Source organism: Diplotaxodon limnothrissa, linkage group LG1 (assembly GCF_057381915.1).
Source record: "Diplotaxodon limnothrissa isolate DT_005_m linkage group LG1, D_limnothrissa_male_GT1.1, whole genome shotgun sequence".
Taxonomy (NCBI): Eukaryota; Metazoa; Chordata; class Actinopteri; order Cichliformes; family Cichlidae; genus Diplotaxodon; species Diplotaxodon limnothrissa.
This window is the reverse complement of record NC_140596.1, coordinates 14299369-14371457: the sequence shown is the minus strand read 5'-3', so window position 1 is coordinate 14371457 and position 72089 is coordinate 14299369. Positions and strand designations below refer to the sequence as shown.

Genomic DNA, 72089 nt, shown 5'->3' with positions numbered 1-72089 from the left:
CACGAACACAGTGTACAGTCGAGTCTTAATAGCTTACTTACAACTGGGCTTGTCAGGCACTCTTTTTGGCTGCAGTGGTTATTATTATATTTACATGCTTCCATCTCCCACTTCTGCTCGGTGACAGCTCGTACTTTTCCACTCTACTTTTTCTCCCCCCCTGGCGCTCACAGACACATAACTATGGCGTTATTTTTGTGCCAGTATTCTGAGCGCACGTAAAAAAAACTTTGCAGGTGCAAGTGTCGCATTTTGAGGAGAAATTTATTTTGAGTGAAGAAAAGCTAAATTTGAGTGAACAAAATTCATTGCTGCGTGCAAAAAAATGTATTTCAGTGTTTGCTATTATCCATACGCACACACAATAGCAGCCCCTCTTGCTCAGTTTTTGCATTTGCGCTTGCCCTCAATGTGTTGCTTGCTCTTTCAACTTTTCTGCCCGTGCGCGCTCAACTCTTTCTGTACACCATTATATTTGTGCCACAAAACCAGCCAATCACAGTCTTGGATGCAAGTCTGTTTTGGTCTCCAATCAGCTCAAAATGACGAAATGCAATATCCCAGAATCCATTACGTCCAAAACTCAAACAAGGCAGTGGCAGAGGAACACAGAGTGGCGGAGTTTGAAATATTACTCTTTCTGGGTCACAAAATAAACTTTTACGATATTTTCAGGCAAGAATAGTGCTGTGTAAACTTGAAATATCTGCTTGATTTATCAAGACATCACATATTTGCATAAGTGCTCTAATGTTTTCGGAGATGCCTGTTACCCACTAGCTGACCGCATAGCTGGACTGGCCATTGGGGCATTTGCCCAGTGGGCCGATGGTGATTTTTCATTTTTATGGACCAGGCGAAGCAGAAGCTGAGGCTGGACGGACTCCTCGGGCCCCCCAGCTGACGAAGAGAGATGCTGGCTGCATTCACATGACATCTTACAGTTATCAGTCCAGAAGCAAACAGGTGTTAGATGTCCTGAGGCAGGGACCAGCTCATTCACTTCAAGACTCATGTTGGCTGTCATAATAGGCTCTAAAACAGAAAGCCCTGTTTCTACATTCCTCCTTAAAGTCTCAATCAATGACTTATCTTTATGGCCCAGATAAGCTGGGTCAGCCACAGGGAAAACAAGGATTACAATATTACCCACAAAAACATGACTTAAACCTTCATGGATAAGCTCCTGGGCAAACATGAAATATTCAGGTATGAATCTGGTTGATGAGAACTGACCAGCATGATAGTGGTAATGGTACATTGACTTGGAACCATGCTTGAGGTGGACTGTAACTCAAGGGTGTTATGTAGAGTGTATGGAGAAATGGGTACAGATAATGCTGTGCTAGCACCCTTAGCTGAGACAGGTGACATTTTAGGCTGTGTGCTGGTGGTAACATTATCCTTGGAACTCAAAACCTTGTCTAATAATGTGCTCACAGAAACACAGGAGAATTGTGTCAAGTTAACTCCGTGAGGGGACACCACATGTTCATTAACAGTAGAATTGTATCCCCTGGTCTCAGCCTCAATCTTCTGATTGGAGGTGGCAGTGCTGGAGGTAAACAGTCCAAAAACACCCTGTTCACGATTGTGAGGAAAACAGAATTCAGGTTGGGACATTTCACAGTTCGTGTTACCCTGATTTGAATCCATGTTGTCATCTTTAAGTTTCAACGTGAGCTCATGATCAGCATTTTCAGTTTTAAGTTAATTGAAAATAGGAGCAGCAGGCAAAACATGATCACACATCATCCCACACTCAGTCCTTTTATACTTTACGTCATGACCCTCCTCCTCTAAAATATCCTTACTTGCTATGAAAGCACAGGGGCCTACTTTAAGTAGCTCGTTGGTGAGCAGAGCAGACTCAGGAAGGGAGGTGTTAGTGTAACCCATATTTAAGGATGGCTTGGATAAAATATACCAAAATGAAAAAAGGACCATTAATCTTAGCAGTACACTCTGTTTATAGTGAATAACGGTGTGTTCACACCGAACGCGATGGGCGCGAGAAAAAAGCCCCAAACGCCCCTAACTTGACGCGTGCACATTCGCACCTCTACACGTGTCCAAGAAAAATCCATCGCGCCCCAAAATATCATATTTTAACGCGCGTGAACCGGAAATGTGGGAGGGATGTGGGAGGAAGTTTTGCCAGACCGGTATCTTTGCAAGATGGCAGCTGTCGAGCTAGCGCTTGAAGAGAGAGTCTCCCTTCTCTATTTACTGTGGAGAGCAGAGTAGCGGCGTAAAGGACATCCTCGCCGTACCTGGGTCCATCAGGTCCTCCAGAGGTGTGAGCAGTTTGGTGAGTTTCACCACTTGCTCCAGGAGCTGCGCCTGGATGACGGCCGATTCCAGCGCTATCACCGTCATTCACTCTGCCAGTTTGAGGACCTGCTGTCCCGCGTCGGTCCCAGAATCGCCCGCCTAGACACCAATTACAGGAGCTCAATCCCACCTGTAGAGCGCCTGTCCGTCTGCCTGAGGTTAGTAAAAGTGTTTAATACGGTAGTCCTTTATTGATACCTGTGCTAATATATGCTAAACCATCCATTTATACACTGCTAACATGGATGTGCTATGCTAACAGTGAATGCTGTCGGTGTTTACTGAAAGCAAACTGTGGTACAGAGACGACTGTTTATAATATTTCTAGTGATACTCAGGTCTCATCAAGCCCCGATTTAATTCGATTTATGCTGTTATCAGTGTTTGAATGATAGCATGGCTGTGGTGTCCTATCAATGTATGCGCTCGGTGTTTGCTGATATCAAACTGTAGCATTAGGACCACTGAGTTAACCTTTGTAGTGATACTCACTCCTTTTTATTTAGACCTGGTTTGATTCTGGGATAGTTGAATATTTGTATATAATCCCTGCAGCTGTCAGACTCTATAGCATGGGTCACCAGCCTTTATTAAAACAGAGTTAGATAAAACTGTGAACAGTTTGGTTCATCTCTAGTTACATGGTTCTATCTTGATAAGCTAGGTCTTATCACAGATTAATTTTTCAAAAATACTAATGATTTAAGCAAGGAAAGGGCTACATGTCAACATACAACTCTTTATTTCTATTAATGTCTCACTTCATTCCTACCTGATTGACATGTTTAGGAATTGTGAGTGATTGGCACACTGTAGTTGTGAAAGTTGCTACCAATCAAATTATATGTTAAAGTTAAAATAAAACACAACTGTTTTAGATATTATCTAATATACATTTTGTAATTATCCTTATAATTACAAAATGTTTTATGTAAGATTTAAGTTTTGTGATTTAAATCTGACATCACAAAAGTATTTTGGAATTTGAATAATGTATTTTGTAACTGCAGTACACATAATACTGATTTTGAACAATTTTGTCCAGGTTCCTTGTCACCGCGGACTCCTTCAGCACCAAGCGTTCAGTTACAGAGTCGGTGTGTCAGATCACCCCCCAGGCAGCGACGGCCATCTGGGACTGTCTAGTGGACGACTTCATGGCTATGCCTTCACCTGGAGACTGGCGGTCCATCACAGAGGGATTCCAGGAGCGCTGGAACTTTCCTCTGTGCTGTGCAGCTCTGGATGGGAAGCACGTCCAGACAAAGGCACCCCATTTATCATATAGGAGACACACACATTGATATACACTAAATATTTATTTCATTTCTTTTTTGTGGTGCCCAAATTTATGCACCTGCTTGATTTTGTTTAAACAATTATTGCACACTTTCTGTAAATCCAGTAAACTTCTTTTCACTTCTCAAATATCACTGTGTGTGTCTCCTGTATGATATTTAACTGACATTTTTTATTGTAACAACCAACGATTTATACAGGAAAATGATGTCTATTAACAAGGTTGCCCAAACTTTTGCATCCCACTGTATTAGTATATTTTGTCATTAGTATAATATGAAATAAATTCTACATGTGTCGTAGAACTGAGACATTAGTCATTATAAAAATGTATTTGAAATAATATTAGAATTCTCAAACAGAAAAACATTAAACATAAATATATAAAATATAAGTATTTACAGAGAGACAGGAATAAAAAGGACCAGCTGCTCTCCAGAGCAGGAACAAGGCTGAGGAGGAAATGCTCCATTGGAGACTGGTGTGGACTCTTCAGGGACACCAGGATGGCCAGCTCCACCACCGATGGACCGTCCTGGGACCCGTCCCTCATCTGCCTCGGAGCCGTCCTCCCCTGTGGGCCTGTAAAACAGCACAAAACACAAAGAAATGAGAAGGCTGCTACTAGATTTTAATTTCAACATTGAAAAAAAACAAAAAACAAAAACAGGATATAATCAGATTGGTTGTAGATATTTAGTAAAGGTGATCACAAGGGAACCCACCGACTAAAAAGGTATCAGTGCTTGCTGTACATACCTGTGGGTGCAGCAGCAGGAGCTCAGGGACTGGGGAGCCAGGAGAAGCAACTGCGGATGCTCTGCTTCAGAATCAGTTGGTTCTATCAATACAGTATTAAATGTTAACAGGTTGAATATAATAATCATAGAGTAGACAGTGGTCCCTCATTTATTGCAGCAGGGGTTCTCAGAATAACTAGCCCCTGGCCACGCACTTTATACACTTTTTTCCACACACACACATGAACATTGGTCACAGTTCTCACAATTGATTCTCAAAGTGCAAACCTTTGTAGATTGCAAAACGTGGAAGCCAGACGAACAGACCACACCATTCACAGTACTAGAGTCAGCCATCTTCACACTATGTGTCTCTTTTAACTTTGACCCTTGAATCTGTAATTCTGAATCTAGTTCATCTTCTAATGTTTCAATGGAGGTTGGTGATGAAAGACTGCATTCACTCACCTCCGGTCGTCGTGCAGCGCGACTGGGACGCGAACACCGTTTCTTCTTGATTGTAGTTTCCGATGAACCAGACAGCGGCGCCTCATGCGCGCCGGGCAGCATCGCAGAGGCTGGGGAACTGGGTGCTGATGGAGTGGTAGGTGAGAGTTCCTGGAAGCTCAGGGGACCCCCGAGAGCCAGGCGAGTTCCCCGGAAGATCTCTTCATAGTTAGGAGTGAGCCACGGCTTCCACCGGAGCTCTTCCTCCAGTTGAGCGCATGCAGCGCGCTGCCGCTCCTCGAGGTCGAAATCCATGACCTCCACAGCATCCTCGCGTTGCTCAGTGGAGGGCGAGACATGCCGTAGCAATGAGCGACGGCAACGTGAACGCCGGTTCCTTTTTGAAGCGGTCGTGGACGAAACTTGAATTTCTGACCGGCTCCTCGTCTTCCGACCACATCCGTGCCAGATAAGAAGCGGGAGACGGGTAGTCCGGTCGAGGCGGCGAGGTTGAACGACTGAGCTGTGATAGCGAAGTGGAAACCGGCGAGCTGAGGGGTGGCACCGGCGAGCTGAGGGGTGGCGCCGGCGCAGAAGAGTGTGGCGCCGTGGCGAACTTCAGCGTGCCGACTCGCATGCTTACAGCAGGCAGAGGGGAGGCTGCGTGGCCACGGGGCTGTGGTGATGCAGCCCGCACACCGGGCCGCTGATGCTGCCATGGACGGGGTTGGAGGATGGTGCGGAGGTAGTCTGAGATCAGAGGGGGTAGCGCTTCCCATAACCAAGGAAAAACCTTGACGCTTACCCGCAACGAGTGAAGTAACTCCTCCCTCTCCTCCTCTCTAGAGCTTTGCCTCCACTGGCAGCATAACGACTCCACTGCTCGGATTACGTCTCTACTATGTGTCGCTGGGTCCGACATGGTCAGGTCGTTCTGTCACGGCGGGGTGCGCCGATAAGTTTAGTTTACAGGATCCAGAAGCAGACACTGAAAGGCGGAGTTGCTGGCTGAACAGAAGACGATCCTTTATTTGGATGTTGGCACACGAAAAAGCATGAAGCTATGAAAACTAAGAAAACTGTGAACACTCAGAAAACTAAAGGACTAAGAAACTCAGTGAAAATGCGATGACAAACTATGAACACTGAGTAAACTATGACGAAACACTATGGGGATGCAAACAGACGACCTGACAACGAAACATAGAAAACAGAGGACTTAAATACACACATGAGGTGATCAGGGGAAGTTGAGACACATGAGGAAACAGCTGACAAGGATGAACATAACGATGCACAGGAAATGTAAATTCAAACACAATAACATGAAAACTGGACTTTCAAAATAAAATAGGAAACATAAGACGCAGACATGACAACCTGAACTTGACAACGTAAGACACAGACATGAAACACATGAAGGGCAAGGGAGACTTAACAGGGGTGGAAGACACAAGGGGAATCTAATAACAAAGAACTAGAACAACCTAGGCATGATAAAAAATGAACTTAGAAAACCTGAAGGGCTTAAACATAAACTAAAACTCAAAACGCTGGGTCAAAAGACCCAGGATCGTGACAGAAAAGCATTTCTTTGTACCCCCTTTCCCTGTTATTGCCCTACCCTGCCCCCTGGCAAAACTTTGCTAGACCCACCCCTGCACAGTTACCAGCTGTCAGCTACTTAGAAAAGGATCCTGGTGTTATTTGTCTCTCAGAAACAGTTCATAGCTTCCCTTCAACTCATTCATGTCGCCTAAAAGGTAAAACCTGTTTCTCCATCACCTGTTCAGCTCTGATGATTCAGTAAGGACATCTCCTGGTTTCATCTTCATGTTTCCCTCTCACCACATATCCAAACCGATATCATGACCAGCAGCTTTTACAGCTGTGGCTCCAGCAAACATCAGCTGATACTAGAAATTAATATTAAATAAATTCTAACAACAGCTGATCAAGCTTAAACGTGCTGCTGTTGTTTAGCGCAACATCCGCTGGTTTCCTCTTTCTGGCGCAAAGTGGGCGATAAGCCAACAAGAGAGAAAAGCCGATCAGCTGATCATTGATCAGTTTCATGATTGAAGTAGCAACAGGAGAGGGAGGGGGGAGAATGAGAGAAGAAGAGGCAGCTGACAGCGTAAAGACACAGAATAACTCCAGCTTTGTGTCTTTTTCCATTTTAGCTGAAGTACGGGACAAACTGTTCCTTCTCAGCTCAATATGAAACGCGTAATATTTTCTCTGAATAAGAGACGATTCTGTTTTTTATGGGATGGCTGGCAACTCCACTAGCTAACCTTATGAATAAAATAAAGTTCACTATCAGTAACATCACAGCACCCACCCAGCTGTATAGAAACTCCGTCATGCTAGCTAGTACGCAGTACCAGTTATTGTAACTGACTGTAAAAAGTCAGCACAACGAAAATAAACTACACCTAAACTTGGTTTATATCTGACCCAGATAGACTGCAGGTCATAACTTCTTACCTGAAGTTCAGTTCACCTGACACTTGGACCTGCGGCCGCCTAGGGTCTCTCCTCCTGCCTCACCTTTCCCTCATCCACCCGCTGGCCTCTGTGGAAGCTCCGCCATAGCCACCACCAAACAACTGAGTTGTTTTTACACATTGACCAGCATTAGTGATGCGCGAATCATGAACGAATCGTTCAATACTCGAGAATCACTTTACTGACTCATGAATCATGATTCACAAGCCCAACTGACTCACTGACTCATCCCTGCTGCTGTTAGCAGCAATGTATCTAGCTTATAATTAAAATTGTGGAGAAAAACACAACATCCAGTATCCTAACAACAACATTTCTGCTCTGAACTGGAAGAAAAAACCCTGAGTAGAAGCTCCTCGGTTCACAGTAGCATCGCTCTGCTAACATGCTAACAGCACATTTGAGCTACTCACCCCCTCCCTTCCTGTGCTGAATCGTAAGCGAATCACTCAGGACTCGCTCACCCCCTCCCTCCTGTGCTGAATCATAGAGCGAACGAATCACTCACTCACTCACCCCCTCCCTCCTGGCTCACAGCTTCTTCTTCTTCTTGGTTGGCAACCAATGTTAAGGCGCATTACCGCCCCCTGGCTCACAGCTCAGTGGACATTTAGATGAGAAAATATATATTTAACACATTTAAGGAAAATAATAAAATAAAAAATTAAATTAAATTAAATTAAAATAAATAAATGTTTATTAAGCAATTTTGATAGGAAATTGCTTAATTTTAGAAATGTTTTTGCTCTTTTTTACTCTATAAAATAGTTGTTTTCTTTTAGAATCATTCATCTTAGCAGTAGGATTTACATGAAAAGAGAAACAAATTAAGTTTGAGTGAAAATGTACATTTTTTGCACTCTCTGGTCGACTGACTCAGTGAATCAAATGACTCAAAACCCGATTCACTTTGGTGAGTGACTCATTAAAACTCGATTCAGTAAAAAGAATCAAATTTACCATCACTAATCAGCATCTTTTATTGTTTATACCTTTACAAAAAAAAAAATGCCCGGTATGCCCGATGGCCAGTCCAGCTATGGCAAGAGGGGCTGCTATTGTGGATAATAGCAAACACTGAAATACATTTTTTGCACGCAGCAATGAATTTTGTTCACTCAAATTTAGCTTTTCTTCACTCAAAATAAATTTCTCCTCAAAATGCGACACTTTCACCTGTAAATTTGTTTTACGTGCACTCAAAGATTTTTTTACGTGCGCTCAGAATAGTGGCACAAAAATAACGCCATACATAACGGGTATGGCAGTCCATTCTCCCTGCAGCACGGACTACACTGCCCATGAGGCTACATTCTTTAGGGCTAAGCATGTAACACTCTGCCTATTGCCTTCATATTGAATCATAAAAAATATTTCTTCACATCATTATGAGACTCGAGATTGAAACTCAGGCACTAGAGCCTCTTAATGCATGTTTTGTTTGGGTTTCCACTGGCGTGGAATTACCAAAAATAGAGAGGGCATAGCCTAACACAGTGGTTCCCAAACTTTTTTTGCTGGGCCCCCCTTGTTTTACAAGAAAAATATTCGCGCCCCCCCCCCCCCCTCCCCTTTTCGCCCGTGCACACGCACACCCACTTGCACAAACACATCCTCCAACCACACACACCCATATTTTGTTCCATTGTGGTTTATTTCACACCTCAAACATTTAGTAAACAATTAAGCAAATACAAGTGATCTGCAATAAATGACAGTAGTTTATTTTATTACTACCTAACTCTTTTAGGCTATGTCCACACCTACACGGGTATTTTTGAAAACGCAGCTGTTTCATCCACACGTAAACGGCGTTTCGAATCACCGAAAACGGAGATTTTTTTAACTCCTTTTTTGCGTTTACGTGTGGATGAGGAATACAGAGTTCGTCAGGCAACGTCAAAGGTATGTGCCTTTTTCACGTCACGCTGTGCGCACGTTATTGTTTACATGAGATGAATTGCAGAATCGCAGATAGAGACAAAATACTGTTAATCTGTCTATCTTCAGGTTTTACACGCTTACATATACACACACAGTTAATGTCCCTCCATTTAGAAAGGCAGAAGCGTCATGGTGTGATTATTTTACGTGTAGTTTTTTTTTTTTCATGTGTAATAATATTCAACATTGCTATCAATACATTTCTCAAAAAATGCCTCTCTGTGCAAAATGGGTTTAAAAACATAAACAACTGTGGGATACTGTTTGTCTGTGATTTGAACAGCCCAGCTGCTCCCGACACAGGGAAAACCAATTCTGCAGGGGAGACCTACCTTGGTACTTGTGCAGGTGAAACCAAAGGGAAGATATGCTTCACCATATTTTCTAGTCTTTGGCTTAGAATGAAGTTGGTTTGGAAACATATTCAGCGATGCTTGCTTCATCTCCTGCTTTGCGTTTCTGTGGGCGCCCCGTGTTAGCAGTGTCCAAGCGTTTTGTCCCCCCCCCCTCTTTCATTCCGCGCCCCCCCTGCAATGGCTCTGCGCCCCCCCCTAGGGGGCGGCCCCCACACTTTGGGAAGGTCTGGCCTAACATATGAAACAGGAAAGACCGTCGTGTAGTCCCTTTATTTTAGCAAAGTAACTGTATTCTGAATACCACTGATGGGTTTGTAGCATAAACCTATTCGCTGGAACGTTGAAGGCAATATAATTACACCGCAAAGCAAGACACGAAGTAGGCAAGCTTCATGTTACTCGTGCACGGGAGAGAACCGGACAAACGCCGTTCCTTCGCTTGGCCCCAGTTGCTCTCGTCCGTTCTCCCGTATCACTGTCCTTTTATTGAGGTTACATGAATATGCATAGGTTCATTAACATATGACGTCTACATACACAAAGAGTACCGTGTGTGTGTGTGTGTGTGTGTGTGTGTGTGTGTGTGTGTGTGTGTGTGTGCGCTACTGCTGATCAAAGGGTCATAAAAGCACACAAGCAAACATCCTTGGTCAGGAAGAGGGTAGACCCCCCCTCATCCTAGATAACACAGTAAGGAAGTCTAGCAGTTCATTTATACACAAAAAGCACTTAAACTAAAACAAATGTAACTACGTTAATCCTACCATAACAATTAAACAAGGTACGAACTTTCCCATGCTCCCAGTGTGGAATGCACACCAGGCCTCTGTAGCCTGTTAAAGATCACACAACTTATCACTACACAATTGATTATACACTTCTAAGCATCTATGGTTAAATATTTCTAAGCATAAATGAGTAAATGTTTCTAAGCATGAATGACAATCAACAATACAACTCTATCATTCCCCCCTTTTCGACATTTATGCTAGAAAAGTTCCCAGTTATGAATACCTCATGTCTGACAGCTTTAAGGCAAACATTGTTATATTCAGCATATGTCAAATCACCCTAAATTACTGAAAAAAGTACACAGTTTAACAAATGTATTAGCAGTTATCCCATTCCTCATTGATCTCATCTCATGGCAACTGCATCCTATAAGCAACCAAAGAAATTGTTGATTTAATAGTGAAAATAAAAAAGTAACATTTTCAAAAACATCTCAGCTTGGTGATGCTTCCTCCGGGTGTGCAAATCACATGTCTCTCTGCAGGGTGGTTTGAGCTCTGCAGGGCGTCATGAATGTCTCTTCCAGATGTTTCCATCATTGTCCATAGGACCAGAGTCCAAACGTATGTAGAATAAACATTCAAACATACCAGTTGGTTTTGTTGTTTGTCAACATGGGTCTCAGCTATTTCCAAAGCTGCAGACCCCTCAGCACTCTAGTTTTATGGCCTCCACCAACCCCCATCACCTCATTCAAGCCTTCGTCCTGTGAGGGGGATATTTATGACTCCTTCATTGTCCTTCATTGTCCATACTCTGCAGAAAACACCTCTGTGGAAAGGGTGCTGGGTTGTCTTACTGCTGTTATGATCCCAGCAGTCTTCAGAGTGTCATCGTATGCACAGTACAGTGGCACATTAGGTGATGTTCATAGTAAACTGCTGTCATCACCACCATAGTTTCTGGTTCCTGTGCTTTCACAGAATCATGATGTCATCCTCGAACTCCTTCTGCGCTGTCGGTGGAGCTTGGCACGCTCCTCATCCCTCGAGTTTTCGTGTTCCAACGCTGCTGAAGGTTTAAGGCAGAGCACGTCGTACACCTTAGTTGTCTTCCTCAGCGTCAATATTGAATCTTTCATTTTATTTAAATCTTGCTGTGGGAAGTCTCCTCTTGATCTCCTGGAAGCTTAGTAGCACAGCTCTCTGTGTCCTGTCTGCTGTGCTGAAGATGATCTCTGATCCTCCTGAAGTCTCTCTCCCATCTTGTGGACGATCCTCTCCTCTATTTTGCAGGCAGTTTCATGGTCCTTGCTGTGGCTCCAAGGTCTGATTTCATGATGGGCCCCAACCAGCTTGATCTTTGACCTCAACCACTGCCTGGGCTGTCCGCTATGCCTGGAATGTTTCTGCTTCTCACTGGGCCTCTGAAGATTTCCCAGGAGATTACTGCTGCACCTGTATTTTAGAAAAACTTCTATTTGGAGAGCATGTCAACAATCATCAAACCACATTCTTTAGTTCAGTGAACTTATAGACCATCAAAGCTTCATCTGAACATGGATGCACCACTTGCATAGATTTAATACTTGTAAATAAACAGCTAATCACACAAATCACTGCAACAATAATAGTAAACATTGTTTAATATTAATTCTGGACCCCACCTCTTGACGCATGGACACGCTCATGCGTCAACTCACCAAACCTGGATCCCTGTCTTAAAAACTGGCTCCACCAGGAGCCTGCATACACAAGATCTGGAAATAAAATCAACCTTCACACGTATAAACAATTATATCAAAAGAGTAGTAAGCATTCAGCACGGGCAAGACAAGTGTCATGTGCAAGTTTTCTCAAATCATTAAATCACTATTATTACCATAATTCGCCTCAAACATGGATCAGCCCATGTGCTCAGTTAACATTAACGTAATCGGTGACTTCTCTTAAGCAAAGTCACTCCACTCACATATTATTATTATTATTATGGGCTCAAAGTGGCCAGCAAAGAGCCCACAATAAACTATTCCATAAACACGCAATCTCTTATTTGTTTTACTCATGTCACTCGTCCGTTTCAGCTGAATCTTCCACATGCAGTCCCAGAAAAAACAAACATAAGCAATACACATTGACTGTGGGCAGACGGAGGTCAGACACAGGTCAACAGGTTCCAGAGGTGCCATAAAAAAAAAGACCATAAAATCAACCCTAGCTGTGGAAAGAATGTCAGTCACATGTAAACCCAAAAATCCTATAGTAAAAAAAACCATTAACTAATCCTCTTATAAACCACATAATCAAACACATAAAAAACTGTAATGCTGTAGAAAAGAAAATACAAATGTTAGCGCTGCGCAGATGTATACAATTTCTCACAGTGACCTCTGAGCAACACAAAATAGGGAATAGCACCCTTAGTAAATGCACAGACACAGAAAGTGGCATTTCACAGGTTAAATCATCATGCACCCTCGAATGTTGCTGTCATCTTACTGCTCCTGTAACAAAAAACACATATAGATTCATCCACCCTTTGTCCTGTCTAGGTGGAGATTAACTTTGAGTCGTGATGAAGTCTTGTCAGCTTTCACCAGTCGGTCAGTCAGTTTGTTTGTTTTTATTTCCATTCATTCATTCACTCATTCATTCTTTCTTTGTTTGTTTCTTTGTTTGCTGATAGTGGAACCTGTAGTCGCATTTTAGTTTCCACTTCCAGCAAAATGACGTCATCTCAAAAAAGAAAAAAGAACTTTAGATAGGATTACATCGCTGAATCCGGTTTTGGACAGGGACTTTCATTTAATAATTGTCCCAAATGAGTGACTTTCTCGATCGGTCGCATAGCACTTTCAATTCCCGACGTGCAGATCTGCTTTAAAGAAAAGAAATAAACAAACAAAATCAGTGCCTGTTCAAAAGATAAAAATGAAAAATAACAAATTATCAAACCAAACTTTCAGTGCACTGTAAAAGTATCAAAATAAAAAGGCCTTGTTAAGTTATGACACAAACTCCTCATCAGCTTCACACAGAAGAAGAATCATCAGCTAGATTCACTCCAAACCAACCATCAGCTGCACAACACACACATAAGCCTAATATCTTATTAGCTATGAGTTTAATCACCAGGTCTGTGCTCTTCACTCATTTAGGTCACAGATCTATTTTATTCAATTTTCCTTTTTCCTTCATCATAAAACATGTGACATGCTGTCATGCACTTCATAAAAAAAAGTTTGTTCTGACGTATTCAGAGTTGTGTATCTAAATACAGAATTCACTCGCACATCAAAGCAGGGAACTCAGTGTTTTAGAGTTTCCACTCAAACACATCTCATTCACTCGTGCTAGAATTCAGTCACCTTTCATTAATCTAAAACCGATCAACTAATTTGCATATCAGCTATTAACCCACTAAGTTGACAGGACGACAGAAAAGCATGTTCAAAATATTATCACAAAAGACAATTTCCCTCATACAGTAAATTACTTGTGCTGCATCAATCAAGCAGGAAGCTTCTCCCAATTTACCATTTTAACACTAAATTTATTGCCTGATCACTGATTTATCAAACCAGGATTTTTTTTTTCCCACAAAAGTTAAATTGTTGTCCTGCAACTTGGAGAGTCAATTTTTTTTAGGATAAATTCAGTATTTGATAACAAGTGTCTGCTAAATTGACACTATTTTAACACTCATGAAAGATAACAAACTAATTTTCATTGCATGTGTGTGGAGCTGTATATCCAGCAGAGCATGCAATGTGCTATGAGTTTCACTGGTCTTTACATCACACGAGGTGACTTGGACAAGATAATAAACAGACTCACACACTTAAAATGTTGTCTAATCTTCATAAGCTATTTTGTGTTTGGAATTGTTAGTAGGGTTAATATATGTTCTGTTTTTATGTATCCTTTCATGTACCTTCCCCCTTTCTTCTGAAACAGGTTACCATCGGCAACCACACTGTGTGTTGTTAACCCCTTCTACAAATACCCTCTTTTAATGAGTAACACTTTGTGTATGGTCTTGTGTTATCTCTGGTGGATATTAGCTGCATGTGTGGTGTCACCTTTCCATTTTCTAACAGTACACTTGCATACCTCAGTGCTTGTCCTCTTCCTCCTTTTGTGGTGGTCTGGACACTGTGTCAATCCTCCACTTCCAGGCAGTCGCTTGTCTCCCCGAATTCCTTAACCTAATTTGATTGCCCACACTAAAACAGCAGCCTCAGCCCTCTTCTGCTCCTCTCCTTCTCTCCCACTTTTCAGTCCAATGGCAGTCAGCTTTTTTTTTTTCCCAGCTTTGTCCCGTGTCTCTCTTTGTCCCACTGTCTCTTTCATTGCCATCTCACTCCAAACATGGCAAATGTCAAACTCAGACAGTCTTCTCAAAAGTCCTTCACACACAGTGAGGTTGCAGCTGGCTGGAAACGCATCTCCATCCATCCAATCTAGATGGTGGTTCTTCTCTTTCTGATGCCGTTTGCCCACAGTGCTGCTGGACCTCTCTGCTCAGATTGTCTCTTGGACTCCTGTCCACTGTTAAATGTTCATGCTCGTGCTTCTGAAACTGCACTCGGTGTCTTCAGGGAGAGATTCGTTTCCTTGGAGCTTGCTTGTTCAGGATGAGGACGGGAAGCTGCAAAACAATTCAGCCAAAAATTCTGGCTGAGTGTTTCTAATTTTTCTAATGATTTCAACCTATAATTTTCTTACGACTGCTGCCCGTGTAGGATTGATCCAGGTCCGTTCCCCACCTGTAAACGACAGACTGAGAGACTTTCATTATTATCATCACTGCTTAATCATCACACATCTCTCTCTGTCTGTGTTTGTGTGAACAATCCTTTCTTAAAAGCAGAAAATGACATTGTAGTTGTTTTTCGGCTGATCAACACAAAACCTTTTTCCTATGATTATTTTTCTTCGTCTACAATGTAATTTGTCTCTTTTTCACTCTTTTTTTTTCCCCTTCACAATAGCTTGTGATCTGCAAAATCACTGCTCTCACTCACAATCAAAGGCAATTACTTTTGCACAGTGCACAAAAACACTGTGATGTCAGACACATTCACACTCACTTTTTCATCTACATAAATAAACCATATGGCTGGAGATATGCGCCATGGTGATCCATAGGCATGATCACCAGTTTATTTAATTATTTTTAATCCAACAAAACAAATAAACAAAAACTGATGCTACACACACACGAGTCAAGGTGCAGAAAAACTGCTCATGGAAACGCTGCACACTCTCTGTTTCCCTCTCTTTGAGCAGCTCTCAGACAGCTCTTGATCTGATAATGTGTAGCTTGCTCATCAGCTCAAAAAACAAAAACAAAACTGCAACGCGACATCACACAGTAGTTGCAGCATATTAGTTGTTTTCACAGGCGTGCTGTATATCTCAACAATGGCTCATAATAAGACGACAGTCTTTCACACAGGTCAAGTGCCTCTATGCACTTCATTAGTTTAAATATTTACCTATATCACTTCACCTCACATGTCATTGTACTGAATTTAAGCAACCACAAGCTTAATGTAGATTACTTTTAACAACTATCCACCTCAATTACGTCCATGGTCTGGCACACAGGCTGTTAACATTTTGTGTCAGGAAGGGGTGGGGGGAAAGCCACCCACCAGAGCACAGCTGCTGATGTGGGCTGGCCTTTTCCACACACTCTTCAAGGCTGGTGTGTTTTCTGAAAACTTCTAACATTTGAATCTCTTCCATTTATAAGCCTGCGATTAACCGCACGGCTCAGGTCCGCGTGAAACCCGCGCGACCGCATTCGCGTGCACCCACGCAGCTGTGGAGCCTTCGCTCTCTCTCTTTTATACATAAATACTTTGTGCTGCCAGGAGCAAAGTCCAGCACAAACGTCTTTCTCCCTCTAACTCACTCTTGGTTGCTTAGAAACCCATAATAACAACAACAGCTGCTGACGTCACACACCACGCGTTCTGCTCCGCACACACTCACACACAACAACAACAACGAGACGACGACGAAAATGACAATAACACAAAATAGGCCTACTCTGGACTCACACCGGACCGCTCGGGACCCTGACCCAGCTGTGGGACGCTCACCCACTCGCGCGACAAAACCCAATGAAGGGACGCTCGGGACACACACCCAGGGCGATTTCAAAACCGGACACACACCGGACGCTTGGGACCCTTGGGCGATTTAACCAAAACTTCTTTTTCGGGACACTAACCCAGTTATCGCTCCACAAAGCAGCGAACTTTTCAACGCCTCACAAAATGGCAGAGACTGCACAACGACACGGTTATAGAGTCGGCCTCTTTAAACTTACTTGGCGTTGCTTAGCGTGTAATATCAGCCTGAATCCCGCCGATCGCCATTCATCGAGGAGAAGGACAGACAGCGAATCCACAGGAACTTCCTGGCTGACGTCAGTCTTTCAGCGTGCCTCTCCCCCCCCCCCCCTCGGTGAATGCGATCCCAGGGAGCCGGCATCGAAGGACCAATTAATGATGGGTTTGTAGCATAAACCTATTCGCTGGAACGTTGAAGGCAATATAATTACACCGCAAAGCAAGACACGAAGTAGGCAAGCTTCATGTTACTCGTGCACGGGAGAGAACCGGACAAACGCCGTTCCTTCGCTTGGCCCCAGTTGCTCTCGTCCGTTCTCCCGTATCACTGTCCTTTTATTGAGGTTACATGAATATGCATAGGTTCATTAACATATGACGTCTACATACACAAAGAGTACCGTGTGTGTGTGTGTGTGTGTGTGTGTGTGTGTGTGTGTGTGTGCGCTACTGCTGATCAAAGGGTCATAAAAGCACACAAGCAAACATCCTTGGTCAGGAAGAGGGTAGACCCCCCCTCATCCTAGATAACACAGTAAGGAAGTCTAGCAGTTCATTTATACACAAAAAGCACTTAAACTAAAACAAATGTAACTACGTTAATCCTACCATAACAATTAAACAAGGTACGAACTTTCCCATGCTCCCAGTGTGGAATGCACACCAGGCCTCTGTAGCCTGTTAAAGATCACACAACTTATCACTACACAATTGATTATACACTTCTAAGCATCTATGGTTAAATATTTCTAAGCATAAATGAGTAAATGTTTCTAAGCATGAATGACAATCAACAATACAACTCTATCAACCACCTTTTTAAACGGTAACTGTAACGGAATACAGTTACTCATATTTTGTATTTTAAATACGTAACGGCGGCACATGTATTCCGTTGCTCTCCAACACTGTTCCCCCTTGCCTCTGTGTTAACACACACCTGAATGATCCAGACTAGAAAACTGCCAAAACTGCCAGTGATCACTGCAGTGTAGTTTATTAGCAGCACCAGTTGGTGTTAAACCTTTTAATTTCCATGGAAAACATGATTTAGTGTCATTTATCTGAGGTTGTATTTAAAGGGCAAATAAAACATGAAAGACATAAAAGAATAAGTTACTGCTACCGAAGATGCTGAAGAGGCTAACTCTTTTTCTGTTTATTAGGCCAGAAAAACTGGACTTAATTGGGTTACTGAGTATGTGCATATACATTTGAGTCCAGTGCTCTACTGAGAAATATGTATCATATATTTTCCAATTTTATTGTACTACTGTACTATGTATGACTGTGCAATGACAATAAAGAGTTATCTTATCTTATCTTATTACTTTTACAGGAACCAACTAAATTTCATCACAGAAGAGCTAAAAGACCCATTCAGGTAAAAACAGGCCTTAAAGAGACTCTAGTGTTAAGCAATAACTCACAAGGCATTGAATTTTTTTTAAAATACTTTTTCTTTTGTTGATTAATTTCAGGGACTTGCCACTGGCGATTGTTATTGGGATTCCTTTGGTTACTGTGTGCTATGTTTTGGTCAATGTTGCTTACTTCACTGTTATGACCACAACTGAACTGCTTTTGTCTCCAGCGGTTGCTGTGGTAAGGATAACACTGGTCAATAAGCATCTTGCTACTGGGATTCACTCACCTATACTTTAACAAATGTTTACTTAGTGACTGCAAATCTGATAATCATTTTTATCTAGCTAGTAATATTAGTTTTTAGGTATGATGTTTCAAGTATTTGACAGTTACAGTAACTGGATAGAAAGGATGATGTGTTTCAGAATTTAAGAAAAAAAGTTTGGTTTCGAGAAAAGTGAAGACAAAATCAAAGAAGGTTTATTTTTGTGTTGATCCTGAAAAAGCTGCTGACTTCTCAGCTTGCCCAGCCTAAGTCACCATTAATGTGAGATGGACACGCTTGTAAAATGGAAACAGCTAAGTTTTCTCTGAGTACAAAACAAGCTTTCTGCAACAATAGCTGACTGCAGGGTCAAGACAACTGTAATGTAAAGGATGGATGCAAACAACCAAGGAGCTTTATTACAACACTGTCTGTAATAAAAGGAAGAGATTGTATTACTTTTTTGGTGGGAGATAGGAAATTAGACATAGTGATATATAATATTGATATTAAAGTGTCAAAATCAAGCTTCATATCTTGAATTACTGTAAATGACATGACAATTGTAAATGAGCATAATAGCCCCTTGTTTTCACACCTTGTATTTTCTGAAACATTAGTTTGTATTTTTTTAGACTTTTGGAGACAGAGTCCTTTACCCAGCATCTTGGATTGTTCCTCTCTTTGTTGTCTTCTCAACATTTGGTTCTGCCAATGGAAGCTGCTTCACTGCTGGCAGGTAAAAGAGACATCTATTACATATTGCATGTCATGCTGATAGTTTGGCATAATCTAGATTATTTCTGTCAGTACCTTTAGAGCGGTTTGAAGTGCATATTTATGTATGTGTAAAAATGAAACAACATCTGAAAATGAAAGTTAGAATCCTGAAGGGGATGGAACGAAAAAGCAAATAAAAAAATACAACAAATTTATAGCAAAAAGAAAAAAATTAATAATGTAAACCTAATGTTTTTTGCTCTACAGATTGGTCTATGCATCTGGCAGAGAAGGACACATGGTGAAAATCTTATCCTACATTAATGTGAAACGCTACACTCCTGCTCCTGCTCTTATATTCAATGTGAGTCTTACGCATTAATGACTCATTTTGTATGCATTCTATTTGGCCTCAGATGATCAGCCATCTATTGTTTAAAACGTTATATGTCCTTTCACGGTGTGTTGATTACAGATTGTAAAAGTTTTAAATGAGCCCAAAAACCAGTGTCATTTCAAGTCCTATAAATTTTACATGGATTCTCAGATAAACAATACACTGTGTTGTTTCACTACATGGCATTTCACTGTTTAATTTTTCTCTGTTTTAGGGTGTTTTGGCTATTTTCTACATTATTCCAGCAGATATCAACGCCCTCATTAACTACTTCAGCTTTGCTCAGTGGTTTTTCTATGGGCTGGCAGCACTGGCTCTCATAGTCATGCGCTTCACTAGAAAGGACCTGGACAGACCAGTTAAGGTGAGCCTAGTTTATCTTTTATGCTGTTTGGCACAAAAGATCATTTTATTCATTTTGATGCCTTGTTAATTTGGATTGACAAACCACATCATACAAAAAATGACCACAATCAAGCCTTGAGATGAGGATTTATTTTATTTATTTTAACAATACCTAGTTAACAGAATAGTTATGATCAGTAATAGAAGGTCAAATATATACTTGATTTTAGAAAATTTTATCAGTTTTTTAGAAAACATTTCTATCTGTTTTGACTCGTCTATGCAGTCAACAGTAATTTCTGTTTTATTTGTTAGTCAGCCATATTTAGCTTTTGTCTCAAAATGTAGTAGTAAAAGTTATTATTTTTAAGTGTTACATCAAATATTAGACAATCAAATACATAAATCAAATACTTCCTATGTACTTCTCTGTTCCCTTGAAGATACCGGTGGTCTTAGCAGGCATCATGGTCCTGGTGTCCTGCTACCTGGTCTTGGCACCCATCATTGATCAGCCAGAGCTGGAATACCTTTACTGTACCATCTTCATCTTCAGTGGTCTTATCCTTTACTACCCATTTGTCTACCGAAAAGTGAACTGGGGGCGCAAAATCATGAGTAAGTTTATATTTTTGACTGTAAAAATTTAAAATATATATGTTGAGAAGTATGTAGAATTATATGATCAAATATTGATATGAAATGATGATTACTTAAGTGCTTGTGTTGATTTGACCTCTAACTTCTGTTTCCTGATAGGGCCCATCACTATGCATCTCCAGCTGCTAATGGATGTAGCTCCTCCTGAGAAAACTGAATGAGAAGGCATAACGCGTTTCGGTGTCTACGGGGTAATGAAAAATGCTCTGTCTAGTTTTGGAAACAGGAAGTGTGCCTAAAGGCTTAGAGACACATTTTAGAGCTCACTTCTCTGCAAAAGTAGGATGAAATGAAATAATTTAAATTTGTTGGTTCAGGGCTCAGAAATTGTGTTTATATAGAATGACTGCAGGATACAGTGGGAGTATCTGCAGGATATTCCAGAAGTATATGACATATAAACTAAAAACAGATGAAAGGGTACGCTTTCATCTGTTTTTACTTTTAAAAATTATATACTTGTGAACTATACACACACACACACGTACACACACACAATACACATACATATTCGGGGTGCAACAATCCATGTATCGTTATTGAACTGTTTGATACAGTGCTTTCGGTTCGGTACGCATATGTATCGAGCAATACAAAATGTTTTATTTATTTTATCAACTTTTCTTCTGACGATGCTGTCTGTGTTGAGCACTCAGTGGATCTGCGCTCGACTTCTCTGCCTAGGCTGTACTGTCTAGCACAGATCCACTGAGCGCAGCGCAAGCTAGTGAGACAGAAGCTAAGCGCGTTGCAACATGGCTACTGCCTCAACGCTACCTGAAATTGAACCTCCCCCACCCTCATTCAGATCTGGTGTTTGAAACTGTTTTGGTTTTCATGTGAGGTATGACCCTGAAGGTAAGCGCGTCATGGACAAAAGTAAAACAATATGTCAGATGTGCCATGCAATGCTCAATTACATTGGTGAGCACGCATGCTACAAACTTTACCTGAGTCATTTAGACCAGCGGTGCCCAACCTCCGGGCCTCGGACCAGTACCGGTCCGTGAATCGTTTGGTACCGGGCCGCGAGAGTTGAGGCTCATGTGTGAAATGTATGGTTTTCAGGGTTTCTATTGGTTTTCAGCGTTTTTTTTTGTTATCGTTTTTATCGTTAACTCGGTTTTCCTGGGTCTTTTCATGTGTGTTATGAATAAATCTTCTTTTTTCGGTACCGGTACTAGTTTTATTTTGTTGTATTTATCCGCGACACCTTAAAGGCCGGTCCGTGAAAATATTGTCGGGCATAAACCAGTCCGTGGCGCAAAAAAGGTTGGGGACCGCTGATTTAGACAGCCGTTAGCACATGATTCTCCTTATGGGGACCTGATATGTTTAATATGCTGCTGAGAGTATACCCCAGAAGAAGCGTATAGTACAGTTTTTATTTTGGAAAGAGCCATTTCTCTGTAATAAATTCTCTTTTCCAAAGATGAGTGATTTCTCGATCAGATAGATTAATTTTTTTTATTACTTTGTTTCAGCAACATTAAATTTAAAAACTGTACCTTTGAGTTAAAATATATATTCATAATTTTAATAAATGACAAATTAAAAAAGCATGAACATTTTTTTGTATCGAAAAAATATCGAACCGTGAATTTTGTGTATCGTTGCACCCCTAATACACACACACACACACACACACACACACACACACACACACACACACATATATATATATATATATATATATATATATATTGTGATGTGATGTGATTGCTCAATGCTGAGTTTAGCAATCACTGTATTGAGTAACTGTTTTATTTAGCCACACTGCAAAATGTTTTTTATTTGGTCAAAGATCACTTCATGTAAACCTATTGGGATTTTGAATCAGCACTTGAGCAAAGGGAATTGTAAACATTTTAATTGTGTTGTAAAGACAGAAGCACATGAAGACTTGCAGATGTGTAACTTTTCTTGTTGTTCCCAAACATCAAAGATTTGTAGATGTTTGTGTATTGATTTTTAACAATGCTTTCCCCCCCTGAGTTATACTGTAATGAGGCTGTATTGTGTTTACATGATGGTTAAGGAAATTATTAATCTTATTGGTCATGAAATACACAAAAAAATAAAACGTTTGTGATTACAGCAAATAACCGTTATGGTCTTTTTCATCTGTTTGCTACTTTAACTGCTTAAATATGCTCTGATATGGTCTTCTTCATAATTACAGTTGATGGATAGCAAACAGTGATTCTAAGATATACTCGCCTTTCATTTAATAGAAGTACTTTTAATTGGATGTGTTTGTCACAAATTTTGACATTTCTATTTCAGGTAACTGGTAGCGTCTTATGGCTGGCAATTTCAGTTCATTTAAAAAGTTTCTAAGGCAGGTCAGAGAGATACAGTGAGCTCTTGCAGACTATGTTTGAATTGCTGATTCCATTAGAGTTCCATTTTAATTTCAGTGTGTGAAGAGTGCTGCAAAGTTATAGCAGCAAGTTGAAGAGACTCTAAGGTCTTCATGACAAACCCTTCTCCTTGTAAAGACACTTTAACAACCAACAGACACTTGAAGGCCTATACCACTGAAAACGTTTGGACTACTGGAAATCTTCGCTTCATCGCTCAGGATCTTTGTACGCCGTCAAGTAGGCGAAAGGGTGGTTCCACAGTGTGTGGCATCAACTGTTTGCCTGCCCGGCGGCCTGCCACTACATTCTGTAAAGAAAGCTTATCATGTGATTTTCTTTTTTATGGTTATAGTATCGCCGTCAGACTCTCACTCTATTCTTACTCTCAGTTACTGTTTTACAAAGTTGGGGAGCTGCATATGTTTAAAATTTTGCTATTGCACAATATGATGAGTTAAGGAAATCTGCTGTGTAATTCAAAGCAGTCCCTTTTTAAAGCTTCTGCTCAATAGATTTCATGAAGCTAGAACTTCGCCTTAACTCATCCCCCTTCTCATGTAGAGCTGTCCAATCACATTTGGGAACCTCCCACCAGAGGAGTTGCTCAGTTTAATGCAGTTTTTTTTTCTTTTCCAATTTTCATCAGACATTTCTGCTCTACTTCGCTGAACTTAGCTTAACATAATTTGTGTGTTCACAACACTGCACCTGGGTTTGAAAAAGCTGCATTCAAGGTCCAACATTGAGTTTTTTATTTTCTTCAAGTAAATTAAGTAAGTTAAAACATGTTTTTTAAATGTGCATTTCTTTATAATCATGTATTACATAGTATGTGATAGGGGTGGGGGAAAAATCGATACTGTGTAGTGTCGTGATATTTTGTTTGCTAATAATGTATCGATACAGGGACAGCAGAAATCGATATTTTGTTACAAAAAGGTTTTTGTGGACTGGAACATGCTCTGACTTCAGTGCATGTTGATCCTTTTTCTGAGCAAGAATCCTGACATTCCTTCACTGTCCAAATGTGTTTCACTTTTTTTTTTGGCAGCAATAAACATGACAGTTTACTTATTTTAATTTAAGACATGTTTTATTTTAATTAAGTTTAAAACTTTTTTATTTAATGTAAAATTATATTTTGTTTTAATGTACTTTCAAATTCTTCAGTTGCTGAATGTGCTGCATAGTTTTCATAAATTGCATAGTTCAGAATAGCTATAATTGTACCAGATGGTTGCATTCAGTTAAGTTGGACTAGACTGTAATACAAACCGTTCAAGTTTGTCAACAATAAAACTGACTGAAATGAGAGAAAGACTGAGTGTGACACTTTGATATTAGATAAAATGAATATTGATAAAGTTTACTTTTATGTATAGAATCTGAATATCGCAAAATATTTTAAAAAATTGCAATAATATCGTATCGTGCGTTAAATATTGTAAATATTGTGATATCGTATCGTGGGATGCATGGTGATTCCCACCTCTAGTATGTGATAGTGGTGATGCAGAGCTACTGTTAAATGTAATTACATTCAAGCAATTCTATCTTAAACAAGTCGTTTGTTATTTGATATATGTTAAGTATTAATATTATAATTTGTAGTTAAATATTATCACAGAGTGTCAGAGTAAGAGACATTTGAGCTCTTCCCACTCTTTTTTATAATGTTTGACTTACTGCCAGTCTGTACCAGTTCTCCTAGTTTGACTTTAAGTTGGGGTCTATGTTTAGAATACTAATATGTTCACAGTTTTTCCCAGTTAAAAAGCATATGAAGCATATGAGCTGATCATTACTGCACTAAAGAGCGCCAAATCCAAATGTTCTACTTTTAAATTGTATTTTACAAATCACAAAAAAATCACTAAAATTAACCCTTTGACTCTCAAATAGTTAATGAATGTTAAGGATTACAGTTAATACAGCTCTAAGGGACATTTGTTAAAAATTGCTATTATATTTGTTTAAAAGCTCCACACAAACAATGCTTACATGCTGAATCACCTTATAATAAACTTAAAATCAACCCAAAACCCTTCTAAAGATATTTCAGTGATCTCTTTAAGGCTGTTATTGAGCTGCTCTATTGATGATTAGTCTAAGATATCACTGCATGAGGTTAATACTGTAGTGAAACTCTTTAAAATCAAAATTTGTGCAATTCAGCCATATCTGTTCCTGGTAATGTAATTAAATCTGTAAGATTATGGGAATCAATTTGTGAACAAATTTAGTTTTGATTTGGCTTTGAGTGGATTTTTAGTGAGCTCTTGTTTCTGAGAGTCACTGTGTATCTTGATGAAAGGGAACATTTACTGCCCATGGAAGAGCATAGTTTTCCCTCTAAACGTTATCATGTCATGATAACCTTTTATAGGGACAACAAAGATGTGTTTCCTGTAAAAGTTAATGCAAGTGGTCTGTAATGTGTGTCAACACTTATGTTACCTCATAGACCAGTGTGTTGCTATGGATGAAAGTGGAATAAGGAAGAGAAAGGAGTCACAGAATGGCTCCACTGACCTTACCAAAGACAACAAGGAGGTGGTGAAGGCCGTTGCCCTTCAAAAAGATGTAAGTATGAACCAGTGTGCTTGACTTTTATATACATGCAGGTTCCTGAGAACAAGTCTCACTAAATTTTCACACTAAAGGATCATCCTTACCTTTTACAATAATAGAGCCTTGGAACTGAGTACCAGGCAGTACCACAGCAAGCGTCTCTACAGATTAACTCCATAATCATCCACTCAGCAGTGCAATCCAGACGCCTAATAAGCTCCATAAGACCTAAAATAAACTTATGGGAACTGAAAGGTTTTCTCAGGTTAAAATAGGATTATTATGATAGTCGTTGCTCTCATCCTGGAAAAGTCCATTCACACATATTTTCCTGCAGACTTCTGTAATTCTCTTTCTGGCATAAAGAAAAGTCACTGGCTTTGTATCTTTATATCAAGCCCCACCAGATCGCTGTTTATTTTAATAGATCTTTAAGATTTTACCCAATGTTTGCATCCTTATATCCTCAGGTAGGGCCCTTCTGGGAGGCCGTCTCACATTTGAAGCATAAATCTAAAAGTGACCACACCCTAGGCTTTAGAATGACCTACCTGAAGAGATAAGGCTTGGAAAATCAGTTACTTTGGTCTCTTCTTTAAACACATTTTATAGACTTGTTTTTATGTGATATTGCTTTTTTATTGCTTCTTCAATCAATCAATCAATCAATCTTTATTTATAAAGCACTTTTCATACAAAAAAAATGTAGCACAAAGTGCTTTACATGGTTAAAAGCAGCTCACCCCACCCTCCAACTCACTCCCCACACTCTCATTAACATAAACGATGTGAATACACGCATATCTTCCCCCCCCCCACACACACACACAAACACGTAATTCTGCTGCGTGTCTTCTTTTATTATATCGGCATTTACAGTCATGGTAAAAGTAACCCTCCATCAATCCTAATTCAAGACAGTAAAAAAAAAAATCCAGTCCTTACCAGGTACTAAAATGATTTAAATAAACATTAAATGAACAACAACACATAGCATATTATAATGTTTCATTATTTATTTACCAAAAACTGAGCCAAAATGCAGAAGCAGTTTGTGGACAAACTAAGTACACCCAATGATTCAGTATCTTGTAGAACCACTTTTATTTGCCATAACTTGAAGTAATTATTATCTTATTGGTCTCTCACATTATTGTGGAGGATTTTTTTTACCTAATTTTCTTTACAATATTGCTTCAGTGCTCTAAAGTTTGTAGGTATTTGTTTATGCAGCTTTTCAATTAGGTTCAAGACTTAGACAGGGAACTTCAGCACCTTGATTAGTTTCTTTTTTTCAGCCACTTTGTTACAGATTTGCTGATGTGTTTGGGGTCATTCTCCTGGCTCATGACTCACTTTTGGTCAAGCTAGCTGTTGGACAGATAAATCTGACTCTAGAATACTTTTGTATACAGGAGTTAGCGGTTGACTAAATGACTACAAGGTGCCCAAGTCCTGTGGCTGAGTCACCCAAACCATTACCCTTCCACTAGTGTGCTAAACATTTGTCAAAAGTTGTTTGTGTTGATATGGTGTGCCTAAAGGACATTTTTACCCTACAATTTCACCTGGCAACCCATGCAACTTGTCAAACTTCAGCTATGCTGCCATGTTCTTTTTAGATACAAAAGGCTTTTTCCTTCCAACCTTTCTACACAAACCATGTTTGTATAGTCTTTTTCAAATTGCACTGTCATGATCCGCAACATTTAACATGCTAGCGGAGGCCTATGGAAGACGCAGCTCTTGTTTTTTGGGGGGTCTTTTTTCCGAGCACCAAACAGCCTGACCTTAGGGTGAATTTTCTGGAATACTCACTCTTGACAACCAGAGATGGGCAGTAACGTGTTACAAGTAACACTTTACTGTAATCTGATTACTTTTTGTAGTAACGAGTAAAGTAAGGGATTACTATTGTAAAAAAGGTAAGTAGATTACTGTTACTTTCCCGTAAGCACGCTGCGTTACTGCGTTACTAAAACCGTGTCTGATGACAATGACGTAAGCGAGTGCAACATTCGTGGCAACAGCTGTGTGCAGATCAGATCAGAGAGTATGAACGTGCAGCGTTTAAAGCGTGGAAGTACTGACCTTACTTTGAGTTTCATTCCGTAAAAAGTGACAAAAACATTAGCGTCCGCTACTCACTGCTTCTTCTTCCTCCTAGCGTTTTTCCCGCTCGGTTGCAGGGTCCACTTTTCTGCAAAGTCGTCTCCACTTGGGTCGGTCAAGGGCGTCGGTCAGATCGGCTTCGATCTTCTTCACGTCGTCCTTGATTTGGTCCATCCATCTCCGCTTTGGTCTGCCTCTAGGTCGACGTCCTTGGGGGCTGAGCCGCAGTGCTGTTCTCACCACTGAGTTCTCATCGCTCCGTACCACATGTCCGTACCACCGCAGCCTCGCTTCTTGCATCTTATCTGTGATTGGCGCGATTCCCATCCTCTTTCTAACGTCGGTGTTCATGACGTGGTCCCATTGTGTCAGGCCTAGGCACCATCGCAGCATCCGCATTTCCATCGTGTGAAGGGCTTGTTCGTGCTTTGCGGTGGCTGGCCAGCACTCGGATCCATAGAGGGCGACGGGGCGCACTACACTCTTGTAGATCTTTGACTTGAGGCGATTGGGCATTCTTCGGTCACACAGGACGCCGGTGACTTGGCGCCATTTCATCCACGCTGCGTTGATCCTGGCTCGTACATCTAGTAGGATATCGCCGTCATTGCTGATCATCGATCCGAGGTATTTGAAATGAGGTACTTTCGCCAGATCTTCTCCATCGACGCTGATCGTGCCGTCGGTCTGGGGGCCAGCCTCTAAGTATTCGGTCTTGTTGGTGTTGAGCCTCAGGCCGAAGTCAGCTAGGCGAGTCTTCCACTGCTGCGTTTGGTATTGCAGTTCTATTCGCGATTCATCGGCCAGGAAGACATCGTCGGCGTAGAGAAGTGTCCAGGGATGGGGTGACTGGAGATCCGCCGTCGCAGTGTCCATGCAAAGGATGAAGAGCAGCGGGTCCGCTGCTCACTGCGTGGGAAGAAAACCCCTAAACTTCCGAGCAAGCACCGGCAAATACTACCAGGGAATGGGAAATTCACAGACAAACTCGCGGATTCTTCCACTGACCGCTGCGGCACACCTGCACCAGGGCAAACATCAGCCTGCTATACAGGTGAAAATAGAGCAACAGGACCGCTGAGTCTTTGATTTAATTTATTTTCTGCTGTTTCACTTGCATTTATTCGAAAGACTGAGTGTAAACACAAAAAATATTTTATTTTATGTGCTGGAATGCGCAGAAAATAGGTTTAAATGTCAAACAAATTTCTTCCACTCAGAGAATGTTGCCTATAATTTAATTTTTGCTTGATGGATAAAGTTAAAAGATTAAAACTAATAAAACAAGTTTAAAAAGAGACTTTTCTACTTGATTACATTTTGTATGATGGATTATGCAGAGAAAGTAGAATTGGGCTGAAAGATCTATTGCTTTATTACCTATTCAGGTTGTAAATCATGTTTTTTTTTAAAAAGTAACTAAGTAATTAATTACTTTTGAAAATAAGTAATCAGTAAAGTAATGAGATTACTTTTGGGGGGGACGTAATCAGTAATTAGTTACTGATTACTTTTTCAAGTCACTGTTGAAAACATTGGGAAGTGTCTTGAAACCTCAGATTTATTGGCAGTAATAATTGCTTCTTTAACATTTTTACTAATGTCTTTCCTTTACAACATTGTGTTATCAGACACTTGAATGCTTCAGACCCACAACTTGACAATGTTTCTGCTCTTAGAAGTGGTCATACTTGCTGATGATCAGTTAATTGTGTAAAAGTGTATTTGATTATTGGCAATTGGCTGGTACTCAATTCTCACTGAATGAGGTATACTTAGTTTTCTATTATTGTTTTTGTCACGGCTGCGGGGTGAGCCGTGTGGTGTGGAGGAAAGGAGGACCCAAAATGCAGGCAGCCAACTGATGATATGAGTGGCGTTTATTTACAAGGTGGCAGTGGCAGAAACAGGCAACGAAGCATGAGAAAATACTAACGGAAACCTAAACTGGGAGAAACTAAAGAGCAAACCTGAAATCTTAACGAAACGGAGAGTGGAGCAGAGAGACGCAGACTAAGGAACAGGATACCAAGAAACACAGCCGAGCCGACAATGAACACAGACCAACACCCACTAAATATACACACACAAGGTAATCGGGTAATCACACACAGGAGGGAAGAACAGCTGAACCCAATACACATGAGGACCGGAGGAGACAAGCTGAACACAATGACAACAGACACAGACTTTCAGAACAAAACAGGAAATCTAGAACCCGAACCGGACACAAGGGGGGAGGACACAGAATAACTAGAACAGAGGGAAATAATCATAAAACACAAAACGCTGGGCCAACGACCCAGCATCATGACAGTTTTTTTACATACTGCTTTTTGAATTTTGGCTTAATTTTTGTTAAATAAATGAAAAAGTATAATTTAATGTTTTGTGAAACCATTTTTTCTATTATGTTTTGATTAAAAAAAACAATTAGAATTGAAAGAGTGTGTAATTTTTAATTACTAGTTAACTAGTTAATTATCGCTTTGGTGCCACGGACACTGGTCAGTGACCTGGATTCAATAACCCCAGGATGTGTCTTTTCTGTATTTCTTTATTAATCAATACAATATAATAAATATACTATCAAGTTAGGTTTGCCTTTAGCCAGTTTACATTACTCATGCTGGTTTACTTGTGAAAATGTAATAGGATTAGCCAAATTCTTGGAAAATACTAACTGAAAACTCAGAGGTTGTTGGTTGTTGTGTTGATCTTTGGATCCTCCTCCAAAATTATTATGATGATATCAGATCAACACCAACAAAGGGATATCAGGGTGTGTGCTGACATGCCTCTGAAACATTGTGGTCAAGGTGGTGTCTTTGAATGTGCAAACTAAAGTGGTGGTCATCCTTTTTATGAAGACGGGACCATACTCTGTATCCTCCCTTACAAGATGCATGCAAGGGTACAAAAGAGAAGAGTCTGCCCCTTTGTTGGACCTCAGATTCAGAATAAAAAATGTGGTTTCACTCTGGTTGAGGAACATTAAACCAGCTCTTTGCTCCTCTCAAGGATACTTGGGAAATTTCTAAACAAGTATAGAGATGACAAGCCTCTCTGTTTTTTTTTTTTTCATGACTAGGTATTGCTGGGTATTGCCCTTATCTCTTGCCTGATCTATCTATAGTGACTAAAAAATGAAATTACCTATAAAAGTGGCATTGCTGTTTGTTTTCACATGTTGTGAGATGTGAGAATTTTGCTTTTAATGATAAGGGACTTCTTCATCTTTAATTTAGTCTTTAGCAGCTTACTCTGCCTCACTCAGCGTGGCAATGTAATGATATCTGATTGAACCAGTTCTTGAGTTTAACTGCTGCTGTCAACCAACTTAAAATCAAAATATGACACGGAAATGGTGCATCAACTATTTCCACTATTATTTCAGATCCCAAGAGCTGAAGCACAGCCACGCATTAAACCGGTGTTGCTAAAAAAAATATTATTTTATAATATAATTATGATGTTATAGAACACATGGGAATGATAGTTTCCTGAAAACAGTTACTGACATTAAATAACTGAAAAAACACATTAATATTTTTTATTTTCCATGTGCTTGCTTAGGTTGGTCTGCTGAGTGGCATTTGTCTCATTGTGGGGACTATGATTGGCTCAGGCATTTTCATTTCCCCAAAGTCTGTTTTGCTGTACTCGGGAGCTGTGGGACCTTGCCTCCTAATCTGGACTGCTTGCGGCGTGTTATCTACTCTTGGTGAGACCAACATTTTAACTCATATTTCATTGTATTCGGCAACCAGTTCTGTTGCTATATCAGGAATCTAATATTCTTTTCAAGTCATGTAGACAAATAATGATGGTCAGAATAGGAACAAGTTCACACAGTATCCGTACTTTTGAGTAGTCCGTACTAGAAAAGACTCAAAAAGCACTATATAAATATAATAATGTATATATACACGGTTCGCAGCCGAGTGTGAAGCAGCGGGAATGAGGATCAGCACCTCCAAATCTGAGGCCATGGTTCTCAGCCGGAAAAGGGTGGAGTGCCCACTCCGGGTCGGGGATGAGTTCCTGCCCCAAGTGGAGGAGTTCAAGTATCTCGGGGTCTTGTTCACGAGTGATGGGAGAAGGGAGCCGGAGATCGACAGACGGATTGGGGCTGCAGCTGCAGTAACGCAGACGCTGCACCGGTCCGTCGTGGTGAAGAGGAAGCTGAGTGTAAAAGCGAAGCTCTCAATTTACCGGTCGATCTACGTCCCTACCCTCACCTATGGCCACGAGCTGTGGGTAGTGACCGAAAGAACGAGATCGCGGATACAAGCGGCAGAAATGAGCTTCCTCCGAAGGGTGGCTGGCCTCTCCCTTAGAGATAGGGTGAGAAGTTCAGCCATCCGGGAGGGGCTCAGAGTAGAGCAGCTGCTGCTCCACATCGAAAGGAGCCAGTTGAGGTGGTTCGGGCATCTGAAAAGGATGCCCCCTAGGCGCCTCCTGGGTGAGGTGTTCCAGGCATGTCCCACCGGGAGGAGGCCCCGGGGCAGACCCAGGACACGCTGGAGAGATTATATCTCTCGGCTGGCCTGGGAACGCCTTGGTATTCCCCCGGATATCAGAATCAGAATCAGAATCAGATCAGAATGGGTTTATTGCCAGATGTTGAGGTTTACAACATTAGGAATTTGCTGCGGTGCTTCAGTGCAAACAATAAGAATTAAAGTGCTATGTAGAAAGAAAGATATGTGCATGAGATATACATGAGATATATACATGAGAATAAGAATTAAGAGTGCTACGTAGAAGGATATATACATGAGTGCAGGTGGTGATCAGTGCCAGACATGAGATGATGCAGTGACACAGCGTAGGGTCATGTGTGAGTGGCGGGGACAGTCATGTGGTTATTGTTCATGTGTCCAACAGCAGAGGGGAAGAAACTGTTCTTGTGGCGAGAGGTTCTGGTGCGAATGGACCGGAGCCTCCTGCCTGAGGGGAGCAGGTCAAACAGACTGTGTCCAGGGTGAGAAGGGTCAGCTGAGATCCGGGCTGCACGCTGCAGTGTCCTGGAGGTGTACAGGTCCTGCAGAGATGGGAGTCTGCAGCCAATCACCTTCTCAGCAGAGCGCATAACACGCTGCAGTCTCTGTTTGTCCCTGATAGTGGCTCCAGCGTACCACACGGTGATGGAGGAGGTGAGGATGGACTCGATGATTGCAGTGTAGAATTGCATCATCGTCCGTGTTGGCAGGTTGAATTTCTTCAGCTGCCTCAGGAAGTACATCCTCTGCTGGGCTTTCTTGATGACGGAGGTGATGGTGGGCTCCCACTTCAGGTCCTGGGTGATGGTGGTACCCAGGAAGCGGAATGAGTCCACAGAGGTGATGGGGGTGTCAGTCAGGATGATGGGGGGGAGTGGGGCTGTGTGCTTCCTGAAGTCCACAATAATCTCCACTGTCTTCTGGGCATTCAGCACCAGGTTGTTGTGGCTGCACCAGGACACCAGACGTTCAACCTCCCTCCTGTAGGCAGACTCATCCCCGTCAGAGATGAGCCCAATGACGGTGGTGTCATCTGCGAACTTGATTAGCTTGACAGACTGGTGGGTGGAGGTGCAGCAGTTGGTGTACAGGGAGAAGAGCAGAGGAGAAAGAACACAGCCCTGAGGGGAGCCGGTGCTGATGGTCCGGGAGTCCGAGACATTCTTCCCCAGCCTCACGTGCTGCTATGCGGGAGGAGGTGGCTGGGGAGAGGGAGGTCTGGGCCTCTTTGCTTAGGCAGCTGCCCCCGCGACCCGGCCTCGGATAAAGCGGATGAAGATGGATGGATGGAATGTATATATATATATATATATATATATATATATATATACACTCAACAAAAATATAAACGCAACACTTTTGTTTTTGCTCCCATTCCCCATGGGATGGACGTAGAGACCTAAAATTCATTCCAGATACACAATATAACCATCCCTCCCAAACAGTGGTCACAAATCAGTCCAAATGTGTGGTAGTGGGCACATCTGCTATATTGAGATGATCCATCCCACCTCACAGGTGTGCCACATCAGGATGCTGATCTGACATCATGAGTAGTGCACAGGTGTACCTCAGACTGCCCACAACAAAAGGCCACCCTGGAATGTGCAGTTTTTTGCGCTATTGGGGGTCTGGGGACCCAGAACCAGTCAGTATCTGGTGTGACCACCATTTGCCTCATGCAGTGCAACACATCGTCGCATGGAGTCTATCAAATTGTCAATTGTGGCCTGTGGAATGTTGGTCCACTCCACTTCAATGGCTGTGCGAGGTTGTTGGATATTCGTGGGAACTGGTACACGCTGTCGTATACGCCGGTCAAGCACATCCCGAACATGCTCAATGGGTGACATGTCCGGTGAGTATGCTGGCCATGCAAGAACTGGGACATTCTCAGCTGCCATTGTAACGTGCGGTGGAGATGAAGCCAGCCGCGGAGGTGTGCAGGTGGATAGCGAATGAGCAACAGCTTCTGACTTTCCAAAAAGTACTCATTTATTTACAATATCAAAAATAAGTGCTACCTCTACCACACATTACTGAAGAGCACACTAGTCCGCGTACACACGGGAGCATCCATTACAGGAGGAGTGCGAAGAAGAACAAAAAAGGGGGTGACACCAGTCGTGAGACAGGAGGCGCCGCCATGTGGTGATACACTGCATTACGATAGCAACTGTTACATAGTCCCCCCTGGTGAGAAAAAGGCTGTCCTCAGCCATACACAGCTGGAAAAGCACACACCACACCTAACAGTACCCTATACATAGAGGTTACAGCTAAGATTAGTGCACACACAGGGCAAAAGACCATTTAAAAATGAAATTGGTGAAAATAAGACGAACATGTACAGTGGAAAATCAGTCTTCTTAGTTTTTTCACTTTTTCCTTTTTTTTTGTTTTTAAAGTAAATGCCAAGAATGAACCTTAACGCACTAAAGAGCCATAAAACTGGATTAAGTAGAGCAAACAGAAACATCTACATATCATGACTCAAAGTAGCAATGCAACAAGACAGCATCAAACAGGTTTAACCAGAACATTTCACTTCAGATCAAGCCTGGTTGTGTGAAAATCATTAGTCCATCTTTTGTTGCTCCAGCCAGACGTAACTCTGGGGCAACGTCTGAGCCTGAGATTGTAATGTCCACCAGCAGCTGGGTGCTGGACAGATCTGGGTGAAACACTCTCTGGAACAGCGCCCACACCAGAAGAAGAGTCAATGTCCGGTAAATCAAAGGGGAATGGCTCAGAGCCAATGTCAGTGTCTGCAGGGGGGCCAGGGTGGGCCTGAGAGTCAGAGTTCAGACCCTCTGCGGTCTCTCTCTCGGCAGGCGATGAAACAGAATGTTCTTTGGAAGTGAGAGAGTCCCAGGTATGGAACGGTTGCATGTTCACAACATGATAAACACCTGCATCCACACCGGAGTCCACCCAAGTGAGCCTGTAATTAACATCACTGAGTCTCTGAGATACACACAATGGTCCCTGAAACAGTGGTGCAAGTTTAGCAGTAAAGTTAGACTGAGCATCTGACCTGGGGTGTGTCTTAACTCTCACAAGGTCACCAACACGAAACGTGGCATGTCGATGTCTCAAGTCATAGTAATGTTTTTGTCTGTCATGGCTATAGTCCAAAGCTGCTTTGGCGTGGTCGTGAGCTTCCTGCAGGGAGGCTCTCAGAGTCTCAGGGTAAGGCACACCCGGTTCATCAACACCTGCTGTAGAAGGCTGAGTGATAAGGTCAAGCGGGGTGTCTAACTCACGACCATAAAGCATCATGGCAGGAGTCAAACCTGTACTGTCATGAGGGGCGGTGCGCAGAGCAAAGCAAATCTGAGGGAGAAACTTGTCCCATGATGTGTGCTTATCACCTACATAAGCGCGGATTGCAGTTTTCAGAGTCCGGTTGACGCGTTCAGTAGCATTTGTCTGAGGGTGATATGCCGTAGTGAGTCTGTGCACCGAGCCTAATGCAGAAACAACATGTTCAAAAAGCTCACTCACAAAAGGAGACCCTCTGTCAGAAATCAGGTAAGTGGGTGTACCATGTCTAGCAAAAATGTCAGTGACGAATTTACCAGCTGCTACCTGAGATGTAGCTTCTTTGACAGCACTGGCTTCAACCCATTTAGTCAAATAGTCAACAAACACGATCAAATAAGCATTACCAGTGGGGGTGCGGGGAAGTGGCCCAACAAAATCCACACCCACATACTCCCAGGGTTTCTGGGGGACAATGGGAACCATAAGACCGGCTGCTTTTTTTTGACTTGGCTTGGTGAGTTGGCACACTGAGCATGAAATCACATAGTGTTTCACATCAGCTGCCATTTTGGGCCAGAAAAACCTAAAACGCAGTCTAGCCAATGTCTTAGAAACACCCAAGTGACCTGCTGTGGGGTGGTCGTGGTAATAGTCCAGCAAGGTGCCTCTAATGGAAGTAGGGGCAAACAGTTTCAGCTCTTTCAAAGGGTGCAAAGCACATGTGGACTTGGGTTCTCTGTGATACAAAAGAGAGTCATACACAACATACTGTAACAAGGTGGCATTGTCCGAGCTGTTCAGAGAGTCTGCTTCAATGTCTCTGAGGAGTGGACCTGTGACATGATCGTCTAACTGCAGCTGTCTCAATTGTGAACGGTCAGCCAGAATGACGGGGGGCAGAGTACGAATGTCCAGGCTGCCCATAACAGCATGATCTGGTAAAAGATCAGTCGGCCTGTCACAGGTCAGAGGCAAAGGGTTGCGTGACAGTGCGTCGGGAACTTTGTTCTGTGCACCAGGTTTGTGCACTATTGTGAAATCAAAGTCCTGCAAACGAAGTGACCAGCGGGCGAGTCGGCCCGTTGGGTTTTGACGAGACATGAGCCACCTGAGACTGTTGTGGTCAGTGAAGATAGTAACATGAACACCTTCAACATACGGGCGGAAGTGTTCCAGAGCCCATATCACAGCGAGGCACTCCTTCTCTGAAGTGCAGTAGGGGAGTTCAGCTTTGTGAAGGGAGCGACTAGCAAAAGCCACAACGTACTCACGACCCTTGTCATCCTTTTGCATCAACACTGCCCCAAGACCAATGTCACATGCATCGGCGTGAATGGAAAAGGGACGGTTGAAGTCTGGAAATGACAGGATCGGGGCTGATGTGACATGATCCTTCAAAGTGTCCATGGCCCTTCGACAGCTGTCGTCCCAGTGGAAAGCATTGTCCTTTCTGGTGATGGCGTGAAGAGGTTCGGCATGGCGGGCATAATTCTGAATGAAGCGTCGATAATAGCCAGTCAAGCCAAGGAACTGACGGACGTGTTTCACTGAGGTTGGGGTATCAAACTCCTTAACCGCCTTTACTTTGTCTGGATCGGGCTTAACACCTGATGATGTGATGCGGTACCCGAGAAAGGTGAATTCATCGAGGCAGAATTGGCACTTTTTGAGCTTCAATGACAAGCCAGCAGCCTGGAGTCTGCCCAGCACCTCCTCAAGATCCACTAAGTGCTGTTCAAAGGTAGGTGAGGCGATAACAATGTCATCCAGGTAGACTGCGCACGTTTTGTAAATGAGGCCAGCAAGCACAGAGTTCATGAGTCTCTGAAAAGTTGCAGGTGCGTTGCAGAGCCCAAAGGGCAGCACCCGAAACTGGAAGAGACCGCAGTGAGAGATGAAGGCAGTTTTAGGCTTCGAGTCCTCTGCTACAGCAACCTGCCAATAGCCTCGCGCTAAGTCCAATGTCGAGACAAACTTTCCTCTTGCCAGAAAGTCCAAAGACTCATCTACACGAGGCAGGGGATAAGAGTCTTTTCGGGTAACTTGGTTGAGCCCTCGAAAGTCCACACAAAACCTTGGTTCCGTGGCCGCTCTATTTACAATGACTACAGGAGCTGCCCAAGGGCTTGTGGAAGGTTCAATGATGTTGTCCTTCAACATTTGTTGTACTTGTTCTTCAATCACACGTTTCTTAGCAGGTGACGTGCGATAGGGTGGGAGATTGACAGGTGTTGCATTGCCAGTCTCTATGGCGTGCTCAGTGAGAGCCGTTCGACCAAGTTGACCATCAAACAAGGAGCTAAACTTGCTGAGCAGATTGAGTAAAGCATCCTTGTTGTTCTCTGAGAGACTTGCTTCAGACAGTTTGGCTGTTAAGTCTGAGCGAACCAAGTCCAAAGACATCAGTGTTCCAGGTGAATGTGAGTAATCATTTTGAAGGTCCTCTTCATCGTCTGCGAGTGGGCAGGGGATGTCCTCAATGTAGACGGTTCTAGTGGGAATGTGAATAGAAACAGAAGCTCTTGCCATAAAATCCATTCCCAGAATGAAAGGAGAGGACAAATCTGGTATTATTGCAAAACGCTGGTAAAAGTTCTTGTTCATGAATCCAATATTGAGCCAAATAACACCGTCAGGGATACAGGGAGCATTATTGGCAAGGTTAACTGCAGGACCATTCCACTCACTTGTGTTTCTAGGGTGAGAGTCATTTACTTGAATGAGATCTGTTCGTACAGCCGAGAGGGAAGCACCCGTGTCGAGGGTAGCATCCACAGATGAAGCATTGAAGTTCACTTTCGTTCTTAGTGGGGTATTCCAGTGGACTTGTGAAAAATTGTCTTCCAAGTGTCCAAGACTGTGTCCACCCTGTAGTGAATCGGGCGTGTGAGGCTCCGTTAGTAACTGGGGGAAGGTTGGCCTCTGTGAAATGTCCTCCCCCCCCTGTAGTTTCCCGACTGCCTGTATTGTGGCTGGGATGTGGTGCTGCTTAATTCCACCTTTTCATGGCCAGGGTCAGAGGGGCCAGGTGCCGGCAATGGCTGGACTGGGCCATGCCTAGCGGTGTTCGAGGCTCGTTGTGGCAAATGAGGTTGGGTGTTACAGTTTGGGCAGGTGCGTGTGGTGAACCCTGGCTGAGAGCATTTGAAGCAGTAAGGTTCAGGCTTATAGTTGTCTTTGCTACATAAAGCAGGCTGTGGTCTTTGTGGTCCAAGCACTGAGTGAAGCTCATGAGCACGTAGCAGCAGGTCCATTACAGAAGTGACATTAGCGCCATACAGGGCAACTCTGTATTTTTCAAGAGCATGTTTACTAATTAGGTCGATTCTGTCTTTTTCAGGTGGAGGACTCTTCAGTTTGTCAAACTCACTCAACATGTGGGCAACAAAGGTTGGGAGTGGTTCGTCCTGAGCCTGAACACGATCCAAAATTCCTCTCAGGATGCATTCTTGGTTGTCGGAGGGCAGAAAAACTGTCTTAAACAGTTGACAGAATTGAGCCCATGATGTGATGTGGGAGCTCAATGCCTTGAACCATTTCCCGGGCTCTTTTGCAAGAAAGTGTGGCAGTTCGTTTAGCAATTGCCCATCGGTTAGGTTCAATGAGGCTTTGTATGTGCCAACTGCATTTAACCAGTCCTCAGGTTGCACTTTGCCGTCCCCAGCATACACAGGAGGCTCCAGTTTTGCGTGATGTAAAGCTGCCGCAATCACTCTGGAAGTGCTGCTGAGCTCAAGTGAGTGAGATGGGAGAAAAGGATTTGTAGGTTGAAATGGGTTGCTGGGCAGGAACGGATTGGTACTGTTGGTGGGTTCAGTTTTGTCTCTCGCAGGAACATGAGGTGTCGATGTGGCCATTGGGAAAACAGGAGACTGTGGGACTGCAGGAGGGGGAGAGCTCCCCATTGTGAGTTGGTCCCACTGCCTTAGTAAACTCTGCTGTATGTTCAGTGAGTCACGTAAACAATCACTAAGCTTATTCACCTCAGTTCTTAACTCCACCACTTGTTGGCTAAGGCTAGGAGTCACATTTTCAACTATCTGGCACATAGGTAACGAGGTAAGTTCCATGTCTGAGTCAGAGTCGTCTGGGCAGTGTGCCATTGTGATTTCAAAAAAATTAAGCCGCTCCAGGGCACAGTGTAGTTATTGATATAGTAGTAAAAGAGTCAGATCAGACTAGAAAGACAAAAATGCAAAGATTAATTTTAAATCGTTTCGTTATACTGAGCCGAAGACCAGCACCAACGGTTGTAGTCGGCCAAGTTCTCACTTACATGTGCTACAGTCAGTCTCAGCAGAGGGAAAGGGGAATGGAAAGCCAGCAGAAATGTTCATGTCCAGGCTCTCCACAGAAGAATTAATCCTTAGAAGACGAAACCAACAGCACGTCCAAATAACAAATCCACGGAGTCCATTCGCGTCGCGGAGTCAGCTTCTCTCTTTTTCTTTCTCCCAAGCAGAGCAGCGGCACACCGCGGTATCCAGAAATTAGTCGGGTCCCACCTGAGCTGAGGCTGCGGCCATGGCTGGAGAAAACGTCCGAGCGTCCGCAAAACTTGGGGGATTTCCGAGACAGTTCACGTGCTAGAAGAGAAGAATCCTCGGCGGGATGCAAAAATCGTCTGAAGTCCAAGGGGAAAAAGTTCGGGCGCCAGTTGTAACGTGCGGTGGAGATGAAGCCAGCCGCGGAGGTGTGCAGGTGGATAGCGAATGAGCAACAGCTTCTGACTTTCCAAAAAGTACTCATTTATTTACAATATCAAAAATAAGTGCTACCTCTACCACACATTACTGAAGAGCACACTAGTCCGCGTACACACGGGAGCATCCATTACAGGAGGAGTGCGAAGAAGAACAAAAAAGGGGGTGACACCAGTCGTGAGACAGGAGGCGCCGCCATGTGGTGATACACTGCATTACGATAGCAACTGTTACACCATCTGCCCTGAACAATGTGAACCATGATTCATCCGTGAAGCGCACACCTCTCCAACGTGCCAGACGCCATCGAATGTGAGCATTTGCCCACACAAGTCTGTTACGGCGACGAGCTGGAGTCAGGTCAAGACCCCGATGAGGACGACGGGCATGCAGTTGAGCGTCCCTGAGACGGTTTTTGACAGTTTGTGCAGAAATTGTTTGGTTGTGCAAACCAATTGTTCCAGCAGCTGTCTGGGTGGCTGGTCTCAGACGATCTTGGAGGTGAACCTGCTGGATGTGGAGGTCCTGGGCTGGTGTGGTTACACGAGGTCTGCGGTTGTGAGGCCGGTTGGATGCGCTGCCATATTCTCGGAAACGCCTGTGGAGACGGCTTATGGTTGAGAAATGAACATTCAATGCACGGGCGACAGATCTGGTTGACATTCCTGCTGTCAGCATGCCAATTGCACGCTCCCTCATTGCTTGTGGCATCTGTGGCATTTTGCTGTGAGACAAAACTGCACATTCCAGGGTGGCCTTTTGTTGTGGGCAGTCTGAGGTACACCTGTGCACTACTCATGTTGTCAGATCAGCATCCTGATGTGGCACACCTGTGAGGTGGGATGGATTATCTCAATATAGCAGATGTGCCCACTACCACACATTTGGACTGATTTGTGACCACTGTTTGGGAGGGATGGTTATATTGTGTATCTGGAATGAATTTTAGGTCTCTACGTCCATCCCATGGGGAATGGGAGCAGTAACAAAGGTGTTGCGTTTATATTTTTGTTGAGTGTATATATTAGGGGTGCAACGATACTCGTATCGATATTGAACCGTTCGATACAGTGCTTTCGGTTCGGTACCCATATGTATCGAACAATACAAAATAATTTTTTTATTTATTTTATCAACTTTCCTTCTGACGATGCTGTCTGTGTTGAGCGCTCAGTGGATCTGCGCTCCACAGTGCAGCCTAGGCGGAGTAGTCGAAAGCAGATTCACTGAGCGCAGGGCAAGCTAGCGAGACAGAAGTTAAGCTCTCCTTGCAACATGGCAAATTGAACCTCCCCCACCCTCATTCAGATTTGGCGTTTGGAACTATTTTGGTTTTCATGTGACGTATGACCCTGAAGGTAAGCGCGTCATGGACTAAAGTAAAACAGTATGTTGGATGTGCCACGCAATGCTCAATTACATGGGTGGGAGCTAGTGTGTTAGCGCAGTTAGCTCGTTAAGGTGTTGGCCGTCCAGCCCCATGCATGGGCGATCCGCGGTAGCTCGTTAACGGAGATTTGCCGTGTTGTGGCGTTAACGTCATTTCAACGAGATTTACGCTGACAGCACTAGTGGGAACACAACAAATATGACTGCACATTTACACCGACATCATCCTAGTGCAAAGACAAGTGGAAGCAGACAAAAACAACAAGCACGCATGCTACAAACTTTACCCGAGTCATTTAGACAGCCGTTAGCACATGATTCTTCTTATGGGGACCTGATATGTTTAATATGCTGCTGAGAATATAGCCCAGACGAAGCGTATAGTATAGCTTTTATTTTGGAAAGAGCCATTTCTCTGTAATAAACTCTCTTTTCCAAAGATGAGTGATTCCTCAATCAGATACAGGGCTCGCAAAATCGCCGACATCCCGATTTTTCCAGTCGGGCTACCAAAATCTATCTCTGCCCTGCCCGTCGGGCTATCGTAGGGAGGAAAAATATATGTCAATGGTTTTGCATTCTTTCGGAAATGTAGCTGGGTAATTATGTCATTGGCATTGGTGAGCCACTGTCAATATGTGACATATTGAAATCGCGTTTGAATTTGCGCTTGTTTTTTGCTTTCACTTTGCAATCGCGTGAACTGTGTATAGAGAGCGACAGCACTGATTGGTGAGTGATGATAATTTGCGCACCAATTCCTCTGGCATCGTCTTATCAATCGTTAGCTTACTATGCAAACATGACAAGTGAAATCTCCCGCAGCAAGCTTAAACATGTGAGAGGTTGATCGCGCAGAGAATCGCTGAGCGTTATGTGGGTGCGTGTGTAAAAGCAGCAGGATACATATTGTAGCGGGTCAGGGCTGTTCGGGGTTCTGTTTGTACAGTTATGTTTTGTTTATGTTGCCATAGTGACGGGTGACGCCCTCTCGCTGCGACGGTGTGTCCTTCCGGGGTCAGAGGGCGCCCTGTGTGTTGTTGTTGCTGTGCTGTTGCCGCGCTGAGCAGTTAGCTAGCGGCAGTGTTCTTCTGCAGATGTCAATAAACGGCTGTGCTCCCTGGCTAGCTCACGGGAAGCAAGACCAAACGATACCTTCGTCTCCTCCTTGTCTGAGCTCACCACAATATTTTAGTTCTGCTGAGCCAAGTAAGACAGGTCAGGGTGAAGAAGTGACAGCCAAAGAAAAGCTTACCACAAAACGGAAAAGTTATGACAAATCAGACTATAAGGCAAAAAGAAAGTGCAGCTTTATGGTTTCATGGACAAAAGAATTTCTGTGGCTGCAATATGACAAGCGAAATAACCAGGGCTGCACATAAGTGGTCCGCAGGTGCGCATTCGCTGTCAAAATAAAAAACGGGCACAAGATAAAAAGTTGCAACGCGTGTTTGCATACATAAGATTTTCAGGAGGAGGACAGACATTTGTTTAGAACTCTTAAAGATGTCAAAGAAGCAAGCTCCTTTAAGCAATTACTGTGATGTTCTTCCACCTCCAAAGAAATGTCAGAAGGAGTCCGAACCACAAAAGAAGCACGTATTCTCGGAAAAGTAGTTGCAGGAGGTGAGCTGGCTTCAAACAAATGATGAACGCACAGAGATGTGGTGCGGAATGTGCCGTGAAAATTTAATAAATGACAAATTAAAAAGGCATGAACGTTTTTTTTTTTAATCGAAAAAATATCGAACCGTGACACCAAAGTATCGAACCGAACCGTGAATTTTGTGTATTGTTGCACCCCTAATATATATATATATATATATATATATATATATATATATATATATATATATATATATATATATATATATATATATATTACATTTATATATAAAATTTATTTCTGGAAGCACAAGCACCTGCAATGTAACACAAAAAGTTAGAAATAAACAAATTTAAAACCATTTATTTTAAGCTTATTAAAACTAAAAGGAGAGGTAAACGGGATTGAAAATGGCCTGTATTTATATAGCGCTTTACTAGTCCCTAAGGACCCCAAAGCGCTTTACACATTCAGTCATCCACCCATTCACACACTGGTGATGGCAAGCTACACTGTAGCCACAGCCTGCCGGACATTGGACCCTCTGACCACCACCAGTAGGCAACGGGTAAAGTGTCTTGCCCAAGGACACAACGACCAAGACTGTCCATGCCGGGGCTCGAACCAGCAACCTTCCGATTACAAGGCAAAGTCCCAACTCTTGAGCCACAATCGCCCCATGAGAGCATAAGAAGCAAGGGAGATATAATGACCAAGCATATATGAGTGTCACAGACATGCAAGGTTTCTTACCACTTCTTTGAATGCATGGACTCAAGTTTTGAAAGTCCCTTCTTCTGTGTTGTTTTACAACTTTCTTTTCTGTGTTTTTGTGATTTTATGTGTGGCTGTATAGGAGCACTGTGTTATGCTGAACTTGGAACCATGATCACCAAATCAGGCGGCGAGTACCCCTGTTTCATGGAGGCTTTTGGCTCTATTGTTGCCTACCTTTACTCCTGGACAACTATTATGGTGTTAAAGCCTTCATCCTTTGCTATCATCACACTGAGCTTTGCAGAATATGCCTCTACTCCTTTCTACCCTGGCTGCTCTCCACCTCTAATTGTCACCAAGTGTCTAGCAGCAGCGGCTATATGTAAGTTCATGCTTGACAGCAATAAACTATACACAAGTACAGAGTCACTTTAGAAGTTCATACATGACTATACTTTACAATGGAAACCACGATTTTCAGGCCATATTAGCCATTTCAAGCTAATGTGTGCCTTATTTGTAAGGTGTCCAGAACAATGTCATTCCCCAATTTGCAGATGTAAAAAAACAACAACTTTTATTGAAATTAAAATGATTAAAGCTAACTGTGAAGCCTACACATGACTCAGACCACACAGTATTCTTGCTATGTGTTTCTTTTGTTTGTTGCGCTTCCACAGTGTTTTGGGGTAAAAGGAGTCAGGTTTCCAGCTGACTCCACTCTCCTGTCACCAGCTCTTCCTCGCTCTGTCAGCTTCTGGCTGATGTACAAGATCGGTCACTTTACCCCCCTTACCTGCAGGGACAAAATGGCCAGCCCTCCATTCGAGGTGTCCATTTGCAGGACAAAAAGGGAGGGAAAAGTAAGGTGTGGGGACCTCCCCAAAGAAGGGCTTCTTCACCTACACAAATGCCGCCTGACACCACTCCATCCACTGGACCAGATCTGGTTCACCCTTCCGGGCATGAACTTGTGGTAGTACATGGGCAGGCTGTGATGGATGCTGTTTCTCCATCTTTGGGTGCACCTGTCCGCCCCCAAAGTGGTACCCCAAATACTGGACCTCCCTCTGTTCAACTGCACACTTCTTCAGGTTGGATCTGAACCCAGCTGCCTCAGGGACTCCAGGATCCCAGCCACCCATTGCACATGCTCCGCACATGCTGAGCCTTTTCTTAACCAGGCTCACCAGAGAAGCGCTTTCCACCTCTCTTCATGCTTTCACAATGTGGAGGTGACATATTTGTGTGGCTCCTCCCCAAGCGCACCACCTCATAGTTAACGTCCTCCACTTGTAGTGTGACCACAAAGGGTCCTTGTCACTTGGTGAGTAACGTTCAGCTTAAAGAAGGAAGTAATGCAAGTACTTTGTCTCTCGGTGAAAACTGCCTGAGTCAACAGTGTTGACGTTACCAGATCTGGAGCAAATTTTCCCCAGATAACCTCCTCAAAGTGTGCAGCTTTGCTCTCAGGTCCAGGATGCATTGACTCTCATTTTTGGCTTGGACCTTTCTTTCAGTTTTCTTTAATCAGGTGCAACACCCCCCATGGCTTTCTGCCAAGCAGTAGCTCAAAGGCTGAAAGTCCTGTGGAGCCCTGGGGAGCCTTCCTCACTGCAAATAACAAAGGGTCTAACCAGTGATCCCAATTGCATTCATCCTTGTGAATGAACTTGCAAATCATGGAATTTAAAGTCTTATTCAGTTACTCCACCAACCCATCAGTTTGAGGGTGGTAGACGTACTGTAGGTCTGAACAGATTTAATTCCCAACAATTCCTACAACTCTTTAAGTGTGTGAGAGACATGAATCATGTGCCCTGATCAGTCAGTATCACTTTCATGATCCCAACTCAGGAGATGACCTGAAACAGATGAGCATTCCAGGAGGTAATACCTGGAGTAGACCATCCACCGGATAGCCATTCGTATCACATCCCTAGCAAATTGTTCCCAGAAATAGGGGATAGACGTGAGTTATCTGCAGCCTTCACTGTATGCATTTTTATTTTGAACTTTATGTGCAGAGGTATAATGGGATACTTGTGAAGATCCCTAGGAACACAGTTCACCTCCATCTACTCTGCCTTCATTAATAGCCCATTTGCCATTGGGCATTATTAAAGGCAGAGTGGATTCGCCACTAGGGTTTGGTGGATCAGGGTTTGTGTGTTATCCGTGTCCACCAAAGCCTGGCGTGTACCCCCTTGACAACTTACTGGAATGCTGTACATCCCTCCTGGACCAGGGCAGGTGTTTGGAGCCCCAGGTATGTGAAACACCTCAACAGACACTCAGATCCCAGCCGCCTGCACTTCCAGCACTCCTGTGCCACCCACCGTGGCTTGGATACATTATCTGCTCCTTCCAGGGCCTGGGCAAGCGGACCAGGTGAAAAATGGTTTGTGGCCCAAAGCACCAGTTGCTGCTCCCCTAAGGAGGGGCCAGGGAGCCTCTATCTCAGTGCTTGCATGAGCTGTGGTCTCCTGGCTGGCTGTGGATCTCTGCTGCCTCGGTCCGTGCAGCCAGGTGGTCCTCTGCAAGGGTGACCGTGGCTTCCAAGCTTGCTGACTGATGGCAGCGGACCCAACGTGCCATTTCCAGGTCGTCCATGAACTGCTCCAGAACCATCATTGCCACGCCTCTCCCTCTGATGGCCGGGCTGCAGACACCTCACTGCTGTGTCATGCAGCTTCCAGGCCCATATGAACAGCTGGTCCTCTGCCATCATTTGATTGTCCTGGAACCGCTGGTGATGGTCTTCCAGGTAGAGGCCCAAGTTATCCATGGCAGATGCCCTTGAAGCTTCGTCGTGAGGCCAGCGGCAGGCTCAGAGCCGCCATCTGAGCCACTCTGCCACTGTTACGCCTGTGGCTCTGAATGCCTCCAGAAAGACCCAAGGGTCGTCACCCTCCCCCATCCAGTATATCATCACCGCCAGTGGACGAGGGGGCGGTGGCAAAGTGACCCTCACCCACCTCCCCAAAATCTGTGCCTCATGCCCGGTCCTGAAGTCTCCACAGCTGCTCTCTTTGCTCTGCTGCTTGCTCCACATGCATCGCAGCCATTTCAGCTGCCACCATCTGTGCCAGCAGTTAAACCAGCTGTGCGGTTTGTGTCCATCCATCCATTCTCTTCTGCTTATCTTTGTCAGGGCCATGTGGGGGCTGGAGCCTATGCCAGCTACCATAGGGCGAGACTGGTGACCTGGCCAGATCGCCAGTCTGTCACAAGGCTAACACAAAAAGACAGCTTGCTCCACGTGCATTCACACTCATATTCACACCTGTGGGCAATTTAGAATTATGAGTTAAACTAACCCCTAATACCAAGTCTTCTTTGAAAAATCCATTTAATGTTAAATGTATAGGTAGGAAATTATATGATTACATTTTCTGTTATTTTGCAGTGACCATCACATCCATCAACTGTTTAAGTGTCAAACTGGCAAGTTATGTGCAAAACTTCTTTACTGCAGCCAAACTTATAATCATTCTTGTCATAGTTGGAGCAGGAATCGTTCTGTTGGCACAAGGTCAGTCTTCTTATAGATCTATACATACAACTCTGTCTTTAAATGTTTGTGTTAATAAATGTTAATCAATGTTTAACCACTAACATTATTGTATATTATGTATTTGTGTCTAGGAAAAACAGAGAATTTTTCAAATGCTTTTGATGGCACTGCAACATCTTTTGGAGCAATTGGACTTGCATTTTATAATGGGCTTTGGGCTTATGATGGATGGTAATTATTTACTTGGTTTCATACTTTCTCAGGCTATATGTGATAATATGATGAGTACTGCTCTTCTGAATTCAAATAAGGGGCACCATCCTCAGCATTCAGAAAAGAAAAGAACAAAACTGTTTTACATCTTTGTTTTTAAAAATGACATACTTCAAACTGCTTGCATTTTATCTCAAATAACCTTACTGATGTATCCAGATCAGGCAGCATTCAACAAATTACACTAAAATATTTTTAGTAAGCAGATACCATAACCATCAAGGCCCAGGTAGAAACGTGGGCCTTGATGATGAACCTGTGAAACTATTTTAGCTTTCTATACAATTACTTACTTGGCTCTCGGCGAAGGCGGTCGCACTTTTCTCCTCTCCTCCTTCCCCTTATCTTCCCTGCTTAGCCTCTTGTGTCCTGTCTTGTCTCACGTGCACTACTTTTCCCTGGAACAGTCTCTCACTGTCGTTCTCTAAAACCTAACAGAGAATTATGGATTTGATCAACTGGTCTCTGAACGCTATTGACACCCTCTTCTCAACGAGAAGTCTGGGCTCGGGAGAGCCCGAGTGCCCTGGAGGGACTTTCCCTGCCGGATACACGATGGATGGGTGGCAAACCTGGAGGATCTTGTGCCTGGCGGGACTGTCTATCGAGGACGCTGAGGATATTTACCTATTCGGAACCATGATAACAGGGTTCTTGCTGATCGGAGCTGGCTTGGCCCTGACTTATCGGAGAAATAAGAGAGCGGAACCAGCTGTTCAAACTCCCCCTAAGCTGACCACTGGAATTGAAGCGATGGGACGAGGCGCGGCCTCCCACACCGAACGCAGCATGGTTAACACCTTGGAGACGCTTACAGCTGCCGTGAAGACTCAAACTAACACCATTGAGCGTATGATGAGATACATCAGAGAGGGGCCTGCTCACAATAACACCCTTGAGCGAAAGTTGGATAACATCGCAGAACGGCTCACTGCAGCTGTGGGGTCTCAGAACCAAAAGAATGACAACACCACGGAACAGAAGCTTGATACCATCATGGGGAGGCTCGCAGCGCTCCAACGGGAAATCGAGGCCCCAGTGTCAGAGTGCTAAATTCGCTGCTCGCATAAAGGAGAAATCAACAATATTCAACATTTGGACACCACGGCGCCAGCTGCTAGGCCCAAGGCTGGAGCCCACCAAAACAACTCCCTGATAACGACTGTGTGATGACTATTCTTCCCATCCCATGAAGGACACCAGGATCGGCTGGAGGACTGTTTACTTAGCCTGATACAGCGAAGGACACTGTCTCAGCTGAACTATGGACACGCACACACATACACTTACACTGATAAGCACGCACTCATCCCCCTCCCTTCCAAACGCCTTCGATGCTTGTTCCTGCGGGGGAAGGCAGCGGGTCTGCGTGCCGCGCTGAAATGATAGCATGGTGCAGGACGACTGCTGTGTTCCTTCGAATCACCCCCCACCCCCCTATCCATCCCCTGTGGCTTGTCATGTGCTCTGATGTTGTGATGTGGACATTAATGTGCTCTCTGTGCAGAGGAGTTTTTTTGTTTCCTGTTCTCATGCTGTCCTCCCATAGGTTGCCCAGCGTGTGAAGAGGTCTCTTTTTTTCCTCTTGTACTTTTCCCAATGTTGTGTAATTTTTTTCAGTGTTATTCTCTCAACGCTGCCGGTCTCCGACTGTATTCCCTTGTGTTGTCTTGTTGTTGTGTGTGTAAGTCGGGGGGGGGGGTCCTATTCCTCTGTGGGGCAACCTGCATATGGCCAATAAAGCATTCATTCATTCATTCATTCATTCATTCAATTACAGATGATGTACTGGTTGAGTATGTTGTTTTTAGTTATGCATTTCTGTATTACATTGCTAGTACAAGCATGTGAAAAAGTGTACCCTCTTTCTAAGGTTTTACATAACAGGAGATGAGCAAAAAATCATCTAGATCTTACTAGATCTAGAACCATTAAATTACAACCTCATGATGAAATAGCTATGTCCAAATGCAGGAACAGTGTATGAAAACTGGAATACACTCCACGATTCAGTAGTTTGTAAAACCCCTTTTGGCAGCAATAAATTAACTTAGTCATTTCTTCTATGACTCTCAGTTTCCTTCATCATTATGGAGGATTTCTGGCCCACTGCTTTTGCAATACTGTTCAGTTCAGTGAGGTTTTGGGCATTTGTTTATGCACGACTCCTACCACTGCTTTTCAGCTAGAAAGGGCTGAATTTTTACTGAGTGACAGATATACCTATATTTTTTATTTGTTTTTCACTCATTCTCTTGTAGCTTTGCTGGGATCACTGCTCTCTTGCATGATTCAATTTAGCCAATTTTAGTTGTTGGATAAATGGTCTCATATTTGATTCTAGAATACTTTGGTATATAGAGGAGTTAATGGTCAACTCAATGACTGCAAGGTGCCCAGGCTCTGCAAAACGAGCACAAATCATTACCGCTCTACCACCTTGCATGACAGTTGGTGTGAGGTGTTTGTGCTGATATAATTTCTTTTGTTTTTGCCAAATATTCTCCACTTTGGTCTCATCTTTGAAAAGAATATACTTCCAGGAATCTTGTGTTTTTTCAGATGTATTTGCAAATTTTGCTACCATATTTTATTAGAGAACTGAGACATTTTTCTGGCAAACCTTCCAAGCAAAACCATACTTGTTCAGTATTTTTTTTATTTGTACTGTCATCAACTTTAACATTGAACATGGTAACTAAGGCCTGTAGAGTCTGAAATGTAACTCTTCGGTTTTTGGCAACTTCTGTAATCCTGGGAATATTGGCACTTGGCACTATAGATTCATGAAGTTCAAATTGCTTGCTTTAAAATGTATACATGCCTTACAACTCTTCTGAGATTGACGAATAGTAAAGTTGTTTCTCCAGTATCTTTACTAACTTCTATCTTTACTATCTTTCCCCCTTGCCTCTGTGTTAACACACACCTGAATGATCCAGACTAGAAAACTGCCAAAACTGCCAGTGATCACTGCAGTGTAGTTTATTAGCAGCACCAGTTGGTATTAAACCTTTTAATTTCCATGGAAAACATGATTTAGTGTCATTCATCTGAGGTTGTATTTAAAGGGCAAATAAAACATAAAAGACATAAAAGAATAAGTTACTGCTACCGAAGATGCTGAAGAGGCTAACTCTTTTTCTGTTTATTAGGCCAGGAAAACTGGACTTAACTGGGTTACTGAGTATGTGCATATACATTTGAGTCCAATGCTCTACTGAGAAGTATGTGTCATATATTTTCCATTTCATTACTTTTACAGGAACCAACTAAATTTCATCACAGAAGAGCTAAAAAACCCAGTTAGGTAAAAACATGCCTTAAAGAAACTCTAGTATTAGGCAATAATTTACAAGGCGTTGAATTTTTTTTAAATAAATTTTCTTTTGTTGATTAATTTCAGGGACTTGCCACTGGCGATTGTTATTGGGATTCCTTTGGTTACTGTGTGCTATATTTTGGTCAATGTTGCTTACTTCACTGTTATGACCACAACTGAACTGCTTTTGTCTCCAGCGGTTGCTGTGGTAAGGATAACACTGGTCAATAAGCATCTTGCTACTGGGATTCACTCACCTATACTTTAACAAATGTTTACTTAGTGACTGCAAATCTGATAATCATTTTTATCTAGCTAGTAATATTAGTTTTTAGGTATGATGTTTCAAGTATTTGACAGTTGGATGGATGCAAACAACCAAGGAACTTTATTACAACACTGTCTGTAATAAAAGGAAGAGATTGTATTACTTTTTTGGTGGGAGATTGAAAATTAGACATAGTGATAAATAATATTGATATTAAAGTGTCAAAATCAAGCTTCATATCTTGAATTACTGTAAAAACAAGTAGCAAATACAAATATCTTTTGTCAATCATTGAAAGTTAAAATAGCTGAGAGACGTTAATTTTTAAATTTAAATTCAGTCTGTAATAACTTATTACTGATATCAAATTTTAACAGACATAAATGAGAACATCCCCAAAAGACCTAGTTATTAATCCACATGTAATGCAGTATGCCTAAATTTTATTTATTTATGACAGTTGTAAATGAGCATAATAGCCCCTTGTTTTCATACCTTGACGTTAACGCCACAACACGGCAAATCTCCGTTAACGAGCTACCGCGGATCGCCCTGTGCGTGGGGCTGGACGGCGTCAACACGTTAACGAGGAAACTGCGCTAACGCAGTAGTTCCCACCCATGTAATTGAGCATTGCCTGGCACATCCGACATACTGTTTTACTTTTGTCCATGACGCGCTTACCTTCAGGGTCATACTTCACATGAAGACCAAAATAGTTTCAAAGGCCAGATCTGAATGAGGGTGGGGAGGTTCAATAAACCATGTTGCAACGAGCTTAGCTTCTGTCTTGCTAGCTTTTTCTGCGCACAGTGGATCTGCGCTCGACAGTGCAGCCTAGGCAGAGTAGTCGAACGCAGATCCACTGAGCACTCAACACAGACAGCGTCGTCAGAAGAAAAGTTGATAAAATAAATTAAAAATTTTGTATTGTTCGATACATATGTGTACCGAACCGAAAGCACTGTATTGAACGGTTCAATATCGATACGAGTATCTATCTATTGCTCAGAGTGATTGCTCAATGCTGAGATGAACAATCACTATACAAGCAACTGTTTTATTTAGCCACACTGCAAAATGTTTTTTATTTGGTCAAAGGTCACTTCATGTTGGGATTCTATTGGGATTCTCAGTGAATCGGTTTGAATCAGCACTTGAGCAAAGGGAATTGTAAACATTTTAACTGTGTTGTAACAGACAGAAGCACATGAAGACCTTGCATATGTCTAACTTTTCTTGTTGTTCCCAAACATCAAAGATTTGTAAACGTTTGTGCATTAATTTTTAACAATGCTTCTCCCCTGAGTTATACTGTAATGAGGCTATTGTGTTTACATGATGGTTTATGAAATTATTAATCTTATTGGTCATGAAATACACATAAAAATAAAATGTTTGTGATTACAGCAAATAACCGTTCTGGTCTTTTTCATCTGTTTGCTACTGTTACGGGTCCCAGATGTGAAGACCACAATAACAAAAAGAATACAAATCTGTAAAAATAAAGGTAGAGTCTCAGAGAAAGAATCACAGGAGCACTCGTGTCTTTTCCCGAATTGCATCTCTTATTTCAGATCAACAAATATAATTTACATCCAGTGCTTTCACTTGTCAGATATGCTCAATAACTGTAAAAGGTAAATAAAAGGCATTTGGCAAATATATGCATCTATGGTCATTACATTTCTCCAGTTTACACTGTTAACCACACTATTCCTTCACTCATTTACATCAGCAGTGCAGATAGCATATAATGCCTTAAACGTCTTATTGCTCTTTCTCACATATAGGGCAAACTCAAAATAGCTTATCCACAAATCTGATATAAGTGCATAAATCTTACTAGATTAGACAAAACACACCTGGATGTATTACTTTGCAATGTAACAACATAAATGTACATTCATTCTTAGCTTATTCTTAACATTTCCACATCACTTGAACCATAAAGTATATATAAGATATTTTAATCTCGAATAATCTGATGTCAGGGCCTTTACAGTTAAATTGGAGCACCACACACACATATTTGCTTGTTAAATGGAGTTTACCAAGTTTAAATACATCCCGCGGGCTGGCGAACTCTCGCGGTAACTCTCGCGATAACTCGCGGTAACTCTCGCGAGACTTGGGGCTGCGCGGCTCGGCTTTACCACCGCTGCGGTGCCGCGCTTCAGTAATTTTCAACTAAACCCCACTTAAGGTTACATCGGCGGTGTCAACATAACTCTCAGTAAACACCGAAGTAGAACAAGGCACAAAACCCTCATACACTGTATTTTTAAGACGATACTGACCTGTAAAAATAAAGGTAGAGTCTCAGAGAAAGAATCACAGGAGCACTCGTGTCTTTTCCCGAATTGCATCTGAGAGGACAGGAAGTTGGTCCGCTCTAGGCAACCGCGGGCGAACGACTACAGTGTCAACAGTTCCGCTTATTATTTCTCACTTTTACTCTCCTCAATTGTTATGGACTACACGTAATGAATGTAAAATAATAATTGTCTTAATTGCTGACATATGTTTTTCTTAAAAATAATAAAATTTCCCAAAATGTGGTAGCACATTTGTGTTCACCACACGCTCCCCAACAGCAAAAGTGGCTCCTGACACTTAACTTGAATTATAAAAAAAACCTTTAAACTAACAAAGTCTCTTTACAGAAGTCCCTGGAATATTCCTCTTGCCCAGGTGTCCTTAGACTTCAGGCATTCTTCTTCCTGAGATTTCTGTTCGATTCAATAGCAAGGAACAACATATTGTAACGACTGTGGGTTTGGGGAGCTGACTGGCTAAACTGCTCACTAGCTAAACGGCTAGCGGGGCGCTAGCAGCTATCGCTAAACTTCGCAATGAATGGAGAGCGCTCGTGCCTCGTACACCGCATGACCCCGAGCGTCTCAGCAGCAGACTGGTAATCCCCGAATAATCCAGCAGGAGGCAGTAGTGGTTCACCACAGGCATTTATTCACCATCTTTTTCAACAACAACGTAACACTGCTGACACCGAACCCCTATCACGCTCCCACCACATAGAGTCGCGGTGTCAGCCAACCATGCCAATTCACCCCCCTCCACAGAACACACATCAACTTCACTGTGGCTTACATTAACATAACACTAACACAACATGCAAATCAAACACATATGAACTAGCAGAACGATAGAAAACACAGAGACAACACAATACCCAGAATGCACCTGGCTAACAACCCCAGCCAGGTCATTACACAGCCCCCTCCCAAAAAGGTTTAGTGTCCCCACAACCTTAACTGTCCACACTGTAGTCCAGCAAATGTCCGGGCCGGCGTCGAGTACGCTTCGGCCTCGACTGGGAATCCATGGCGCCCCCCTCCGGGCCGGGCGTAGGGGGCGAGGAGTCCCCAGGCTGCACACCAGCCTGCGGGTTGGGGGCAAGCGGATGGTATGGCGCCAGCCGGTCCTTGTGTAGCACCACCCGCCTTCCCCGCCCCGGCATCCGGACTCTGAAGACCACCTCCGACAGCTGTTCCAGGATTTCGCCCGGGCCTTGCCAGTGGCTCATGAGCTTGGGGGTCAGCCCCCGCTTCCTCTGGGGGCAGAACACCCAGACCCGATCTCCGGCCCCCAGCATAGGACCGTGCGCACGGGTATCATACGCCCGTTTCTGGCGGGCCCCGGCTCCCTCCAATGTCCGTCTTGCCAGTTGATGCACCGTGTGCAACCGCTCCCTGAGCCGCCGGAAGTAGTCCATCTCTGGTCCACCAGCAATCTCCGGCTCAGGGGGCGCTCCGAACACCAAGTCCACCGGGGTCCGGAGCTCCCTTCCGAACATCAACGCTGCAGGAGTACACTGACTTGACTCCTGCACTGCTGTTCGATATGCCCACAAAACAAGGGGCAGGTGTTGGTCCCAGTCCCTCTGATGTTGGCTGGTCAGGATGGCCAGCTGGGTGGCCAGCGTGCGGTTGAACCGCTCAACCAGACCATCGCTCTGAGGATGGAGGGGGGTGGTCCTCATTTTTCTCACCCCCAGCCTCCGACACACTTCTCCCAGCACCTGGCTCTCAAAGTTCCTCCCTTGGTCGCTATGGAGCTCCTCCGGTACACCAAACCGCGTGAACATCTCATCCACCAGAGTCCGCGCCGTCGTCACCGCACTCTGATCCGGCACCGCATACGCCTCTGGCCACTTTGAGAAATAATCCATCACGACCAGGACATACCGGTTGCCGGCATCAGTAACAGGGAATGGACCCAGGATATCCACTCCGATCCGCTCCATTGGCGCCCCAACTAGGTATTGCTGCAATGGGGCATGGGAGCGCTGGCTGGGACCTTTCTGCGCCGTGCAGTCGTCACAGCAGTGGACGTGGATCTCCACGTCCTGACGACACCCCGGCCAATAGAACCGCCGTCTCAGCCGTCGCAACGTCTTGCCATTCCCAAAATGGCCAGTACCTGCAGCCCCATGGACCCAGCGGAGGACCTCAGGCCGCAAGGCCCGGGGAACCAGGAGCTGGAGTATGTCGCCTCCCCCGTCTGGCGCTCGCCACCGCCGGTAGATTACACCGCCATGGAGCTCCAGGCTGTTCCACTGGGAGTACAGCGACTTTGTCTCGGGCCCTTGGGAAGACACGGCGGACCAGTCTGGCCGTGTCCCTGCCTCCATCCAGTCCCTCACCATCTCCAGCGCTGGATCGCTCACCTGGTGCTGCTGTAGCTCCGCCGCGGTGAAAGGTTCCTGCCCTTCATCCACACCCTCAGGTTCTGCTGCTGCCGATGTCGGACCCCGGTCCAGCTCCTCCATGCGCCTGCAGTACCGGCACTCATCCGCAGAACAGGGGCGCCTGGACAGGGCGTCAGCGTTGGCGTGTTGCCGCCCTGGTCGGTGCTGGGCCTCAAAGTCGTACTCTTGTAGTATTTCCAGCCACCGGGCCACCTGACCCTCTGGCTGGCGAAAGTTCAGCATCCAGGTTAGGCTGGCGTGGTCTGTCCTGAGCAGGAACTTAGTGCCCAGGAGGTAAGGTCGGAAGTGACGAACCGCCAGGACCACAGCCAACAGCTCACGCCAGGTAACACAGTAATTCCTCTCGGCCCGGCTGAGGCTGCAGCTGTAGTATGCCACCACTCGCTCCTCAGCCTCTCCCCTCTGGGAGAGCACCGCTCCGACCCCCACGTTGCTGGCGTCAGTGTCCAAAAGGAAAGGCTGGCTGGGGTCAGGATACGCCAAGACCAGGGCACTCACAAGGGCAGTTTTCAGCTGCTCGAAAGCCGTTGCACAGCCCTCCGTCCAACCAAACCGCTGACCCTTGTTTGTCAACTGATGCAAGGGGCTAGCGACGGTGGCAAAGTCTTTTACAAACCTCCTGTAATAGGAGGCCAGCCCCAGGAAGCTTCGTAGCTCGGCGACGTTCGATGGGGTAGGCCAGTCCCCCACAGCAACCACCTTCTCGGGGTCAGTAGCCACCCCCTGTTCGCTCACCACATGTCCCAGGAACTTCACCTGGCGAGCAAGAAGGTTGCACTTGGCCGGGTTCAGCTTTAGTCCGGCCCCGCGGATGGCAGTCAGAACCTCTCGTAGGTTGGCCACGGCCTGTTCAAAGTCCTTAGCATGAGTCAGCAAGTCATCCAAATAGACCACGCAGCGGGCACGGGGAATGTCTTTGAGGACCCTTTCCATTAACCTTTCGAACGTGGCTGGTGCATTGCATAGTCCAAAAGGCATCACCTTAAACTGCCACAGTCCTTGCCCTATGGTGAATGCAGTCTTGGGCCGCGCCTCGGCAGCGAGCTCCACCTGCCAGTACCCACTGCGGAGGTCTAGCGAGCTGAACCAACTGGACCCAGCGATGTAATCCAGTGCGTCATCGATGCGAGGTAACGGGTAAGAGTCCTTGCGGGTGACCGCGTTCAGACGCCTGTAGTCCACACAAGGGCGCCACCCCCCTGTTTTCTTCCGCACCATAACCATAGGTGCGGCCCATGGACTATCCGAGGGTTCAATGACGCCATTAGCTGCCATCTCTTTTATCAGTCCCTCGGCAGCTTGGCGTTTGGCGAGGGGCAGGCGGTGGGGCCGCAGCCGGATTGGAGCAGCTGCTCCAGTGTCTATAGTGTGTTGCACCAGGCCCGTCCTTGTGCAGTCCTCTTCCCTGGCGGCAAAAGTGTCCATAAACTCTGCCAAGAGGCTCTGCAACTGCTGCTGCTGTGTCGCACTGAGGTGCACCCCACTTCGCCGCCCAAGCTCCTCTACTGCCGCGACAGTCTCAGGTGACGGGGAGACTGCCGAGCTAGGCGGCGACTCTGGCTGCGGGATGTTGGCCCTGCTTACGTCCACCCCCTGGGTCCTCTTCCGCACCCCTGCCGCCCTCGGCCCCTGGCTGTGGCATGGAGCTGCGGGGCGTAAGGGCTTTGGGGGTGCTGGTGGGGTGGGGGTCTGTCCCTGGCTACCGCGGCCCACTTGAAGCTGCACGGTCTCAGCACCAAGGTGGATGGCAACTCCCGGTACATCGACCCGTGCCCCCCAGTGGGCCAGCAAGTCCAGTCCAACAATGCACTCGTCTGTTATGTCGGCAAGCCAGAATTCATGGTTCACACTGTTCGTTCCCACCACCACCTGCAGAGTCTTTTTCCCCGGCATCACAGTCTTTTCTCCTGTGACAGTGTACAACGCTGTGTGAGTAGGGGTCCAGTCTTTTGGCAATGAGCCACCCGTCTCCGGGAGCACCCCCCTTCGCAGCAAGCAGATGGTGGACCCCGTGTCTACCAGGGCCCGGCAAGACCGTCCATCAACTATACAGTCCAGGTACAGTCCACGGGTGGACCCACAGCGGCCCACCACGGGATGAGTGTCATGGAGAGGGTTTAACGATTGGGGTGGGGGTTCCCTCACTGTCCCACCCCGTGGCCGTTTCCCGTCGGTGATGTCACTCGGCTCCGAGGACTAGGTGCGGGACAGTTCCGGGCGAGGTGACCAGGTTCCCCGCACCGATAACAGCAGTCCGTCCGGCGCCTCCGACGTGGAACTGCCTCTGATTGGGCTCGTCTGGCCTCCTCATCCGACTGGGACGCGTTCATCTCTCGCTCGACCATCCTGGCCGATCGTCGGGTCCCTGGCTCGCCCCGCAGCACCTCCTCAGCCCGCTCAGCCTCCCTCAGTGCCTCCTCCAGGTCTCGGGGGGATGACAGCCGGACATGCTGTCGCAGCCTCTCCGGTGTGAGGCCCCTCAGGAAGGCGTGGAGACCCAGCTCCTCTCGTGCCGCTCCTGGGAATGTCGGGTAGCCCCGTCGGGCATAGAGGCGGACGTCCGCAGCAAAGGACCCCAGGCTCTCTCCCTCGCGTCGGCGTCGGCAAGCCAGCTCCTCCCTGCTCTGTTCGGCTGGTGGTCTCTGTCCAAACCGTCTGCCGAGCGCCGTGGTCAAGGCCCGGAGGTCGCGCTGCTCCTCTGGGGGCAGGTCCAGCAGAACCTGGAGCGCTGGGCCCTCCAGTGCAAGCGCCAGGTGGGTGGCAGTCTCTTCTTGACCCCACCCGTTGTGAGTGGCAGCCAGCGTGACTTGGGCCAGATACGGCTCCAGCTGCGTCGCCCCAGTGTAGTGCTGTAGCTTAGCAGCCGTCCTGCCAGGAAGCTGTGGTGCGGCCCCAGGAATCCCCTCCCGTCGCAGGGAGAGCAGGGGGTGGCTGTTCCGGGGCGCGCTGTGGCCCTCTGGCCGCCCCAGCTTGGGTCTTCTCCGCTGGGTCTCGGCAGCCATGCTTTCCAGAAGCGAGCTGTTGTCTCGGATTACACGCTCTAATTCGCCTATGGTCGGCTCCATAGTGTCTGCTAGACACTCATGAATCCCACTTCTGACACCAATTGTAACGACTGTGGGTTTGGGGAGCTGACTGGCTAAACTGCTCACTAGCTAAACGGCTAGCGGGGCGCTAGCAGCTATCGCTAAACTTCGCAATGAATGGAGAGCGCTCGTGCCTCGTACACCGCATGACCCCGAGCGTCTCAGCAGCAGACTGGTAATCCCCGAATAATCCAGCAGGAGGCAGTAGTGGTTCACCACAGGCATTTATTCACCATCTTTTTCAACAACAACGTAACACTGCTGACACCGAACCCCTATCACGCTCCCACCACATAGAGTCGCGGTGTCAGCCAACCATGCCAATTCACCCCCCTCCACAGAACACACATCAACTTCACTGTGGCTTACATTAACATAACACTAACACAACATGCAAATCAAACACATATGAACTAGCAGAACGATAGAAAACACAGAGACAACACAATACCCAGAATGCACCTGGCTAACAACCCCAGCCAGGTCATTACAATATGAAACAGGTAAGTAAGGGCTAAGGGTGAGGGGAGAGGGGTAGGGGGGTTGGGAGTAGAGAAGAGGGTAGTAGAGGGAAGGATATGGCGAAGGTTGGACGTTGATGGTGTTCACCGCAGGATGAGCCTGATAGGCTGGTTGACCCAAGGATGGGTAGGTGAAGAATGTGGTGGGACGTCTCTGCCTGCTGGACTGCCTAAGATGAGATGGTGGCTCTGGATGGATGTCATCCCCTGGCTCCACCCTGGGTTCTGGCTCTGGGTCAGGAAGCTCTACTGGATCAGGACTGGACTCAGTGACGTCAACTTCTTCTTGAACCTGAGGCATCTCCTGATCGTCACTTAGTTGAGGTAGGTCTGGGTCTCTTAACACAATTAGATCCTCTTCCGGAACCATGGCACTTTTTTTTCTAGGTTGGACACGAGCCCTTAAGACTTGTCCTAGTTCACTTGGACCGGAGCTCCGTTGCGCTCCACTTGGAACTGGTGTGACTGGAGAATGGCCCCCTCGAGGGTATCTGGGTACACCAAGCCAGTACAATGGCTCACCCTCTTCTGAGTCAGTTGTGTCAGGGTTCGGCTCTGGTGTCATTGGTCTTCCGGTGGACTTCTTGTTTCTCTTGTGTGGTCTTGTAGCCTGACTTTGGATAATGTCCACTGGCAAGTCATTCACTTGTAACAACAAGTTCCTGTGCAAGGTGCGAACAGGACGGCCTCCCGCCTCTGGACTCACTTTGTAGACGGGGTTGTCGCCCACTTGCTCCCTCACAATGTAGACCGTTTGCTCCCAGTAGGGTCTCAGTTTGCCAGGGCCCCCCCTTTCACTCAGGTTTCGTACCAGTACTCGGTCTCCTGCCTGTAGCATTACTCCTTTGCATCTTTTGTCATAGTTTGCTTTGCCTTTGGAACTTGACTGTTGACTGTTTGCATTTGCAATGCGGTATGCTTCTGTCATCTTCCCTTTCCATCTTTCTGCATACCCATGTGGTGTCTCAGTGTTGTTTTCTGCCATGAGACCAAAGAGAAGGTCTACTGGAAGACGAGGGTGTCGACCATACAAGAGGTAGTACGGAGAGAAGCCAGTCGATTCATGCTTGGTACAGTTGTAAGCATGGATAACATGGGGTAGATGTTCCTTCCAATTTTGTTTCTCCTTTTCTCCCAGTGTACGCAGCATCTGTAACAGGGTGCGATTCAGCCTTTCAGTAGGGTTGCATTGGGGATGGTAGGGGGATGTCCTTGAGTGACCAACGCCTGCGAGTTCTCTTAGGGACTTGAATAACTGATTCTCGAACTCGCGACCCTGGTCGTGGTGGAGCTTGGAGGGGTAGCCGAATTTGGGAATGTAGTCATTGAAGAGGCGGTCTGCCGCGGTCTTTGCGGCCTTATTCTTGGTGGGATACGCTTGTGCGAACCTGGTAAAATGGTCTACAACAACCAGTATATATTCAAACCCACCTTTACAAGACTCTAAGTGCAGGAAGTCAATGCAAACAAGCTCAAGAGGGGAGCTGGATGTTATGCTACCCATGGGTGCTCTCTCGTGTGTCGTTGGCTTCTTCTGCTTGATGCACTGACACTTCCTTGTGACGTACTCTTCAATTTCTCTCTTCATGAAAGGCCAATAGAACCGCTCTCGAGCCAGGTTCAAGACTTTCTCCACGCCGACATGGCCCATGTTGTTGTGGAGGTGTGTGAGAGCTACCTGTCTGTAGAGAGTAGGTAGGACCAGCTGCTTGCGTCCTGTAGTCTTTCTATAGAGAAGGTCATTCTCCATGTGCAGCCGACTCCACTCTCTCAACAGTCTCTTTGTGTTAGTGTCAGCCTTGTCATCTTCTGTTGGTCTTATGTCCTTCTCTACCATGTCAATGACTTTTCCGATTGCTGGATCTGCTCTCTGCGATTGTACAAGTTGGTCATGACTGATTGACTGTAGGGGTTCTTTGATGGGTAGGTTTGGTGCGGTGAGGTTAAGGGCTGCAATCCATGCTACGTCTCCTTGCTTCGCTCTTCTGCTCCCTTCCCAAACTGCACATACGGCTTCCTCCGACAGTTCCTCTGAGCACTCTCCCATGAACCTCTCAATGTCAAGTGGGCAACGTGACAGCACATCTGCATCAATGTTTACTTTTCCCGGCCGATATTTGATGTCGAAGTGGAAATCTGCCAATTGTCCGACCCAACGGTGTCCAACTGCATTGAGCTTTGCTGTGCTGAGGACATATGTCAAGGGATTGTTATCTGTAAAAATGGTGAAATGTGGAGCATAGTAGAGGTAATCCTTAAACTTGTCACAAACTGCCCACTTGAGGGCGAGAAACTCTAGTTTTCCGCTGTGCAAGTGGTAGTTTTGTTCAGCAGGTGTGAGCGTGCGAGACCCATACCCAATCACTCTCATCTTGCCTTGTTGGTTCTGATATAGGACGGCACCAAGGCCCCTCTGGGATGCGTCCGTGTGCAATATAAAAGGGCGGGTGAAATCAGGGTACGCTAACACTGGTGGCTGAGTGAGCATGCCGATCAAGCGCTCAAGGATCTCTTGGTGTTCTTTGTTCCACTGTATCAGGGCTCGAGAAGGCTGCTGAGTGTGTTTTGCTCTGCCTCTAGTTGGCTTTGGTGGCAGTGTGTTGGACGGGACTTGGAGCAAGTCATACAACGGTTTGGCTATGCGGGAGAAGTCCTGCACATACGTCCGATAGTAGCTTAGGAATCCCAAAAGCTGCCTGACTTCTCCGACGGTCTGTGGCCTTTTGTGTTTGAGTGCCTGTACTGCCTCGGTATCTTTGGGGTCCACCTTTACTCCATCTGCAGATACCAATCGGCCGACATAGCGAACCTCTTTACGGAACAGCTCACACTTCTCGGGTTTTAGCTTTACACCATGCCGTTGTAGGGCTTGGAGGACTTTCTGTAGCACTTGGACATGTTCGTCAAACGACTTGGAAAAACAAAGCACGTCGTCAAGGTAAGGGATACAGCACTCGTCTCTGAGGGTGTCAAGCATTTGTTCCATGCTCCGTTGGAAGGCTGCTGGGGCATTAGACAGTCCAAAGGGTATCCTCACCCATTCATAGAGGCCCCACGGGGTAGTGAATGCCGTCAGGTACCTTGAGCCTTCTGCGATGAAACCTTGATGATAAGCTTTACCCTGATCCAGGATCGAGAACCAGCTGTAACCACCTAGCGAGTCTGTGAGATCCTGGATCCGGGGGAGTGGGTGTCTGTCTGGCACAGTCTTGTTGTTTAAGAGACGATAATCGATGCACAAACGTAAAGACCCATCCTTCTTCCTTACGCAAATGACTGGAGCAGCATACGGCGACTGTGACTTCACTACCCATCCCTTGACAATCAGCTCTTGAATATACTCCTTTACTTCCCTGTAGAGGGGTTTAGGGATAGAAGCATAGGCCCTCTGGACTGGTGTATCATCTTTGAGCCTGATTTCCATTTGTAGTGAAGGGATACAGCCTATGTCTGTGCTGCTACGAGAGAACGCCTCACACTCTTCCCTTAACACCTTTTCAACTGACTTCTGTTGGTCCGGACTCAGGTGGCTAAGATCAACTGGGGGTAGCCATGACTCAGTGGACAGTTCAGAAACAGGGGTGGCTGCGCTTACCTCAGCTATGGTGATGGGGCTCTGTGTGGGTTGAGTCAGCTCTGATGTGTTTGTGGGTCGGTCTGCCTCAATAACTTTAGCGACATGTTGAATAGTACCCAGGGCTGTTCTCTTCGGTAGAATTATTTCGTGTTTGGAGTGGTTAGAGATGGGGACCTTAACAAATGGCCTTTGAGGGTTGTTGATCTCAAGGAGCCCTTCCCCAACACTCAGGTGTCTCAAGGCAGTGTTCTCGTCGGGTTCGTACAGCACCAGGGGGTCACAAATGTCAAAACTTTGGGGTACTCTGCACCACACTTGGACTGCTTTTCCAGCAGGAATGGTCACATTGCTCTTCCCAATTCTCACTGTGGCTGGGTCACATTCTGCTCTTTGTGGTACTTGTATGAAGTTTACCATAGCCATCACTTGCTCTTCGTCTGTACCAAAAGCTTTGCGTAGGAGACTATACAATAGAGCACTGGCCTCTCGGTCTGACTCTTGTGTTTGGATAATGGCGCCAAGCACGTTCGCTCCCAGGAGGGGCTGAGGGAGTGACAGCTTACTGACAAGGAAAGGGGCTTGCACAGTAAGATTGGGATCTTCGTGACCAGCGAGAGTGACTGTAAGTTCAACCCACCCATCATAAGGAACTGCTTGTCCGTTAACCGCATAAACTTCAAGTCCATCATTTAACAGCTCTTGGAGGGGTCGCACCTGATAGTTAGGAATAAACCGCTGAACCCACTGTCTGTCCACTAAACTCACTTGTGAGCCAGAATCAAATAACACTGTCACTGGATAGCCACCAATCAAACACTTGAGGAGGCTTTTCTTTCCAACTAGGGGGACTTTACAGCTGTTTGGTGTTAAACTTTGGCAAGAGGTTACCTGTTGCTTTCTCTGGTCTCGCTTTGGCTGCTTTCTTTTTAGCTTACTGCGACGTCTTGCACACTCAGTAGTAAGCTGTGCAGAGGAAGACCTTACTGGCTGGGACTGTGACTCTGCGCCGGCCTCTGGCTGTCCCTCGACAGAGACCGATTCCAGTTTCCCTGAGTTTTGGTCCGCTTTAAACATCCCACCGCTCGGTGTCCTGACTCGCAGCATACAAAGCAATGACTACAGTCCTGCAAGTTCTGTTCAGTACACTTTGGACAAAGGAACGCTTTCTTTTGAGGAGGTCTGTTGGGGTTGGCTGGGGTTTGGAAAAGCGGGTTGGGAGGTGGTTGTGGGGACAGCTGGCAAGGCTTTGCCTCCTGTTGTTTAATTAGGCTGGCGACCATGTTAGTTAGAGTCTCTACTTGGGTGGCGAGTTGTTTGATTGTTGGTGAGGATTGTTCTTTGGCTATCTTGTTGTTTGCTTCGATCCCAGCACTTTGGGCTTGTGCACTCTTTTGGCGGGCGACTTGGCCTAACCTTCGCTGGTGTTCATTTTCATCACTGATAATCTTTGTGACCTCACTAAGAATCTCTTCGTCAGTGACATTGTTGTTTGAGGTGAGAGGTCTTAGTCTTTGTCGCAAGTCTGCGTACTTAGCCCCCAGGCCTTGATAGATTGTGTGGAGGAAAACTTCCTGGACAGTTCTTGGGTCATAGGAGATCTCAGTGTTGGCCTGCTTCGACTGAAAAATAAGCTTCTGTTTAAGTCCAATCATGCGATACAGAAACTGCTGGGGCGTCTCTTGTTCACTTTGTCTAGCACACATTAACTCCTGGAGCATTTCAGTTGTCGCTTTTTCTCCGAGATGAGACCTCAGAAAGCCCTGAAGTTCATGGAGAGACAGGTCATCTTTGAGCATTAACATGTCCCGGAAAGTGCCAGGCTTCACAATTCTCAACACACCTCGAACAATTTCAGCCTCCACAAATCCTTCTTTAACTCCTTCATTAATCTGCTTGGTGAGACTGTTGTAGCTGATTTCGGAACTGTTGTCTCCAATTTGTCCCCCAAAAACTTTGAATTCTCTGCGTGGTAAGTACGAAAAGTCTCTTACAGTGACTGGCTGCTTAGGGCTAATCTGTATGATTGGTTGTGGTTGCAAATTGCTCTGCTGGCGTGCTACAGCAGGTGACTGGGCCCTTACAGTTCCACATAGTCTTAGCCTCTCACCCAGTGTCTCATACGCTTTCCTCAACTCCTCTAACTGTTGTGTTTCTGCGTTTGCATAGGGGTTTGGTGATATATCTGGTGGATCTTCCGGCGGTTGTGGGTCTAGCACGGTATTGGATGGTTGTGGACTGGGCATGGCATGTACTTCATTCTCACCAGCTGTTTGCACGGCAGGATTACTTCCCTGGATGACTAGATTAATCAAATCATTCAGCGTCAACAAATGACTCATGCCCTCATCTTCAAGTTGCAGTAGTGTGTTTGACTGTATGTAGGAGGTGATATAGTCCATACAACCTTCTTTATCATCCTGACTGAGCTGTGTAGTGTCTTTGTTTTCTGATGCGAGGCTCTTAGCGAGTTCGAAGAGGTCTTGACCTTGGAGTGAAAACAAGCGTCTCCTGATATTCCAGGCGAGTTCCTTTCTCTCGGTCGACATGTTGTATGTATTTCTGATTATCCTTCAGCTCGATAGTGACTAGGATGCGTCACACTCCCCTCACTGAAGTACGGTTCCACGTTGAGGCAAAGGTCCCCTTTTCACCTCACTACCTGGACACCTACTCGCTGGCTTGGCTGGAGTAACGGCCTTGTCACGATTGTGTCGTGGTTCTGGTATCACTGGATCTGCCCTCGACGACTGTAGAGGAGAGATCCCGGACGAGCCCCCACAGTTTGTTACGGGTCCCAGATGTGAAGACCACAATAACAAAAAGAATACAAATCTGTAAAAATAAAGGTAGAGTCTCAGAGAAAGAATCACAGGAGCACTCGTGTCTTTTCCCGAATTGCATCTGAGAGGACAGGAAGTTGGTCCGCTCTAGGCAACCGCGGGCGAACGACTACAGTGTCAACAGTTCCGCTTATTATTTCTCACTTTTACTCTCCTCAATTGTTATGGACTACACGTAATGAATGTAAAATAATAATTGTCTTAATTGCTGACATATGTTTTTCTTAAAAATAATAAAATTTCCCAAAATGTGGTAGCACATTTGTGTTCACCACACTACTTTAACTAACTGCTTAAATATGCTCTGATATGGTCTTTTTCATAATTGCAGTTGGATGGATAGCAAACAGTGATTCTAAGATATAGTCGCCTTTAATTAATAGAAGTACTTCTACTTGGATGTGTTTACGCCTACTTGACGGTGTACAACGATCCTGAGCGATGAAGCGAAGATTTCCACTTTTGACACATCAGATGGTCATGAAAAAGTGTTTCTTTCTTTCAGGTCCATGTGCATAAATTAATAAATGTATTTTGATAGGAAAAATATGCTAGGTAAAACATGCTTGTACTGGGTTGGGCCCACTTTGGCATTAAGAACTCTTCATGGAATAGATTCAATAAGGTGCTGTAAACATTCCACTCCATATTGACATGATCATATCAGACAGTTGTTGCAGATTTGATGGCTGCACATCCATGATGCAAATCTCCTCTTCAGCAACATACTGAATGTGCTCTACTGGATTGAGATTTGGTAACTGTGGAGGCCATTTGAGTACAGTGAACTCATCATCATGCTCAAGAAACCAGTTTGAAGTGATCTGCAAAACGTTCAGCAATAATAACTAGGTAACTGGTACCCAGGTGGTGTTTAAATGATGCTTCGTGGGTATGAAGGGATCCAAAGTGTGCCAAGAAAATATCTCCACAGCATGTGGGCTTTATGTCAGAAGCATGTATTCTGTATAGAGAAATGGCAGAAAGTTGTAATTTAACCACAAACAATGATCTTTTCTCAAAAGCCAAGTCCTTTAATAGCTTTAATGCATAACATTAACAACATTTTAATGTCTAAACCAAATGATTCCCTCCTCCAAAGTCCAAATGTCTCTCAAAAGAGGTATTTTATTTTGTGTACGCAGACACTGATCAGTACATAGATCAGTATCTATGCAGAGCCAACTGATAAGGAATTGTTTTCCAGGACGTGAAAGTAATGTTGAGGAAAGCCAAAAATAACAAAACTTTGATTCCAGGAATTGATAGATGAAAGGTTATGGCTATTTCAAGGGAAAGCAGTCAAACAAGCACCTTGTGAATTATTACATGGATAGAATGCCAGTAACAACACTAAGAACTATCACTTTATGCCAATGAATTACAAAATCAAGTATCCTAACATTCATTGTCAATCATTAGCAGACTGCAGAGTGACTGGCCTGTCTCCACGATGTCCTTAGTCACCCACGGCTTGTTACCCAAATAACAAGCCGTGGGTGACTAAGGACATCAAAGCCCTCCTCAACAACAAGAAGAGGGCTTTCAGAGGGGGCAACAAAGAGGAGGTGAGGAAGGTCCAGGTGTTACTAAAGGACAAGATCAGAGAGGCTAAGGACAATTACAGGAGGAAGCTGGAGTGGAAACTCCAGCAGAACAGCATGAGAGAGGTGTGGAGGGGCATGAAGACCATCACTGGATTCAGGCCAACCAACAGCAGGGGAGCTGAGGGAGGTGAGAATAGAGCCGACGAGTTGAATCTGTTTTTCAATAGATTCGACACCACAGTGTCTGCTCCCACCCCCACAACCTCACCTGCAGTCAGCCTGGAATCCAGAGCCACACCACTGTGCCAGCCTCTCTCTTCACATGTTGCCTCCTGTGAGATTCCTGACACCCCTCCCCCACCCATCACCTTCACTCAATACCAGGTTGAGATGCAAATGAGGAGACTTCACTCAGGCAAGTCTGCTGGACCAGACGGAGTGAGTCCCCTTGTCCTCAAGGCCTGTGCCCCCCAGCTGTGTGGAGTCTTTCATAAACTGTTTATGCTGAGTCTGAGTCTGCAGAGGGTCCCGGTGATGTGGAAGACATCATGCCTCGTCCCTGTACCAAAGACGCCTCGTCCCAGTGGCCCCCAGGATTACAGGCCCGTGGCACTGACCTCCCACATCATGAAGACCCTGGAAAGGCTCATCCTGGACCAGCTGCGACCCATAGTAAGACCACATCTGGATCCCCTTCAGTTCGCTTATCAGCCTCGTCTCGGAACAGAGGACGCCATCATCTACCTGCTCAATCGTGTCTACACCCATCTGGACCAGCCGGCGAGCACTGTGAGGGTCATGTTTTTTGACTTTTCCAGTGCTTTCAACACCATCAGGCCGACCCTCCTGGGTGATAAGTTAGCAGCGATGCAGGTGGATGCTTCTCTGGTGTCCTGGATTGTTGATTACCTGACAGGAAGACCACAATATGTACATCTCCCACAGTGTGTGTCTGACAAGGTGATTAGCAACACAGGGGCACCACAGGGGACTGTCCTCTCCCCCTTCCTCTTCACCCTCTACATCACAGACTTCAGCCACTGCACAGAGACCTGCCATCTTCAGAAGTTTTCTGATGACTCTGCGGTGGTTGGATGCATCAGCAGGGATGATGAGACAGAGTACCGGGCTGTGGTCGACTCCTTTGTCACGTGGTGTGAGCAGAATCATCTGCAGCTCAACGTGGCAAAGACCAAGGAACTGATCGTGGACTTCAGGAAGACCAGGAAACACTTGACCCCTGTTTCAATCCAGGGGGTCAGTGTTGACATTGTGGAGGACTATAAATACCTTGGAGTACACATTGACAATAAACTGGACTGGGCTAAAAACACCACAGCACTTTACAGGAAGGGCCAGAGTCGTCTCTATTTTTTGAGGCGACTGAGGTCCTTCAACATCTGCCAGAAAATGCTGAGGATTTTCTATGAGTCTGTGGTGGCCAGTGCGATCCTCTATGCTGTTGCATGCTGGGGGAGCAGGCTGAGGGTCGCAGATGCCAACAGACTTAATAAACTGATCCGTAAGGCCAGCAATGTTGTGGGGATGGAGCTGGACTCCCTCAAGGTGGTGTCGGAGAGGCGGATGCTGTCCAAGATAAAGACAATGTTGGATAACACCTCCCACCCACTCCATGACATGTTGGTCAGTCACAGGAGCTCGTTCAGTGAGAGACTGAGATTACCGAAAAGCACCACTGAACGACACAGGAAATCATTCCTGCCTGTGGCCATCTCCCTGTACAACGCATCCACTTAACACACTGTTTGCTGCTACAACTACACATGTTTCTTTTCCAAATATTTATTTATAAGTGACTTATGTATGTATGTATGTATATATATGTATATATTGTACTATTCTTAGTTAGCGTATTGTCTGTCTTGTCTTAATGTTGGTTTAAAATGGAGCACTGTAACAAAAAATAATTTCCCCCAGGGATCAATAAAGTATTCTGATTCTGATTCTGATTCTGATTCCACTTAATTGTCCACCAGATGTCAGTACAGCACCAATATGTTTATATAACTAAAACTATAGAGAGGGTCTGTGTCATCACACTAATACGCCTCATATGCATTATATATACTGAATAATTCCACTAATTTTGTGTGTTTGAAATATTGGGAGTAGAATCAGCTGCACAGTTGGATTAATAGTGAAAAGAGTGAGGAATGGTACATGTCCTTGTTAATGATATTTTAATAATTGATAAAAAAAAAAGTAGTGATTAGAGATAAAAGGAAGTGGACATCTAAGTTAAAGGCGTTTCTTACTAATGAGGTATGAATTACTTGAAAGAACAGCCGCATGCAGAAACTTAGTTTGGTCTTTGTTGCCCTCTACTGGCCAACATTGTCCTGTTTTTTGGTGTAAAATTTTTTATTTTTTTTCTTCCAGAAGGGCCGGTAAATCTGAATTGGCTCTGGACGGTAGACATTTGCAGGGAAGCTGATAACTAACTTCTGCCAAAACGGGTTGGAACTGACTGTAGGATCAGCATGCTGGTTGTGTAGCCCGCTGTATTTGGCTCTGTTTAAATGCACATGTTACAGCAGGATGTTATCCTGCAGAATCAACTCAACAGGTTCCACATAAAGAGAAATAAATGTTGACAAAACACATGGCTCTACTGGAAATAGATAAGATTATGATTCAGTGCACATCGCCATTAAATAGAACTTAACAGGCTTATTCCATCATATATTTTCTTCCTCAATTTAGGGGATGAAAATTTGAACTAAGCAGAGACGAGCAGTTACGTTGTGTTTCATCACTCTTTAATGGGCATGGGGTCCCAGAGTGAAAGAAACAACATTTTTCATTTGGGTAATGGGCAGAGAAAGTAAAGCTGACCAATCTGAATTCAGAATAAGTTCTGCCTTTATGTAGTGTTAGTGAGCTTGAAATGGTGCTGACGTTTGAGCGGTGTTTAGGGATTCGACGCCATTAAAGAATGGGTCAAGTGACATCAAGAGTCATCCATACTACACTCCCTCAAATAACACAAAGATTTGATTTGTGGTTCTGTTGTATATGTGCAACTGACAAAACAAAGCATCATTTATCATGATGGCAAGGTGGCTAGACACATTAAGCAGTTTACTTCTCAGTGTAAAGTCATGAATACAAGTCTTCTAAAAAGATCAAATGCATACAAATTGTGTTTTACTGCTTTGACATTGTCGTATGTCCAGCAGACAAAAGCACAATTAATTGACATTTTGTATTTTTAGAATAATTGGCACGTCATGAAATGGAAAAATATGACAAAGAAGACCCAAGACTGTTGATCAGCTAAAAGACAAGATACAGATGAGAATGGGACAACAGTCCTCTCCCAAAGTCCAGTTCTCCTCATTTACAGACTGTTTTTAAAAGATGAAGGGCTACCATGCAATGGTATATCTCTCCCAGCTTTTTTGAGATGTGTTGCCAGGAAATTCAAAATTAGCCATTTTTGTCTTGAAATCTAACTTTTTTCAGAGTTGGGATTGTAGGGGAGAAAAACCCCAACAAAAACAAAAAAGCAAAATGTACCCTTTTCTTCTATTATAAAAGGACTACAAAGATATACACTGCTGGTTAAAAGTTTTAGAACTCCCCAATTTTTTCAGTTATTTATTGTAATTCAAGTCATTTAAGTCCAATGAAAAGCCTGAAATGGTACAAAGGTAAGTGGTGAGCTGCCAGAGGTTAAAAAAAAGGTTAAGGCTACCCAAAACTGAATAATAATGTACATTTCAGAATTATACAAAAAGGCCTTTTTCAGGGAACACAAAATGGGTTAACAATTTAAAGCTGTTCTCCAGCAGTGGAGGTTGATCAAGCCTTGAAAGCTGGTGCTACTAATTCCTACAGATGTTCCAACTTTTCTAGTTTACCTACAACCCCCTCTGTCTGCATAAAAGCAGTGAACACACTGTGGTACCATACCCTCGTGAGCATCAGTTGAACAGTATTGTACTGCAGTGCAGGTAGTGAGTAGCTACAAAAATGGCAAAAAAAAGGGCAATTAACAATGGAAAGAGACATTGTTAATTGTCTCTCTTCCATAACATGTAAAAATGAACATCTTTCCTTCAGACACATTGCAAAGAAAGTCAAAGTGTCAGTGAGTACAGTTTCCTTCACCATCAAAAGGCACTCAGAATCTGGGGTACACTCTCACAGGAAGACATCCGACAGACCCAAAGAAATAACTGAATCAAAGGACAAGTTTCTGTGAGTTAACAGCTTGCGTGATAGGCGGCTCACAGGACAACAGCTTCAAGTACAGCTTAATAGTGGTCATAGGAAGCAAGTCTTAGTTTCAACTGTGAAGAGAAGACTTCAAGCTACAGGTTTGACAGGACAAATTGCAGCAAGAAAGCCATTGCTAAGACGACAGAATAAGACAAAGAGGCTTGCCTCGGTCATGAAACGCTGCCATCGGACTACTGAAGACTGGAAGAAGGTATTATGGACTGATGAGTCAAAACTTGAAATCTTTGGTTCATCACTCAGGATCTTTATATGCTGTCGAGTAGGCGAAAAGATGGTTACATAGTGTGTGGTCAACTGTCAAACACAGAGAAGGAAGTGTGATGGTTTGTGGCTGTTTTGCTGGATCCAGAGTGAGAGGCACCCTGAACCAAACGGCTACTACAGCATTCTGCAGGGCCATGGAGTACTCTCTGATATGCGCC

General features: G+C 44.6%; 3 protein-coding genes across 3 annotated transcripts in view; 2 read left to right on the top strand and 1 right to left on the bottom strand.

The window, feature by feature from the left end:
- The window catches only part of LOC146639525 (b(0,+)-type amino acid transporter 1-like), a 41866-nt gene extending 19733 nt beyond the window's left edge, over positions 1-22133 (top strand). The window contains exons 7-13 of the mRNA XM_085368040.1: positions 18067-18111; positions 18209-18332; positions 18996-19099; positions 19348-19444; positions 19692-19841; positions 20266-20440; positions 20582-22133. Coding sequence (XP_085224166.1) covers positions 18067-18111; positions 18209-18332; positions 18996-19099; positions 19348-19444; positions 19692-19841; positions 20266-20440; positions 20582-20643 — 757 coding nt within the window. The 3' untranslated portion in view covers positions 20644-22133. The remainder of the gene's footprint in view (positions 1-18066; positions 18112-18208; positions 18333-18995; positions 19100-19347; positions 19445-19691; positions 19842-20265; positions 20441-20581) is intronic.
- A 3184-nt stretch (positions 22134-25317) lies between these two features.
- Positions 25318-52924, top strand: LOC146639523 (b(0,+)-type amino acid transporter 1-like). The gene is made up of 8 exons (XM_085351179.1): positions 25318-25431; positions 31108-31255; positions 43858-44100; positions 47128-47253; positions 47367-47466; positions 50774-50818; positions 50915-51038; positions 52892-52924. Exons 1-8 carry the CDS (start codon positions 25327-25329, stop codon positions 52922-52924), a joined length of 924 nt encoding a protein of 307 aa, XP_085207305.1. The 5' UTR covers positions 25318-25326.
- Positions 38198-39718, bottom strand: LOC146639524 (uncharacterized). Its single transcript, XM_085367922.1, has one exon. The coding sequence runs from the start codon at positions 39404-39406 to the stop codon at positions 38201-38203; it is 1206 nt and encodes a 401-aa protein (XP_085224048.1). The 5' UTR covers positions 39407-39718; the 3' UTR covers positions 38198-38200.
- Positions 52925-72089: the final 19165 nt, after the last annotated feature.

What these genes read in the sequence shown, in the direction of transcription:
- LOC146639523 (XM_085351179.1), top strand. Translation starts at nt 25,327, where the DNA reads ATGGATGAAAGTGGAATAAGGAAGAGAAAGGAGTCACAGAATGGCTCC. An exon ending in CCGTTGCCCTTCAAAAAGAT is followed by an intron (nt 25,432 to 31,107) that starts GTAAGTATGAAC and finishes GTGCTTGCTTAG; the next exon opens with GTTGGTCTGCTGAGTGGCAT. An exon ending in AATCGTTCTGTTGGCACAAG is followed by an intron (nt 47,254 to 47,366) that starts GTCAGTCTTCTT and finishes ATTTGTGTCTAG; the next exon opens with GAAAAACAGAGAATTTTTCA.
- LOC146639524 (XM_085367922.1), bottom strand. Translation starts at nt 39,406, where the DNA reads ATGGCACACTGCCCAGACGACTCTGACTCAGACATGGAACTTACCTCG.